Raw genomic sequence first — 72,089 nt, forward strand, 5'->3', positions numbered from 1 at the left:
GTAAAAATTATCAAAATAAATTGCAAAGATCATGGAAAAATTAAGAACATGCCCTCCTATTATTCTTGTAGCATATATTTTCAAGTTACCATATTCAATATTAACAAACTGATTTTTCTTTTCATACTTTGTTTCTGAAATAATTCTCAGGACATAAAGTATATCTAGGTGCTTTTAGATGGTATTCATCAAAATTTTTAGAAAAAAATAAACAAACAACCTTGCCTATTATATGCCATTTAAAGTTATCAAGATACTCTATGTAAGAACATGTTATAAAAAATTCACCAGTAGGTAGAAAGATGAATTTGATTTTTAACATATTTAACTGCATTTTGAGCATGCCTTCTTTATATATTTTTAAAAAGTTAGAATTAGAATGGAATAACTTCTTGTACATTAAGAAAATAAATTTGTAAAGGACATTAAAAATAGTTTCAGATAAAAGAAAGTTCACTTAATAACTGACTTTTCATAATTGAAAATCCCTTTTTTTCTAATGAAAATCAAAAGATTTGCTAGTAAAATTTATTTGAAATAAGTTTTTGAACAACAATCAAACAGTTAATTTTTCCTCTCACCTACTTTCGATCTACCGGTAGTAGATAGTATAATTTTAAACATGATTCATGAAATAAACATCTCTATCACTTATGAAATTCAATAAAAATATTAACTTTTTTAAAATTATAAGCAACTAATAAAACTAGTCTAGCAGTTTATTACATTTTTAGTGTTTAATTTGGAGAAATATATCTACTTTCTTTGTTTATAAACAGATTTACTTAGCTTCAAAGCTGACCTTACCACTGCATCAGTGATGAAAAAATGTCTAATTTTTTTTATTATTAACTATACTGAAAGTGGAGACTTAATTTTTGATATATTTTTCTGCCCTAATTATATTTGTTACTATGCACACTAATTATAAATTAAAGCATGATGCTAGAAAAGTACTTTGTCTTTTAAAGAGTGACTATACCTAATATACTTTCTTTCCATCCCTGGGACAGGATACAGATTTATATATTGAAAAACAAAGCTCTCAACTTCAAATTATGGAATGGTATATTATTAGTGATCATTTTGAATTGTTAAATTTAGGACTCTGGGGAAAAAAAAAACCTCACCATATCATAAAATTTCCATTAATCTGTGAACTGGAAAAACTCCTATCCAGATAAAGAGGACTTTTAATAACATAAACTATTTATATTGCATTTTTAGGTGATACTAAATAAACATCAATTGATTTAACTCTAGAATTTCTTTCTTCTATTTACAGGCAGAAAGCATAGCTCCTGGATCTTTGACAAGTTTTGACTGATTGTGCAAGAAATGCTGTTAAGTTTAACACTTGCATCTTCATTTATCAACCTGGCACTTTAAAATTTTTATTTATATGGAGACTATTAATTTGGTTTTAACATTTTTTATAATATAATTTTTAAAAAGAAGGATATTATCATATCTAACTTTTGAAGATGAAATTTCTCATTCACATGATAGCCAATCAAATTAAACATGAAGTAAATATCTGTAGTAATATATAAAAGTATGTTTTTCATCAAGTTATATAAGTTCCAAATATTATAAAAATATGGCTTTCATATGTCCCCATCTCTTCTCTCATTTTCTAATCTAAATCAGAAATGTCTCTGTCCTAAGTCATTATACTATTTTCCTAACTAAAGATGTTCAGTCTTCAGATATTGCCCCCTAACCCATTCTCTGCACATCAACCAGACCACTATTTTATGAGTGCCTATCAGATGGTGTCACAACCATTTCAATGGACCTGCAGTTAGAAAAAAAAAATCCAAATTCATTTCTTGGCTTGCATAGCTCTGTATAAACCAATCCCTACATACAATTCCAAATTTCTCTTATTATTTGTACCACATTCATGAAGGGTTTATTTGTTTTTGTTTTCTTCCTTTCCTCCAACTGATCAAGACGCTTACTGAAAAATACACTTACTGGCCTATGGATCTAGAGAATTCTTTCTCAGGTTCCTTCTCAGTTTTCATGGTGCCCTTCAACAGCACTGCCTCAGAGAGGGATTCTCTAACTCCCCTGCTTAAAATGAGGGCCCATCCTCAGTACCTTTTCTCCAAGCCCCTGTTTATTTTCTTCATAACATTTACCAACAACAGATAATCTCCAATTATTTTGTACTGTTTGTTTGCTTATCTTTCCCCAAGTACAATTCAGGATCCAGAATGTAGGGGCTATATTTTTGGTTGTTTGCTTACTTTCATATTTCCAAAGCTTATGGCAGTATTCACTATATTCTCAATATATTAGTCCCATAATAAGAGGGTATAAAACAAAAATAGATATAGAGTAAACAATTTGGCAAAGGTCATACAATAAGCATTTGATTAAGACAGGACTGAACACAGATGGTCTGACTTCACTGCTCTTGGTTTGGACCTCTGGACTGTCCCCTAATTATGTTTAAGAACTTCCACAGCCACCCTGGCTAACTACTCTGTTTTTCAAGTGTGGAATGAGGGTAAGTCATTGATGTACTTGCCTAAGAATGTATATCCAGCTTGTTGAGAAACTGTGATTGATATGAATGTCCTGTCTTCCCAGTCATGCTTATTTATTACCCTGTATTGTTTCCCCTCAGCCTGAACCCCTGGAGCTCCATGTGAGCCTAGACATGGCAGCTGTGTTTAGGTCCAAGGCATGAGGTCATGATCAGGGAAGTGGATTTCAAATGAGAAATAAGATGTAGAAGTCAGTTAAATAATTGGTTTAGCATCAAAAAGTATATTAAGGCAGGGATCAAGATTGTTAATGTCCATGCCATGGTCAGAGCTCCCATGTGCCAACAGTACTGAAATATCAGAAGGAAACAGACCTTTTTTTGGAAGAAGAATTTGCAGAATTCAGTGGGGCTATTTCCTCTGAATTTAGTCAGATGTGATTTCCCTTCAACAGATTCTCATCCTTACCTGAAGTAAGCTAAATAAGCCTCAAACTCCTTAAAACCTTGGCCCTTGAAAATAAGTATAATCTACTTCAGTCACTGAATCACTGGAAGCCAATTAAAAAAAATGCTGCCATTGAGAAGTGACTCTTGGGTGCTAGATGTATAGATAAAGTGTCTTTATTTTATGAGCTATCTTTCCATAACGTCCTCAAATTTACCACGGAAAACATGTCCATTCTAAAATTCTCTAGAGGATAATCTAATCCTTGACTTCTGGTTTTCAATCTGCTATTTTACAAATATTTTCTTGAAACAAGTCAAACCACAAGCTGAAACCTCCCAAATGGATTCCACGAGACTGAGAGATGTCTCCTTTTTTGCCTTCTTTTGACCCACCCTCCTTGAAGCCTGCTGGATCAAGGAATAAGACTTTGGTTGATATCAGGTCAAAAGCCAGGGCATCAATGTTTTACAGTTTTCTGCGTACCTAGAGAGGTGGGATAGGGAGGGTGAGAGGAGTCTCAAGAGGGAGGGGATATGTAGATGCATATGACTGATTCACTTCGTTGTACAACAGAAACTAACACAGTATTGTGAAGAAATTATACTCCAATAAAGATCTATTTAAAAAAAAAAGCCAGAGCAAAGCTTGAGCAGAAAGTAGAGGTCAAGAGAGAAGTATGAGGCAAACCTCAACTGCACAGACGGTATCAACAAACGCCTTGATCCTCAGGCAGAAGCAGTCAAGGCAGAAGTTGAACTGGAATTTCTTGTCACTGATGGGGATTAATTACAAGCCCACAGATTTGAAGATGGGAGTGAGTGACCCATATCACAGATGGTAAGAGTGCCTTCTGATGCACTCTCTGCCAGGTGACACTCATGCTTCAAGATAGCATGATGCCTCTTTAAGCTTTTTTTTTTTTTTTTTTTTAGATAACTACAAGTTTGTGGTAAGGAGACAATTTACAAGCATTCATGATAATATGATAATTTATAGAGTGTGTTTACATCATCTCTGCTCATCTTGATGCTCACAACAAGTCCATGAGGTACATAGGGCAGGAATGATTGTAGCCCTAATTTTTCAGTTATGGAATGTAAGAATCAGGGAGGTGAAAAGCTTTGACATGCATATTCACTTGCTAAATGGTGAAGTTCAGATTCAAAATGTGGTGTCTTGAATCCCAATGACATTTTCATTCCACTACACCATATCAATCTAGGTAATTCAGTTCTCCAAGTGAACTGAAAGAAAACAGAAAGCTAAATGTAATAGTTCAAGGAGGTATAGAATGAATCCAAACATATGAATCCAGAGATAGAGCTAAGACTGTAAATAACAAATCTTGTCAAGATATGAAAGCCATTCCAAGCTCTAAACTGAGATGTGATTTAAATGTCATATTTGAATAACAGTCCTGTGATCCATTATCTGTCATAAATATTAAGATCCAGTTTTAGAGAAAATGAAAACAAACAGATTAACCCTTTCTTCATGCCAAAATACAAAAACTATGTAATATCGTATGAATTTTTAGCATCAGGACCTAAAGTTTCCAGTGAATACTTTTTAAAGCATTTTCATTTTCTGATTCCTGACACTTTACAGCATTACAGTTATATTTGTAATTAAATATTAAATGAAAGAAAACCTAGCAAAACAAATATTTAAACCTTTCCCTTAAAGAAAAATATCTAATGCTATGCTATTTGTAGAAATCTTACTACTTGTTAATTTATAGTAAATAAATTCTTCAAGAAATTAATTATAGGCAGTTTTTTTTCAATTGTTACTTTGTATTCCTGAGAAGCAGTCATTACATGTATTTATTCTGACTTCAAACATTCCAACTACCACTGTCATAAAACTAGGTTAACTAATTCAACCAGTAAAACAAAACAAAATAATATTCACTTATAAGTTAAAGGTCTAAGTGAGTTGAAGTGGGGATGAAAGCACCTCTTGACATCTTTTCCTTTTTTCCTCTTTGACTTTAACATATTTCTCATAATGATTTTTCTGGTATCATACTAAACCTCCTAATAAGTAATGGAATTTCCAATAACACATTCATTATCAAGATTTTGTTCATTTATTATCTGAAAGTCTAACTGTCCTATGTTGGTTAATAGAATGATATTTGACTAAAAATCAAAAAATCCAAAGTCTACCTATTCAACCTTAATTTAGAATTGGGGAAAAATAACAAAAGTCTATACTTAATAAAATATAAAACTCAGGAAAATCTGAGTCCCTAAAGTCTGCATATAATTTAATTATGGTATTAGATTCATTATATCTAATAATAAGGTTCTGCTTTTAGTGGGTGACTGCTTAGTATGAGTGGTTTAGAAAATAGAAATATATGAATCCCAGCCACTTTCAAAACTGTAGAGACCTGGAGAATGCATTGTATTTTATGATGATAGTTTCTGTTTATATAGTTCATCATTTGTTCTCTTCCCATTTCAATCAATATCTTTGTTAAAAATTAAACATTTGTTGAAAATTAGAATATCTATGTTGTTAACTCTAATTCATAGATGTATATTAAGCTGGTGTGTTTACTAATCTGGATACACACTTGGTATATCCATTTCCTCAATATATATGACACATGCCCCGATGAGAAGATGTAGATTAACTTTTCCTAAGTCCTCCTTTCTAAATTATACTAAATAACCAGGAAGTACTCCAAAAGACAACTACAAAAGGAATCTGAAGCCTAGAAAGATAAAGGTGCCTGGCTAGTGACTTCAGGATTCAAGGAATAACATCGTAGTGAATTGTCTGGGTTTTCTTTTTATTTACCATTAATCCAGGTTTGGACACCAGAGAAGCCTACAACTTGGAATTATCAACAACAAACAAAGAGGAGCCTGCTTCTGTGGCCAAATGACCAGGAAAGGAGATGCCCAACAGATATCAAGTAGAGAGACCTCAGCCCCTTTCCACACCCAGGACAGTGGAGCTCACTCTTTCAAAGTGGCAATATAGCCTGGTGTCTCTGGGTCTCCACCTAGAGGCAGGAGGTGACCCAGGCCCAGCATCTGCCAGCCTTCTACCAGTGAAAGACAGCCTGGTGACTTCTCCCCACATGCTCTCCCTACCTACTGCAGGTGGGATAGGACAACGTCCTGTGATCCTGCAGGTAGGACCATCAGCAATCAATCCAGAGACCCAGCACCACAGAAATATAAAGCAGATAAGACAATATTGCAAGGGATCTGAAAATTAAATTTGAACCATTGTTCTGGCCACGAAGAAGGCCAGAACATACATCTTAAGCGTAAAAGGGCAATTGTTAAATAGTAGATTTAAATAGGACCAAGTTTCCTAACATAATATTCAAAATATCCAGGATAAAATCCAAACTCTCTCATCATCCCAAGGAAACAAAATCATTTGATGAGAAAATATAATCAACCAACACCAATATTGAGGTGAATCAGATTTTAGAATTAATGACATGTATTGTAAAGCAACAGTCAAAAAAATGTTTCAACAACCGTTTCTGAATTCTCTTGAAGCAACTGACAGGGTAGAAAATCCCAGCAAATAAATAATAGTTTGAAAAAAGCACCAAGTGGAATTTATAGAACTGAAAAACTCAATAACAGTACTACCACCACCACCACACTAGATGGCCTCAAGAGTAGAGTCAAAATGACAAAAGATAGAACCAGTGAATTTTAGGACAAGTCAAAAGAATTTAACCTAATCAACACAGAGAAATCAGACTGAGCAAAATTAATAGAGCTTCAAGCATCTGTTGGACAACATGAAAATGTCTAATACTGATGTAATTGTAGTGGTAAAAGAGAGGAAGAAGAGTGTGGAACTGAAAAATTACTGGAACAAACAGTGCTGGAAACTCTCCAAATATGTAATACATAAACTTACAGATTCAAGAACCTTACTGAAGACCATCACGTAGGATAAACCCAAAGAAATCCATACAAAGACCTCAGAATTAACCAAATAAGTAATGACAACATAACAAAGAGTCTTAAAAGCAATCAGAGAAAAATGACCTTTACCAATAGAGAATACCAATCTTACCAACAGATATCTCATCTGAAACCATAAAGGTCTGAAGAAAGTAGCACAACATATTTCAAGTGCAAAAATGAAAGAAATGTCAACTGTGAATTCCATATTCAGTGAAACTATCCTTCCAGAGTAAAGGAGAAATAAACATATTCTCAGGGAGGTAAATAAGAATTTGTTTTCAGTGGACCAGCCCCTAAATCATGGCTAAAAGAAGAAAACGTTACTGGAAGAAAGAGAAAAATAATGGTATGGGTTAACACTGAGCTACATATGGAGAAGACTATCCTTCTCCTCATAAGTTCTTAATAACATATTTTGCTGAATCAAAATAATAACACTATTTGATGCAGTGTTAAATGTGTGTCAAGGAAATATTTAAGACAATTACATTTAAAAAATGGGAACAATAGGGCTTCCCTGGTGGCGCAGTGGTTGAGAGTCCGCCTGCCGGTGCAGGGGATGCGGGTTCATGTCCCGGTCTGGGAGGATCCCACATGCCGCAGAGTGGCTGGGCCCGTGAGCCATGGCCACTGAGCCTGCACATCCGGAGCCTGTGCTCCACAACGGGAGAGGCCACAGCAGTGAGAGGCCCGCGTACCGCAAAAAAAAAAAAAAAAAAAAAAAAGGGAACAATAAAGGACTAAATTCAACCAAGATGAAACAGAAAACCTGAATAGTTCTATAACTAGGAAAGAAATTGAATTAATAACTAACTTGACCCCCCAAAAAGAAATCTTCAAGCCAAGATGGCTTCTCTAGGGAACCGACCAAACACTTAAAAAGAATTAACACCAATTTTACACAGTCTTTTCCAGAAAATAGAAGGGGAGGGGACACTTTCAAACATATTTCATAAACCCAGTATTGTTTTGATACCAAAAACAAAGACAGTACGAAACAAGAAAACCACAGACCAATATCTCTCATGAACTTAGATATAAAAATCTTCAACAAAATATTACAAAGTTGAACCCAGCAATACATAAAATAAATTATATATGATAATCAGTTGGAATTTATTCAAGATACACAAGGCTGGTTAAATTTTCAAAAATCAGTGTAATCACAATATTAACAGGGTACAGAAAAAGTCATTATGACCATATCAATTGATGCAGAAAACATATTCAAACAATTCCAAACCCATTCATTATAAATCACTTAGGAATTGAGGATTATAAGACATTTTCTCTACTAGGTAAAGCATGTCCACAAAAAAACTACAGCTAATGTTATACTTAACGGTGTAAGACTGAATGCTTTCACCCAAATATCAGGAACAGGCTAAGGATGCTTGCTCTTACTACTCTGATTCAACATAGTACTGGTTGTTCTAGCAAGGGCAATAGGGCAGAAAACATATTGAAGGCATACATATTGAAAATGACCTAAATTTTATAACTCAACAGTTATAGGAAAAAATACATTGGAAAAATATCTTCAGGAGATTTATTTAGTTAGTTAGTTAGACTTAAGCACAGAAGCATAATGGGAAAAGTTGATAAATTTGACCCCACTAAAATTAAAACCTGTTGCTCTTCAACAGTCCCTCTTAGCAAGCTGAAAAGACAAATTGCAGACTTTGAGAAACTATTTGCAAACCACACATCTCACAAAGGATTTAAATAGTTAACTAAAACAGTTAGCTCTCAAGTCTCAAGGGTAAACAAAAAACAATCCAATTAGAAAATAGGCAAAAGAAATGAACAGTCATCTCACTAAAGAAGATATACATAAAGCACATAAGCTCTTGAAATGACGTCCAATATCATTAGCCATTAAGGAAAGGTAAATTAAAACCACAAGGCAGTATCACTAAACACCTATTAAAATGGCTGAAAAAAAACACACTGACAAGGATGTGGAGAAACTTGATCCCTCATTCTTCACCGGTGTGAGCGTAAAGTGGTACAGCCACTCATGAAAATACACTGGCAGTTTCTTTTAAACTATAAATATGTTTACCATACAAAGAAGCAATTTCACTCATGAGTATTTATCCCTGAGTAATGAAAACTTTTGCTCATGCAAATATCTATACACAATTATTCATAGCAACTTGATTCATAATAATCAAAAAATGAAAACAACCCAAATGTCCTTTGATCAGTGAATTGTTAAACAAACTGAGTTACCCATACCATGGAATACTACTCTGCAATAAAAAAGAGTGAAATACTGGTAAATGCAAAAATTTGGAAAGACCTAAAGGAAACTGTATAGCATCCTTGAAATAAAGTAATTATAGAGATGGAAAACATATTAGTGGTTGTCATGTGTATGAGTTTGTATTTGGGTCGTGGCTATAAAAGTGTAGTACTAGGGAGCCTGGATAATAGAACAGTTCTGCATCTTGATTGCTGATTGACTGATAACACTGCACAGAACTATACATACACACATACACAAATGAATGTGTATATTACTGTTGACATCTGAATATACTTTGTGGGCTGTACAAATGTAAATTTCTTGATGTACTATATTTATGCAAGTTTTTAAATGTGATGGAGAAGTGTGAAGAATGTATGGGACCTTCCTGTACTTTTTTCAACTGTCTGTGAATCTATAATTATTTCAAAATAAATGTGTAAAGACAATGTAGTACATATGCCCAAGGTTTGCTCAACAACCAAACAAGTTCAAAACCAAGCAAGGTTTGCTCAACAACAAAGCAAGTCTTCCACAGCAGATTATGGAACATTTAATCTGTATTAAAGTGATCAAGACCACTCCTCTCCATAACGCTAATTTCTAAGCAATGCATCAATGTAAGTTTCCATCTTTAGATATGATTGAATGGCTGACCTACTTTGTAATCATAAGTAAGTTATGTTTAACAGATAAAAGTAAGCATAGCTACAAATGTGTAATCAAAGATTATATTAGCCATAATCATCAAATTATATTTTCTCAACATGTCTCTTCCCAAGGCATAAAAGAAACAATGCTAAGTCTATTCTTAATATCTCCCCAAAATCTCTGCATCAAAATGAGTTTTCCTTAGTTTGTTCTTAGATCTGAGTTTTGCATTTAGAAAAAGAAAAACGAGTTTTGAGACGTGTATTATTTTCACTTTCAAGGCTCTGTAACAGAAACCCATCTAAGTATTTGACACATTCGAGTCTACAGCCACTTTCATGCTTCCTGACATAATCTTTGACACAGAGGCATATATGTGTGATGCCTCACTCCTACTTTCAAGTGCTTAACAATATATAAGCTAGACCAGCACCCTCACAGCTCAATCACAGCTCAATCTTGTCTTGGAAACCATGTGCAAGCTTAGAAGTTAAATAAATTCCAAATTCCAAAAAAGAACATAAGCAAGTCAAATATCTTAAATATCTTTTTTTTTTTTTTTTTAGAATTTAGGTTGGAAAGGAAATTTTTTAAAATAAGTATATTATTCCTTTTAAATTAAATTCCTTTGCTGGAAAATAGGAGAAGATTATTATCATTTTTTGGCTAAACCAGAATACATCAACTCTGCTTAATGGACAAAATATGGTCACAAATTAATCAGTTTTGGGCTACTAACTGCCTCCAGTTACAAAAGAAAAAAAAAAAAAGCCTGGATTTATAATATTTTTTAAAATAACTATCAAGATAATTCTATTTCATTATGTGTAATATATTAACTACAATTGTGACCAAAATTATTCTCCTTACCAATGATTTCTGTTAATTACTGTCGGGAATTTAAGTTATCAGATAACCCGTACAAAGTAACATCAAGAAACAATTTAGTGCTTTTAATCATAAAATTAAGAACCCTATCGCAAATAACTACTGAAAATAGCAAATATTTGATACTTAATATATTATTTTACACTGCATATAGGTATTAATAATGGAAAGTAAATATTACTTTTATTATAAGGCTCAAAATACTTATCAAAAGTTTTCCAACCCACAAATATTTTTAAACCAACACTTCTCTACTAAAATCATGTTACCATGTACTAAATAAAACAAGCAAGATACATTTCCCTCGCTTGGATTAGGTTATTTATTACTTTGGTTCAGTGACAGTGATTGGCTATTTTAAGAATGAATCACTTTAACTTATGCTGTTGTGCACCCAGTGTATTTGATTAGATCTGGGGTGGATAGGTTTCAATGTCAGCGTCTGCTCCTTTCAACTGGCTGTGGCAGCCCTGAGTAAAATTTTAAGAAATCTGAAACTCAATGGGAAAGATTCGAGATGTCTTCTAAGTGTGTGAGACCCAGTGTGTGCCAAGTGTCATGGCAAACCAGCTAAGTATTTTTTCTCTTTGGGTGAGGCATGTAAATGCTATAAATATAAATGAGGATGAAAGCTTGTATATCTGTTCCATAGTAAACTTCATTTTACTTAAAAACAAATCATAAAAACTGGAGCAAGTGCATCTTTTAAAGACCTATTGCAGAAGATTCAGTCTTTGAATTTTCTCTTTTATTTATTGACGTTTTTCTTTAAAAATACATATTAGTAACTGATAACACATATTTAAACTGAGGCACTTTACTTTTAGTATTATCCTTGAGTTTAAAGAGTATTGGAAAGTAGTTTAATTTGGAGTTTGCTTTGTTTTGCCTGAGAAACAGTCATGCCTAAATCCAGATGACCCTTGAACAATACAGGTTTGAATTATGCTGTGCGGGCCCACTTATATGCAAATTTTTTCAACAGTAAATACTACACTACTGCACCATCCACTGTTGGTTGAATTCATGGAAGCAGAACCGTGGTTATAGAGGGCTAACAATAAAGCTATACTGGAATTTTACACTGCAAAGGAGTGGGCACCTCTAACCCTCACTGTGTTCAAGTTTCAAATGTAAAGTTAATTGGCGATGTGATATCATAAAATTGAGTTTATCGGGCCTCCCTGGTGGCGCAAGTGGTTAAGAGTCCGCCTGCCGATGCAGGGGATGCGGGTTCGTGCCCCGGTCTGGGAGGATCCCATATGCCGCGGAGCGGCTGGGCCCGTGAGCCATGGCCGCTGGGCCTGCGCATCCGGAGCCTGTGCTCCGCAACGGGAGAGGCCACAGCAGTGAGAGGCCCACATACCGCAAAAAGAAAAAAAAAAAAAAAATTGAGTTTATCATGGTACTATATTTTATAGTGTACTGAACTCTGAATTAATACACATATCTCTTCTGGAAGTGCTAAAATTATTGCACTGTAAGGACATTTTGACACTGCATAGGTATATATATTTGCCTCTTAGGATACTCACTGGTTTTCAGTTATGTAGTGAGGATGGGGAGGGTGAGAGGCAAGGTTCCAGCTGTTTGTTATTTTTCTACTCTGCTTTTAACTTCTCACCATTCAGAAGTATCCAGATGGTTATAAATATTTAGGAATCTGAGGCATTTCCAAGTTGAAATCTGTTACCTTCTAAATACAAAAGCAACTTACGAATTCTCAACTCATTTGAAAATCAAGAACAATACAAGCAAAATATATATATGTGTGTGTGTATGTATATATATATATATATATAGTATATATATATGAAAACAGTCTTTGTTATTCTGTTGTATGATCATCCTGATGTTTCTATTTCAATTTCAAACTGCAGCAGAGGCTGAAATGTAACCTAATAACTCTATACCTCCCAAATGAGCCTTCCAGGATGACGTCTGGTTTACTGAACCCTTTTGTGTCTACACCATTCTGCTGAGGATCTGAAGACAAAATACATGGAAGATGAGCAAACACACGTCCTGCCAACACAGTACATGGCTCTCTCCATAACACTTTTCATTCATTACTAGCACATGTAATCTCTTTGGTTTATTTCATAGAATAGGCAAATGTTAATATATGTACTTCAAAACAGAAAGCATTTTACTGAAGTAACTCGTGAAGTTGTATTTCACTGCTTTCAGCATATTTCATTTTTAAGCTGTCAGCACTTCTTCAATACATAGAACTGGTCACCACACAGCAAAATTAGCAATTTCATAGTATATTCACAGCCCATTAATAGGTTTGCCTATATGGGAGGAATATGGGGGGGGAAATTCTGACATAGAGAAATGAAGATTTGTCACAACACTGAATGTTAATTATAAGGTTGCTTGAAACTAGAAGCTCTTAAACAGAAAATATATCAACAGAAATTTCACCATCTGAATAGAGTCACAAGTGTCTATTTTTCCATTTTCACTTATCTGACAGGGAAATAATATTGGCAAACATATTTACCTAGGTTACTAAGGAAAGCAATTACTTGGGTAATAGTTCTAAAGAGTCATCTTCTAGGAAAGACTTTGACATAAGCTGCTGTGCTCAAAATATCTGTTGCTGGATTCCAAGTCAGAAAGGTATACACAGTACTCACAGATTACTTTAAAAGAACATAAAATCTCAGCTGTATTCTAAGCTCCTAGAATATCTCTGGTTGAAAACACTCATGAATGTCCTATAACTTATAGGAGTATAGTCAAATATAACAAAAATGCAGGAAGTCTATGTACAGAACATTGAGTAAGTTATGATCAAAGAATAAATGGGTTTAATACCCAAGTAAGGAAAGAACCATTAATTAATTAATTAATTAATTAACTGGATTACTATTTGTAGTCTTGTTATTACTTTGCCTCAACACAATGGATAGTAGTAATCCTGAAATTTTTCTGGTTTGTTAATTATACTTGTAAATTTTTATTATGGTTCCTTGATAGGCCTTGTTGATAGGCAGAAAAGTTCAACTTAAATTAAAATGTCAAATGATTAGAGCTTAAAAACAATTACAGACAACATCATCACTAATGAATACCTCACATATTCTTCTCTGCCAGAAAAATGAATCCACTTTGCTGTTCATCCTTAGCCTTGACATAGTGATATATAGCTTGCTTCCTGAAGTAGATTTAATGGTGTAGATTATTTTGCAGACTAGAAAACAGCACAGAAAATCACTATGTTGCTTTATGTCATCCTGACACAGCTTTTTGTCTTGCCACCAAAGCGGAATTGGAGCATTAGAGTCTAGTCAAAATATGGGAATGCTTGCTTTGATTTTTGTCTGTATGTTATGTGTATTTGGGGGAGGGTGATTGGAGTGGGGAGTTAAATGGAAAACATAATCAACATAGTTACTGGAGTTTTAATTTTTCTTAGGAAAAGTGAAATCTTTTAAACAAAGAAAAAGTTGAAGAGGATTTTAAAATAAGAGCTATTGAGGGCTTCTCTGGTGGCACAGTGGTTGAGAGTCCGCCTGCCAATGCAGGGGACACGGGTTCGTGCCCCAGTCCGGGAAGATCCCACATGCTGTGGAGCAGCTGGGCCCATGAGCCATGGCCACTGAGCCTGCGCATCCAGAGCCTGTGCTCTGCAACAAAGAGGCCACAACAGTGAGAGGCTCGCGTACCACACACACACACACACACAGAATGTCTATATCAATAATTTTAACAATTTCATCATCTGGTTAAGATGGTGAGATAATTTAAATTTTATCCACCTCTGTGCTGAGAGTTAATTGTAATCTGTGCTTGTGTTGATTTTGTACTGATTTTAAAAAATCCTAAGAGGATGGGTAAAGAGATAAGCCTGGCTCTTAACATTAAATATGACAGAGTGGCCAGGTGAGCCTGAAAACCAAAAAAGCAGTACACATATTTTATTACGTATAGTGAGTATTACCAGTTGCTAAAAAAAATAATGGAAATATAGATGGTAGAACCAAAGTTGAAAAAGTTAAGAGTAGAATGAGAGAAAATTTAAGAATGAACAGGAAAGCCACAAATGGCTACAAGTCCCTGATGAGTAGCTGTATGGCATAATAGTGTACACATAGGGTCATGGATCTATTCATCTAGTAAATAAACTTGCTGACCAGGATAACACTCTACAAAAAATAATATGCCAGTGGTAACTATATATATTTTTTATGAAACATTTCATTACAAAAATCATATAAAGTTTCAGATATCCAAGCATGGATATACTGATTTTTTTTTCTCAAAATATCAAATTCTGAACATATTAAGGGACATTTTTATGATTAAAAAATACATACCTCAAGCAGCATGCTATTCCATCATAATTAGTTGAAAATTGGTTATATAATATCTTTATTTATATGGCTGAGGCATACTTGTAAGGAAAAATAAACTTTTATAAACTAAGTTTTACTTAAATTAAGGGAAAATATGAAAATATCAAAAGATACTCTTGGAAATATAGGTTTTCTTTCTTCAGCTGAAAGCCAATCCTATGTATAATTTAGATACCAAATTGAAATGAAATTTAGCTAACTCCTTCCATACTTACTAATAAAATGTATTTACATAGTGATAAAAACATATGCTCAATTGCAATCTTTTTTATCTCCCCACTGTGTAAATAACGATTTACTTGTAGCAGGCGATTCTAAAGGTAACACTTCAATTACATTTCTTGGGCTAGAAACGCCAGACATAATAATTTTTAATCATCAGCAGTTAGTGTTAACTATATTTATTAGTAGCAAACTTATTGTTTAATATGATGGTAAGCCTCCCTATAAATTTCTGCACAGGTCCTTCAGAAAAGTTTCCTGCAATATTTAGTGACCGTTTATATTCAGTACTGGTTGGATTTCAAATTATAAATACTAAGAAATCATTTAGTATTAAATTATTCTCCCTTGAAACTCCTTATCAAATAGTTAACAATGTGTCTAACCAATTCTCTTATAATAGGAATGAGGAATAATTACTGTCTAATATTTAGTGTTTAGTATAGGTATATTTTATACTTCCTTATGGTAGAATATTTGTGATTATAAGGAGGAAAAAAATGTATATATAATGTTTCTTTTTCTTCTGCATAACCAATGTATTAAACAACAGTCAACAGTAGATTCAGAATAACAGAAAGACTAGATGCAGATATTGTTGAGTTAATCAAACAAAGGTAAATTATTTAATGGTACAAGAGGAGGTCATGGCAGTCAGGACACATAACAGAATGGTTAGCGATATTCTTCAAGGGTACCACTGTAAAAGACCTGACAAAGTGATGTCACATCATACTGTTTTGGAAATTTAAACATTCTTCATAAAATATAACAAGAGAATATGGTATAATACAGAACATCACACATGAGTTTATGTCATGTACATTATTCTCAGTCACCCCAACTTTACACAAACTGGCTAAAGTAAACCCCATTTAGAGTTCAGAGAATGAGTGTCGTTTACCTGGGGATTCCTAGGGTCATCCTACCAAGCTCTCAATATGTTATAAGGGCTATTTTACATGTCCTATTTCTTCTACATTTTTGTCTTTTTATGAATTCACTCAGCCAGTATTGCCTGGTGCCTACCAAGTTCCTGGCATGTGCTAGTCATTAAGGACACTAGGGTAGGATTTAAGACCTAATCCTTAGTCTCAGGTAGCTTGCAGTCACTTTTTTGAAACTTCCTGATAGCAGTTTCTACAGCCCTTGTATTTCATTTCCAGTGCAACAGAGCTCAGGGCCAACAAGATATCAGGGCATTTTCCCATATATCTGCTATATTTGGAAGTGAAGCATGTTTGTAATTAAACATCATAGAGTTTCCAAACTTTAACAAATATGATAAATATTGAGGTAGAGTAGAGAATAATATGCAGCTTTATCCTTAGACTACTCATGGATGTTAATCCTTCTCAGAGATTTTCACACTTCAACTCTTCTTGTTTTGAGTTATCATACATAATTCATATAAGAATCTCAAGAGCAGAAAACTGTGAACTAAGAATATCTTAGTAAAATCTCAAGGAGTAAAGGTGGATACAAATCTGACTTATTTGTAAAGTTAATTTTACATGTCTTCATATTCATATCTATAGATAGTTATATTACCCCTTTTAGTTAAGTTCTATTTCTGCCCTAGTAAGTGTCTGGGGAAAAATAAAATCTGTTCCTCAGTTTAGCAAAGTGTTGAAAATTCTCTTTTTGTGTTTTTCATGCTATAGAAATTGAAAATCTTCTGACCCCTTTCATTGACCATTTTAAGGAGATATCAGCACTGAGGAATATGAATTTAATTTGATGAAGATGGACAAGAGAATCATTGAAAATTATTTTTGTACTTTCCTAGTGATTCAGACATCTGGAAATACATATATGTGAAACACACATATATAGGAAACACACACATGACACATACAAAATATGTGAAATGTGAAATATATGAAACATGGAATGTATCTGTGAAACATGTATATATGAAATATTTTAATAAGTGGGGAATAATGTATTAGTTATATGTGTTATCTACATATGTGTTATGTACATATAATGGTTTATTTAAAAATCTCTAATCTTTACATACCCTTTCATAAGTTTTAAATTAAGATGTCCATTGCAGCCAGCTAAGAGCTAAGTGTATCTATTTAGATATATGGAGTTGTTTTAGTTATCCTTTATTATGTAATCAAAGATTGACTATACACAAAAATAAATTGTCAACAAAATTCCAATAATCCAGTATTTGATCTTTAGGTAAAATCATGCCTGTAATTTAAGAGGTGACATTGGTATGACTGTACATCTTAGAAGGATTGTATGTATATTTTTTTCCTTTCTTCCATCATCTGTTATAATTGTGAGGTGATGTAAATAGAGGATTACCTATTTTCAGAGTTAAATGATTTGTCTGAGAAAATACAATCTTTTTTTTTATTAAGGAGATATTTTCTATTAAAATGTGATCTGTGGATAACTGAAAGTGGGACAGTCTTTATCAATGATTATGATGCTTAAATGCCTATCTCATTGATAAGTCCAATTTTAGATAAAGTATAGTAGATATATAGGTCCTCATGAAAAAGTCTTTTTGAAATAAGTCTTGCTCTCTTTTCTCTGGGCTCACAACTAACCTACATTTGTCAGCTTCCTTTGCATTTAGGAATGGCCATATGATGTTTGGCCAGCCCACTGAATTTTCCTTTGCGGATATTTAATCCTATTTATTTTCAGGTGGCTGGATAGTGACATTCAAGAAGAATGAAGCCTTATGTTGACTGTGGCAGACCTCTGGGTATCCTAAATCCCTAAATGACCAAAGTAGAACAGATACCCTCAACCAGTGACCTGGAACCATGTTGGGCTATTCAATAAAGACCCTAGGTCATTACACCTAAGACTCATGCATGACCTGTCATGGTTAAGCTTCAAAGCTACACTGTAAGGTATCTAAGGAGAGGGGTTAGGTCTTTCTAGTCTTACCTATATGCCCTTTGTGCCAGGAACATGCCAGAAATTTGATAGGCACCAAGGAATATTGGCTGAATAAATACTTTAAAAATGTCAAAATGTAAAAGAAGAAAAGTACATGTAAAGTAGTCCCTATAACATACTAAGAGCCTGTTAATAGAATCCTTGAGATCCCCACATAACAGACAATCATCCTTTCAACTCTAAATGGAGTTTATTTGAGCCAACGTGGGGAAGCTGAGAGTAACAAATGAGACATAAACTCACGTGTGATGTTCTATATTATACCATACTCTGTTGTTATATTTTATGGGGAATGGTTAAATTTCTAAAACAGTATGATGTGACATCACTTTTTGGGTCATTTGCAATGGTACCCTTGAATAACACTGTTGACCATTCTGCCATGAACTCCTCTGGTACCACTAAATAATTTCTCCTTGTTTAACTCAACAATGTCTCAATTGTTTTGCTGCTGTTGTTGTTCTTAATATACTATTGATATTTCTACAATAGTTGTTATTCAGAAGAAAAAGAGAAATGCATGGGTAAAGTGGAGTGAAAAAGAGAAGACAAAACAGGAAGAAGGAAGGGAAAAGTGAATTTAGGATAAAAAAAGAATGTAACAGTGGATTAAAGAAGGGAAGAAAGAGAAGCCATAGAGTAGGAAATCACTCTTGAGATGAATATTCACATTTATTCCACTGTGTGTATGAGTGTTTGTGTGTAATTGTATATGGGTGTGTGTAACATGTAATTTAAACAATATTCTCTTTACTTAATTTTTCTCTTGTATATTTAGTAATAGAAAATTTTAAAATGCTAATAAAAGATATCAATATGATAATAGGTATTTTCCTATAGAAATGTTATAAATATAGTTGTAATTATACTCTATTTAAAATTTTCAAATATTTATTTTCCTACTTGCTAAGTTTTGCATTTGTTAATCTAAGAAAACCCACTTCTGAATTGTGAACATAACATTTTATCGAACATTTATTTAAACAACATTAAATTTTGTTAAACATTTGATTATTTTAATTGTTTTGTTACTATAACTACAGGTGCCTTAAACATATTTTCCATATTTAGGGCAGTTTCTTGGAGATGGATTTCCAGAAGTGGAGAGGGTGAACAGAAGGATATATGCATTGTATTACTTTTAATAAATCAGTTGTGAAATTGCCTTCTAAATGGTTAAAACCAACATAGAGTGTCATTATAAGAGGGTGGTCACTTGAACACAATGTGACTAGAGCTGAACTTTATTTCAAAGTTAAACTTGGAGAAATGATATCTCATCTTGGCATAATTTTAATACCATTAATTATGTGTAAGGTTAGAATTTGTAGTGATTACATTTTTGTAATTATGTTCTTTGCTTTGTCTCTTTCCTATTGTCCTTTTTGATTCATTTAATGTTTCTACACATTACCTATATAATAATGTTATTTTATAATAATGATTACAGGTCATGAGGTTTTCCAATTTTTTAAAATTATAGCATAATAAAATTGTTACTCCTTCATCAAGATTGTAGTAAATATTTTGTTAGCCTCATTTATTTTTAAAAATTCCTTAGGGTGTTAAGTTTATAGTTTTTCAAACATAACCATTTATTCTCAGCAGTATTTTTTCCTAAAAATTTCAAGTTTATATAAACCTCACCTCCACAGGCATTATAAATATTCCATTATAATTCCTTCTGGTTTTCTATGATCTATCCTTTTATAATTGATTCCTACTGCATTATTATTTTGTTTGAAGAGGTAAGATTTTAACAGAGTTCTCCAATGTTGCCATAATTATAGGATCTTCTCTTTAACCTTGAGTGTGAAGTCTCCTTAATTGTATGATAAATGCTTATGTGTAAAATTATTTATTTACAGAATATTCTGTTACCTTGATTTGTCTCTCTAGTCTTACTCATTAACATCAGATTCTAGTTTTAAAGATAGAAACATATTTTCAAGTCACATTTACTATTTACAAACATTTAATAAATTAGTTTGAAAGACGTCATATGAGTCCAGTGATAAATCCATATTTAATGTATAAATTAATTATCCATAATTAGTAAATGGTGAATTTAGAAAGTGATAAATCCATAGGTTAGAATAAGCAAAAAAAATCAAATAATTAATTTCCTTTAAGATTATTTGACATATTTAGTTCTGGTTGGTATCAAGCTCCAAGTTAGATGGTATTATCATATACTTTCCAGAAAATCTTAAGGCAATTCTATGTAATGTTTAAGTCTCAGATAATACTATTTAAAGTAGTCATTATACATGATCCATTCAAAATGATATGACTTCTCATCTAATTTGCCAAAGAAAGATATTATTGAGTTTTTTTTTTTTTTTTTTGGTACGCGGGCCTCTCACTGTTGTGACCTCTCCCATTGCGGAGCACAGGCTCTGGACGTGCAGGGGCACGAACCCGTGTCCCCTGCATTGGCAGGCAGACTCTCAACCACTGTGCCACCAGGGAAGCCCCTTACTGAACTTTTTATCCTCTCCTTTTTTTTGACTCCCTATGTAATGACAAAGGAACACGTTGGATTTTAGATTTTTACCATTTATTTTTGATCCTAAGTTTAAAATTGACCCAGATTACTGCTATGAAGAGATATAAAAGGAAAAAAAAAACAGAAACATTAACAATAAGCCTTATTAAGAACAATTCATGTGGACAGGTCAATCACTACATTCCTGTTCATTCATTTGGTTCGATAATTCCTCACATAAGACCATGAGTTTATTTGTATTTGTGAAGTTTTTAACAAACCAGCTTGCTTCTTGCACTTCTACAACATATTTTCATATGCTATTTTATGCATTTTTGAAAAAAAAGTTTAGGAGAGTAAAAATTATTAAGTGGTTTTCATTTCAATCTATCTTTTCACTTTAAGGTATAAAACAAAGATGCAGTTGGTGTGAAAGGCAAAGACAAAAAGTAATTCTCAGATTTTTTAAATGATTATGAGGTCTATCTTTGACTAAATTTTTTTAGAGCTAGAATATTACAGAATATCAAAAGAGGATATATCAATAATATTTCCATACATTGTTTTAGAAAATGTATTCACCCAGCTCAGTAGTTAATGACAGTATACAGAATTATTTAGTCATGCAGGTAAGTTAAAATTAACTTGAAAAAAATTGTATGAAGTATAACATGGAACTGTATATACAGGTCCTAAAAAATGGTGATGGGTTTCGGGTAATTCCATTATGGGAACTAAGCTAGGGAAATAACTTGAAATGCAAAAAGGGATGAATAAAAATGAACAAAATAGTGTTGGCAGTAGCAATAAACTAAATACCCAAATATAATAGCTTGGATAAATGCATTTTGATACAACAATGAAATAGATAAATCCATTAAATTATATCATTTTGAAATATTTAAGGTTATCAGAACATCCAGTAATGTATTTTTTGTGCCAAAGTGCTTAAAACACATGCATGTTCAATATGTAACATAATAAAGTGACTCTACTTATACACGCTTTGAAGAATATTCACAGTGTTTACAGAAATTATCTTTGAGTGGTGGGATTATAGGGCATTTTGTACTTTATGCATTCTTCTACACCTACATTAAAAAATAAAACTGCATTACTTGACATAAAGTTAAATAAAAGTGAAGGAGGCAAGCATAACTTAATGCTATAAACGATTCTATAAAGATTGAAACTTCAATCCTCTGAAAATTTACAATGAATAACAAGTCCTATCTCAATGTAAGTGAACAAGTTTAACAATATTTATCTTCTATGTGGGAATATAGGTGGACCTACACAACAGATTTTCTACACAATTCTGACAAGAAAGAGAAACTATTAAGAAATTATATCTCAAATAATCAACTTTACATCTCAAGGAACTAAAAAACAGAACAAATTAAGCCTAACATTAACAGAAGGAAGGAAATAATAAAGATCAGAGCAGAAATGAATGCAATAGAGACCAGATAACAATAACAATAGAAAGGATCAGCGAAATTATCTTTTTTGAAAAGATAATATTGACAAACTTTTAACTCGACTAAGAAAAATAAAAGAGAAGGCTCAAATAAAATTAGAAATGAAACAGCAGACATTACAACTGATTCTACAGAAACATATAGGATCATAAGAGACTACTATGAACAATTGTATATCAACCAATGGGACAAGGTAGAAGAAGTGTTTGAATTCCCAGAAATAAAATCTGTTAAAACTGAATCTGGAAGAAAACCTGAACTGACCAATAAGGAGTAAAGAGATTCGATCAGTAATGAAAACCTTCCAATACAAACAACAGCAACAATCCACCCAAGACCAGAAAGTTTTACTGGCTAATTTCTACAGAACATTTGAGAAACTCAAAATTTGAACCCTGCTATATACACAATTTATTTAGATGGTTTGTCGCATTTAGATAAACTGTTTCTGATTTTAGTATATTTTTAAAATCTCATAGCAAATTCTCATAATACAGATGAATACAATCAAAATAATGTTAATGAGATAAATAAACAGTATTATATATTACCAAAGGGTCTACTGAAGTTGAATTGGTGAGCTAGAATTATGGGACTGAATTTTTATATTTTTTTTCACTGTGCTGATTAGTGAAGGGTAGTAAAAAACTGTACAGGTTATCACCAGTTGCACTGTTCTGGAGGCTGTAGTTCCCCATGTGGTTAAGTTTAAGAAGAGAGGAAGGAAAAGAACAAAGGGCTAGAAAGAGGGAAGGGTGCTACATGATTGTGGGGAAGAGAACGTTACTAGACAGAGAACAGAATTTCCTAATGAATTGTCCCACCGTGTCAGTAAATAGCTAAATCCATCTCCATGACACTTACACAACAGAGAAGGTGTGCACACAGTACTATGGAACACGGGATTTTGTTTCCTTGTTGTACAATGAAAACAGCCTATAGTAAATGCTGAACAGATGGTAAGTGGCTATCATAAAAAAAGGCAATGTGTTTTCAGGAAGGAAAATAAATTAATTTTGTTTTGTGGCTTTGAACTGACTACTATATGTTCTAATTTGACTTACATCTTAAAAGAAAGACAATGGAAACATCACTTTTGAAACTGGGCATGTAAGTAGAGGTGACTGGTCATTAAAACAGACTATATACATATTTCTGGACAGCTGTTCTGTTCAGATTATTTAATTTACTTATGATGAGACATAAATACTATATCCAATAATGCTCTTGCTCAGAGAAAAACATATGTCATAATTTTATAATTATTCGTTGCTCTTCTAATCTTTAATCATGAAAAATATGGAAGCTTGAAAGAAGATTAACAGCTCATAAATCTGGATGAGAAAGGGAAAAGTTTATCACATTTTAATATTATATTATCTATACACATAATTTTATATTCTAATTGGGTAATATAGATTATTTTCTCTATACTATTCCTGAAGAAAATAAAATACTTAACAAATCTATAATAATCTAAAAAATAACAAAATTGCTACATTATTAGATAGGAAAAGCAACTTTTTTTTAATAAAGATATTCTAGCTGTTGAATATTTCACTCATCGAAATGAGTTTAAAAAAAGACTGGCTTTTTTGGATAAACTTCCCTTTTCATCAGCAAAGTGCAAGTTATTTTTTTCAAGAGTTGTATGCATATTTATTCACATCTAATCAATAATAAAATAAATGTAGGCAATGCATTTAATTAGTAGTTCTGGTGAGCTAAAGTAATTTCAAAATATTCTCACATTTTTTAGAGAGTTGATTTTGAAATAAAATATACCTAGGTAACATAAAAGTATAATTATATTGAGTGTGCATCAGACTCAAGTGTCAAAATGGAATTGGATTTACTAATTCCAAACCAACCAATAAAAATATATATCAACCACATAACATACTCAAGACCAGACCAGGGAGACATACAAGAGAAATGAATAATGTGATGTTTGCCCTCAAGCAGTTTGTAGACAGTTGGTTGTAAAAGAAAAAAAAAAAAAAAGTAAGAGAAAACAATAATAATAAAAGAAAAGGAGAACAAATGTTACAAAAGCTATTGTAAAAACCAAATAGGAGAGATTAAGGATACTGACCAGTGATAGTCATTGAAATATAAAAAAATTGATTATCTCAAGATACATTAATGACAAAAATGATAACATTGGAAACAAATTAGAGAAAAATATTCAACTGTTATTTCAGACTTCTCACTTTAAAGGAATTACGGAGCTGCCAATGTTATACATAGAAAAATTGAAAGATTAAATTGATGGAATAAAAATAATGAAGACCCACGTTTCACTGAGTACCTTCACTATGCTCGACCCTGTGCTGTGTGCAAGAAACATAACATTTTAATCCTTTCAGTTAGTGTGGTGCATATTTTATAAATAGAAAATTAAACAATGTGCCTGTGGTGATACAAATATTAATGTAATCAAGCTTCAAAACAATATCTGCCTAATTCTAAATCTCATAATCTTTATACTACATCCTGTTGGTCACAGAAAAATAAAAGAATGTAGAGCATATAGTATTTATATTTAAGTTATAAAAACAAATCAAAACTCTTAGATCACAAAAGAGGTATCCTAAATAGTTTATAAATTAATACCCTTTTAGAGTAATGTAAGTTTTTAAAAATCTAAGAGTGTTATATACGTAATAAGTTTGAGGGAAAGACCAGGATCATCTGAGAGAGAAGATCTGTTCATTGCTGGACATAAAAGATTAGATCAGAGGTTAAAGGACAGAGCTAGATACATGGAGACATAAAATTACATGAGTGAGAACCATGAAAGTTGATGAGCTGAACAAAGGAGTGAGAGTATAGAGAGAGAAGCAAATGGTCAATAAAAGAGCACTGGGGGATCCAAGATCCTACAGATCCAAAGTGGTAAGAGTACAAGGGACTCAAAATGAGATAGACAGGAAAAAGTAAGTCAATGAACAAATAATATTATATATTATAAATAAGTAGCAAAAACACCACAAAAGTGAAAAAATATTTTTCCTACAAGTTATTGATATTGCTCTAGTCCAGCAGTCTTTATATTGAGAATGAATTAATAATAAATATGCACTTGGAAATTTGAAATTAAATTTATCAGTAAGATCGGATGTCCTTCTGTACCAAGATAGGTTAAGCAGTTTATACTTTTGCACAACCATTTTCATTTAATATCACAAATGAGAAGAAAATCCAAATTTTAAAATATAAATAATGAAGTAAATTGGTATATAGTACCAGAAATTCTCTAACATTATCTCGAGCATTTGGATAAATAATATTATTTTCTCTTTTAAAATGTTATATAGTTTTGTGGATAAAATGAAGCTAACTCTAAAAGATCTAACTGAACAAAAATTAAAACACTAAGCTCACTAGGCTCATGCGCATACTGTTTATAGTAAATTCTTTTTGAAAATTCTTAGCAGGGAAAATAATTTTTAATAGTTACTTACACTTTGTAAATCATGTTTACATTTGAGGTATATATTAGCATGTTAAACAGATTATTTGCACTGCCACACAAGATCATTTTGAGAATTTAAATTATAGTGAAAATAGCCCAATTAGAATTTCCAGTGAAGATAACTTGTTACATACAGATAAAGCAGAAAACTCTTTATAATGAACAGTTAGAGATATTAAAAATAGAGGGACTCTATTTTACAGGAAAATGAAATTGCTTATTAAAGTTTGTGCAGTGATCTCATATCCCTCTCTAACTGCTAGAGCATAAGCCTCCCCTATTTTAACATGATGATTTTAAGATAACTCATCAAATTAAAACAAAGCATTTTATAGATTTATTGAGTAAATGCAAGTCTAACAGACAAAAATGAAGTAAAAGTTCTGACATTCAGAATATACAGCTCAACAAATATCCAAAATACTTGTTCATAAGTAAATATCTTAAAAAAATAAGATTCCTAATATAACATAACCACTAAACCAGTATTTCACAAAAACAGTTTGTAGATTCTCATTTATTCCATGGCTGGTGTATAGGGATGAATTATACACATTATTCATAAACATAATCAGGGAAAGGAAAAAAAAATCCAGTATCCCTAGCAAAAGTTTTGTTGGAAGCAGAGTTTAAAATCTTATCAGAGCTTCTTCATAAGAAAGCATGGAACGATTATTTGGTTGTACCCATTATTCCAATAGTATTACAAACAGGAGAAAAGTTTTGAAGTTAAAAAGAAATGTAGACATTTGCTTCTTGGAGTCCAAACTACCATGCTTTGGTGGTGAATAATCATCTTTGTACTAATTAATAAGGGCTGATACAAAGAAAAGTATTATTCCTCTTTTGTCCCTATGGTGGCATTATCTACAAATGGCATTTCAAGCCTGATTCATGTTTTAAAGATGATGAACAAAATGAATGAGCTTGTTTACTTTTAGCATGGTCTTTTTCTCATTTATCCATTATCCTCGCAAGTTGAAAAGCATAATTTGTTTCTCTAGGATCTGTAATAAATATACTAAATACATTGTATTTATATTGCATCTTACCATTCTACTTGGAAAACCGTTAATCAAGAAAATGTTCATGAAATGTCAAAATTTCCAGATCTATAAATTCAGAAGCCCTTTCAATTTCCAATCATTAAAAGTCTGCATCTAATGCCTACAAATTATTTTCAAATATTCAGGAAAATAAAGACGGCTAGTTATCAACATAGCAAATGTGGCAAACAAACAAACAAACAAAAAATGATGAATCCAGTTGTAGGGCACAAACATTAATTGTATTATTCCTTTGATTTTACTGTAGTTTTAAGTATTAAAAATATACTTTGAGGAAGAACACAATGAGATATCCCTATGTGTATGCCAGGATGTCTAAAATTAACAGGATTAAGAAGAGTAACTCTCATACAATGATGTGGGAGTGTAAATTAGTGCAACCACTTTGGAAAATTATTTGGCTGTATTTGTTAGTGATAAACATACGCATATCCTATAGCACAGCATTCTCTTCCCTGTATATACCCAGTAATAGGGCACACACATGTTTTCCAGAAACCAGATACAAGGATATTCATTGTTTTGTTATTTGTAATAGTTAATAACTGGAAACAGCCCAAATGCCCTTGAAGAGTAGAATGAATAACTTGTAGTCTATTCAGACAATGGAATACTCTACAGCAATAAAGTGACTAAAATACTGATTCACTCAAAAAATGGATGGTTTTCCCAAAAGTAATGTTGAGAAGCCAAACACAATGGAACAGTACTGTATGATTCTATTTATATAAAATACAACAGACAAAATTAATCTATATTGTTAAGAAGTCAGAAAAAAAGATGTTACATCTGAGGATTAGGAAGGGACTGTGAAGGTATACAAGGAAGGCTCTGGAATTCAGGTAATATTCTGTTATATATGGGTGGTAGTTACCTGGGTATGCTCAATTATTGGTAGTTATTTGTCTGCATACTTACAGCTTGTGCAACCTTACCTATGTATGTCATACTTCAATTAAAATTTTTAAAACACTTTTTAAAGCCCTGACTTGTTTCAATTTTAGTCCATGAATATATTTGCTCTTATGTTTTCTTGTATATATTCTGGGCTACATGCCAGGCAATATTTTAAAAACTGAGGATCCAAAGGTGAATGAGCAGACAATCTTCTGACTGAAGTAGGGTTTACAGTCTAGTTGGAGATGAGAAAAAAAGACATGAGAAAACTAATAAATATTGCCTTTGAAGAGTATGAGAAAATAGGCTGGTAGGATAGAGACCTACTTTAGGGAAGAAAGCATTGTTATTAATAGGATGAGATTTAAGCATGAAGGATAAAGAGGTAGTGATAGAAAAATGTGAGAGAAGGACATTTCAGACAAAAGGAATAACAACATGTTCAAAGGTCCTAAAGAAGGCATGGCATCTTTGAGGAAGGGAACACATGATAGAATAGCTTGGTGAGTAGAGGTGAGGATCAAACAGGAGAGAGAGGCTGGGTGAGATCAGGTAGGATTTTAGAGGCCATGGCAAGAACTTAGACTTTTATTATACACAAAACTGGGATTCACTGAAAAGCTTTGAAAGCAAAGAATAACATCTACTGATTTATATTTCTAAGACATTTCTGCTGGCTGGTATATGGTAAATGATTTGAGAAGGACATTTGCTGATGCAAACAGAGCAGAGGAAACCACTGTAGAAGAGATCATGCTGATGTGAACTAATGTGGTGTCAGCAGAGATGAAAGCAGTAAACACATTTTAAATCTGTTTTAGGGAGTGATGTGAAGAGTAAGGATGCGGAAGTTGTAATGAACCTCTCTCAGTTTTCTGATTTGTGTAAATGGTGGTATCATTTGCTGAGATGACTGAAATAGGTTGCCTTTGAGCAGAGTAAATGGGTGGTGGGGTCCTGGGGTGTTTTTTGAAAGATGAGAGTCACCAGAGCACACACTCGTGGGAATGATCCATTAGGAAGGAATAATTTGATGATGTAACCAATTAAGGGGAGGAATTGGGAGGGTCTGTGAAGGGAACCCTGAGAACAATGTGTGGATAATAGCAAGGATGTTCCTTCATTATAATTTCAGAAGAGAAAAGGGATCAAAATATAGATACCAGTTCATGTACAGATTTGGTGGAGGTGACATGAGATAGGAACTGTCCCATTGATTTCACAAATTTTAGAAGTGCAATGTGAGGCAAGGCCATCAGTTGAGATCCAGGGTCAAGGGGGTATGGAGGCTGGTTGGTAGAGAGGTATGACAGATGGAAGAGGACAGGGGATACTCCACTCTGATTCAGCTGCTACAAAGTCTGCTCTGGTGGGCAAGTCAGTGAACTTGTATGATGTCAGTTTACTTTTATACAAAATGAAGTTAATAATACCTGCCCAACCTCCAGAGCTTCCAGAAAAGACTTCCAGTTAACATGGCTAACTATGCACATATAAATAAGTTATAAATGATAAATTATACAGTAAATGGAAATACATCAATAGTTAAAATCTGAGTTCAAAAGATATATTAGATAATTTCTCAGAAATTTCACTGTATCAAGTCTCTATAAAAATTACATTAAATTTATTTTTGTGGCCATTGAAATTTATTTTGTCAAAATGTGCTTTTATAAAATTGTTATTTTCTTATCTAATAATTTCTCCAATAAATTAGAGAAAATACTGGTATTAGATGAAAAATTAATATGCAGAAAAGTAAACTGCGGAATTTGCAGGAGAAATGTGTACTATGAAAAACATCTGAAGGTCAGGCTCTGAGTTGAGTATTTAGATAGAGCAGAGATCAATAACAATTAAACACAACCTGATTTGAAGCAATTGTTACTTTAAATATTTCATGTCTTAGAAAATAAAGTTTTTACAAAGTATGTTTTGTTGTGAATAAATTAGAGACATAAACATGTATTAGCTAAGAATAAACTATTCTTGTAGTGTTTATTGATTAGAACAATCTAGCCTTTTCACTGAGTTAATGTGTTGCTTTTTCATTTTAAATGTTTGGCATTTCCTTTAGCAAAATAATGTTTATCATTTCCAGGATGCTGACAGAGTGTCCTAGTTTACTTCTTTCTGAAAGCCACAATTTTACCCTCAGAGGAGTCAGCACTTCCAGGGTTCTAATACCAAAATATGTGTTAAAAATACCTTTTTGCATACACATGAAATCCTCCTTAGCACTGGTCTGGAAATGGAGTGAGATGCTTTCTGAGAGGAACCAGCTATTCCTAACTGTAACATATATCCAGAGTCACACACAAGTCGCCTTTGAAGTCGGTGAGTTCATTTCATCTAAAAGGGTGATTCATGCCTTGACAATTTCAAACCATGGATATTCATGTACTATTGAGTATTGTCATTTCATAAATTTTTCCTTTTATTACCAAGTGAGTACTAGATTGCTCAAAGTAAATTTTTCTTAATGAAACTTGCCCAAATTCTGTTTAAAAACTCTGAAACAAATGATTTTAAGTTTTATTTTACATAATGTATTCAATAAATCTAGGAAGAATGGTCTTCAGATATCACAGCCAATGTAAAATATCACAGATTTTGGCAATCTATGTTATTATAGAAAAAAGAATTCAAAAATCATTCTCTGCAATAATATTTTATATATTACATATTGTATATATATATATATATTATTCTGTGTGTATATATATATATATACATATACATAATTTCTATATTCTAAAATTTGTTGTTTCAGCACTTTACAGTACAGAATGAGCACAGCAGTCAAGCAATCTTCATGACCTTTAAACTATCTTGAAGAAGGACCAACTCAGGTGATGACTGTCATCAGAAACACTTCAGGGAAGGAGTGTGGACTAAGTCTGTAGTATTGGAGGGTTTCAGAAAAAAAAGACGCTATAATATTCAGGTATGTTCTTAGGAGTCACATAAGGTGACTTTGAAGAAAGAGGTGACTGAGAGCTGGGGGGAACTGAGGAGACTACAACACCTGGTAGAATCAAGAATGGCAGAGGGAAGAAGTAGGATGTTTAGAAATCTAATAATAATAATTAATAATAATAGTTGAAAATAGGAAAACCGAAGAAGGAGCTGCTGTGGTCTGTATTATGTACCTTCAAAATTCTTATGTTGAAGCCCTAACTCTTTATGTGATAGTATTTAGAGACAGGGCCCTTGGAAGATAATTTGGTTTAATTGAGCTCATGAGGGTGGGGACCTTATGATGGGAATAGTGACCTTGTAAGAAGAGACACCAGAGAGAGCTTGCAGGCTAGCTTGCACGCACTCTCTTCCTTTCTCTCTACCCCTCCCTCCCTCCCTGGCACAGTGAGGATACATCCAGAAAGTGGCTGTCTGTAAGCCAGGAAGGGAAATGCAAGCATTCATCAGGGAACTGAATTGGCCAGGGACTTCCTTGATCTTGGACTTCCTAGCCTCTAAAACTGTGAGAAATAAATTCCTGTTGTTTAAGCTACATGGTCCATGAATTTTGTTATGACTGCCTGAGTTAATTAATACGGAAACAAATACAAATTAGGAGGAACAAGACTGAAGATTGACAAAAGAGATGCAATGGGGCAGGGGAAAAAAGCAGAACTGAAACAAGAGAAGAGATAAACAATAAAGACCAGGAAGCAACAGATTGATAGATTGATTTGTAGAGCTTTTAACGATCTAATATTAAGTAAAAATGTGTTGTACAGTAAAATAAATAATAGTCTCTTAAAAAACTTGAAAAAATCTGTGTACATATCACAATATACTTATCTATTGTATATGCATATATATGTTTACATATGTATGTCAATGCGTATAATTTATAGGTGTATAGAGGAAGGTATACATGGTTAAAGAATTATAATTTTTGGACATTTCATCTGAGTAAGGATTGAAGAAAGCAAAATGGAGGTTATAAACCTTTGTCATTCGACTGGTTGCCCTGAGTACCTACCACTTAAGCAATTAATAGAATGAATACAGTAAGTTAGAAAAACAAAACACATAAAAGGAAAATAAAATGTCACTTGATGATGTGACAGGGACAGACACGTGACTTAGAGTAGGTCCTTCTTCTGGGGGCCCAGCCAGGGCCTTTGGGAGCAGATTAGAGCACTGCAATCCAGCATATGGAAGCTCAGATGGACAATTTGTTCCAGTGCCTCCAGTATCATCAGCTGGCCAGATCAGGGCAGACTGGTATGCGATCCTCATCAGGGTTTTCCTGTCCTGCTTTGCCTCCTGTGCCCAAAGTGGCCATACGGCCACTCTTAGAACCACGTACTGAATAGGGCTTTTGTAACTAGGTGTGAGCGAACAATGTGCATGGACATTTTAAAAACTGAAATAAAATTGTAATTAACCAAATATTATTAGGTGATTTGCTTTACTTAGTTTGTTTTCTTATATATTTAAAATTTGCTCAATGTTTTTCTATAAACATTTTTATAAATGTTATGCTTTAAACAAGAGAAAGAGCCATTCAAACTGGGAGGAAAAATCATTTTTTCCCTATATAATAGTTCCAAGAAGGGTAAGCAACATCCCAGTCACTTACTTAAAAAGTGGCTATATCAGTGGAAGAACACAGGTTTCTATTTCTCATTTAAAATCCACCTTTGTCAATTATACCATGTCATATCTTTTACCCTCTCAGCTAATCATAATGAACTTTGCCTTTTTCTTAATTGCTGGAAAGTTGATTAATATTTCCCACACTGCAAAAATAAAAAAGGGGAGAGAGTCATTTGTTTATTTTTCTGTACATTCTATACTTTGTGCATTAATATTTGCATTGATATTAATGAAAAAATACAGTAACATATAGAACATACAAAACTTTTTAAACTATATTTGGACAAAGGAACCCGAAGTCCAATAAACTCATATAAATAGAAGCACAATACACTTACTGGGGACAAGAAAGTGTACATTAGGTTAGATACATTATTTTCTTTAATTAGGAAGAATTTTAATTTTTACCTTCCTTTTGGAAAACATCCTTCAGGTTTGATATCAGGAGTTCTTCATCAATTTAATGATCAATTTAATTTCATCAACAATATAATAATCTCAGGCTAATGGTATAATTATTACATATTCAATAATATTCTATATTTTTATTCTCAGAAAATTTGAATGGTGGGTCATCTATAAAAGGCAGAACTTAATATACTTCCTCATGCTAGCTGCATTCATTTCCTATTGGGACTATAACAAAGTATCACAAACTTATTGGCTTCCAATAACACAAAGTTATTATCTTACATTTCTGTAAGTCAGAAGTCTGAGATAAGCCAAAAACCAGATAAAATTAAGGTGTCAACATGGCCACATTCCTTTCCAGAGGTTCTAGGGGAGAATCCTTGTCTTTTCCAGTTTCTAGAAGCTTCCCAAAGCACTTGGTACTTGGTCTTCTTTCTCCACATTCCAACCCAGCTACATCAGATTGAATCCTTTTCACATGCCATCATTCTGACCTCCTCTCTGCCTACTTCTTCGACTTTTAAATCCCTTTGAGATCACAGAGGGCCTACCTGATCCTGAAAACTCAAGATCATCTCCCTATTTTAGCGTAGCTTAATTTAATTAGCCACCTTAATTCCATCTGTACACTTCATCCTCCTTTGCCATGTCACAACATATCCACAGATTCCAGGAATTAGGACCTGGACATCTTTGGGGACCATTGATCTGTCCATCACATTAGCCTTCAGTGTAGTCACACACGGCACTTACGCATTATTTAAACTGTTCAAAGTATTGTAATTTCTCTTATAAAACTGTTTCAGAAGTCATATCACTTAATTTACCTGAGATCATAAACATTTTAAGTAGAGCTCAGTTGATAAAGTGCTAGTTAATCTAAACAGACAACTATCAGTTAGATTAAGAAACAGAATGTGATCCTAAAGTCACGCATGTGTGTGTGTGTGTTGGAATAATTGTATGAAATAATGCTTTAACTGGTGTCGACATCGCTGATATAATCCACTAATACAGTCATCTTGCATTTTTGCTTAACGATCAGTTTTGCAACATTATAGTCACCTCATACTTGCTGCTGAAATGGTAGATTTACATCTTGGTTCCTAATATATTTTTCCCACACTTCAAAGGCTGGACATAAATCACTAGTAGGATGGCAATGTAAAAATATAGTTTCTTAATTGGAATATTTGGCTACAGGACACACTTCATATCTATTTTTCTTCTATTGTAATTTAGAATAATTTGGGGTTGGCAAGAAGCAAAATTTTTAGTTGTCAGTAAATAAGATACATTTTATTTTGTAAATTTATCAGGTCTACAAGGCAGTCACTGTAATATCAAAATTTAGGTAAGCCTAATAGAAACATTAGGAGACAAGGACTATATTGATGAATAAAATCTACAAATGATTAAACCAATGATTTTGTGTCAATATTTGCTTTTATGACATCAAGAAACTTTACAGTTGTTTCTAACATCAAGCTCACATCAAATCTAAAATGACTATTATAAATAAATAACTTTGAAAAAAGTAAACAGCTATAATGAATAAGGTCCTTCAAAGATGAACATTTAAAAAAAATTAAGGAAATGAATTCTTTATACCTAAAATGAAATTACCCAAATGAAAATGTTAGATATGTGTCTATGTGTGTTTGGGGGTTTACATTTCAATAATTCTAAACGTTTTTCAAGACAGTCTCTTCCTTGAAGTACATCTTCCCCTGGCTTTCAAGACCCTTTGCTCATGGGGTTCTCTTCCTTCCTCTCCAGCTACTGTTTCTCAAATACTTGTGTTGGTTTTTCTTCATTTTCCCAACCTATAGGTGTTGGGCTGCTCCACGTCCTGGTCTGTGTGTTTTTCATGTTTTCATTCACATTTATTCTCTTCACTTTAAATACAGTCAATGGAGTCACAGCTCTTGATTTCCTACCTGAGCAGATAGCTCTTCTCTGAACTCCACACCTGTGTATTCAAATGACTCCATGTCATCCCTGCTCGGACATTACAATCTAAAAAATGTACAAAACTCAGCTCTTCTATCTCCTGCCTGCCCTCCTTCCCCCACCAAAATCTTTTCTGCCCAATTCTTTCCCATCTTAAGAGACGACAACTCCAGCCTCCTTGTTGCTCAGGATACAGAAAAAAACAAATTTACCCTTTAACCTCACTGTCCCCCCTGCCCCATCCCTATGTCTTACACAATATCAAGTCCTATCAGCTTTAATTTCAAGGTAAATATGGAATCCAACCTCTCCTCTCAACCTCTACTGCTTTTACTCTTCTGCAAGTCACCATATCTCTCCTCCAAATGCCTGAAGTAGCTCTGCAATGGGCCTGTTTCTGTCCTGGCTGCCCTGCAGTCTGACTCCAGCATGGCAGCCAGAGTTTCTTGTTGAAACACATCTGATTAGTGACCTTAATTCCACCTTCACTCTTAATCCTCCTTTGCCATACAATGTAACAAAGATATCAGATCATGTTACTTCTCTGCTCAGTGCAACCTCAGATCTCCTAGGAAAAATCCAAGGTACTTAGGCTAATCTATAAGATCTATGTGTTATTAGGTTTCCATTATCTCTTAATAGTATCCCCTCCTCTGCTCCATTTCTGTCACTTCCCTCCAGTTATGCTGGCTTTCTTGCTATTCTTCCAATCAGCCAGGCAGGCTCCTGTCCCAGGACTTTTGTTCTTGCTTTTCACCCTCCCTAGAATATGGCTTATCAATATCAAATTATTCATATCCATACTTCTTCTTCTAAGGCTTTATTCAAAGTCACCTTCTCAGTAAGGGAAGGATTCTTAGATATTTATAGCTAAAATATCAAACCTCCACCTATCTCTTCAAAACTTTTATTTCCCATTCCACTTTCCTCTCCCTCCTTAACAATGATCATGTTCTATAAGCAATATAAAATTTTATTTCCCTTGTTTACCATCTCTCTTCTCAAAGAGAATGCAATCTCCACAAGTGACTTTAATATAGTAAAGATAGAATCTAACATTTCATTTGGCTTTATTTATGTTTTAAAAATATGACAAATCTTCAAAAAGTAGAATTCCAATCATCCAAATTGAAAATCCTACTGAATAGTCTTTCAGAACTGGTTTACTTTTCAATCAGTACCACAAGGCTTTCTCAACTATGGCTAAGTTAAACTGCATCAATCAACCAATAAGTGGGTTCTCCAAAAAAGCAGCAAGACTGAATAAAACAAAAATAGTCTTTGTTTATATTTTTATAGCTCATTTAAATTATATCACACATTGCAGCTGGAAGGTACTAATTATGCATATTTCTAAAATATAGATAATATAAAAAATACAGAAAAATTCAAGGGATACACACTTTACACAATATACAACTAAATTGATTTTCTCTTGAAATCTTTTTAAAAATCAGGATGTACATAAAACCTTGTACCAAGTTTAATATATGAATTTCCATAAACAGATCATTATTTAGATTAACTCAAATTCTTAAATTAATTTTAACTTCTTGAGGGATTTCTTCATTTTGGATACTTTGGTTCATTTCCTAGTGATTTACTCCCAGGAGTTTCATGTAAGAGAAACTGCCTTTTCCTTTTTCTGACAATGAATTGTAAATTGTTTCTCAAAACTGTTGTATTAATTTTCACTTCCACAAGGAATAACTATAAATAAGAGTTGTATCACGTTTGCCAGCATTAGTTTCAAAAGTTATTTGTAATATGATGATCCCATAGGTTAAAACGGCATCCTATCTTCTTTTAAATCCCATTGATAACTGTGAGTTTAACCCAGATAGATATTTTTATTTAAAATAATTTTGGCATCAGTAGACTGACTCAAAATAATTGGATCAAGTGAAATTGCCAGTCACATGGATTGTACAAATCATATACTGACCCTAATGGCCTAAATATAATGACAATAAATATCTGTTTGAAGACCCGTATGATCACCTCTACATAAAACGAAATGGAAATGATAGTCGAATTCCTCTTTTCAGTGGAGGCATCTGCAAAACCAAAATTCATTTTAATGGCAATTCATCTATCATATTCCATGCAGTGTGAGTAAAATTTTGAATAAGACAGTCCTGAGGAGCTCAGATAAGTGAAATATTTGCTTTTTCAAATATTTCAGTCAAATACTTTTAGCGATCAAAGTTCATTCATTTTATTCTCACATTAACAAGAAGTTTCCTAATTTGATGTAGCTGAGCAGTGTAGAAGTTTACATATCAGAATATTTTCTGGTATCTACAGAAGCAACACCTGGACATGTCAGGGTACACGAGACCTCTTCTACCTGCTTTGACATTTTCAAGCCATCCACTTATTTCCCTGGCAACCTGCTCTTGGAACATGTACTGCACTTAAAAGTCAAAACACTATCAGCAGTGATAGTGATTCTAAATTATTTAATTTGTGTTGGCCTTCTCTTTATTCTTCACTTAAAAAATATTTAATAGGGCATTATTCAAATGAATGATACTACATCTATGCAATAATATGCAATAGTCACATCGTATTAACTCTCAGTATGGCAGGGGCATCAACCAATCTGAAATTCTCCTAACCTAATGAGACAAGGAGAGCTGTAAACACATGCATAAGCCTAACACTGAACTAGATTTAAATATCAGGTCTGTGCATAATGGTGTTCTTGTTAAATACTTATGAATTCTCTATATACTCACATGGAAGGGAACAGGTTCTAAAATTAGCTGGGTAGTATATCAACTTGTGTTTCTTTCATCTAAACACATATTTGTGTACATACACTTATATGAATGCATGCATCTCAATATAACTACTTTTTAAACTTTAAATCTATATTAATTTCATAATTACATGCAGACATCAATCTATTCATTTAAAAACCACTTAAAAATATATACCAAACTGGTAATAATGGTATTGCTGAAGAGTAAATTTCAACATGCACTCTAAGTTTTACATTTCTGTATTTTTTTAACCAATTATAAATGGATAATATGGGGAAGGATGGAAATAAGAGAGGAAATTAGGGCTAATACAAATCACATATTTCAAAATGAACATGTTCTATTTCATCCATAAAAAAAAACATTTTAAGAGCTAATACTGCCATTTCTTACAGATGACTTCTAACTGCTCTAGAATAGCTGGAGGATTTAGCATGCTGAGTCAATTCTCAACAAATACATCACTGAAGAAATTGAAACTATAATAATTTACCAATATTGATGTACATCTTTATAAATTATAACCCATTTTGACACCTTGTATTATTTGGTTCTCATGCTTATTCTTATCCCTTTTTGCAGATGAGGAAAAATGGCCTATATATAGGTGACATGTGACACAAGTAATCTATGCCAGGATCCAAGTTCTGCCATGTCTTCAAATCATTATGCTTTTTTTTTTTTTTTTTTTTTTTCCCCATTGTGCTATATACACCACCAGCTAAGAACTATGCTTTTCAAACCAAAATGCTTTCTTTTACTTCTGGATCTTTGAACATTATAAACTACTCCAAGCACATGGAATTACTAGAGTGAATACCCCCTCCTGACACACCAAACATATACATACGCAAAATATTGAAAGCAATTGTAGAGTACAGAGAATCAGTATCTTTCATTTACTATCTGTATTAAAGGCTCTTCTAAAAAAAGTAAATTCAAGTGAAATGTTTCTTCAGACTCAACATCTACATTTTCCTTTTCACAGTTTTTATTTCCTCTTGTTCTCACAAATGTTAGCATATGATAATACATCCTAGATTCTCAGATCACAGAAAAAAAAAAATAATACCGATAAGCTCTTCCACAATTTTCTGTTAGGACCCAATGAAACACTTACAAGTTGAAATTCATTCAAAGCAAGAGAAGAGGGATCTTTTTCTTTCCGTGGGCCTCTCACTGTTGTGGCCTCTCCCGTTGCAGAACACAGGCTCCGGATGCGCAGGCTCAGCGGCCATGGCTCACAGGCCCAGCCGCTCCGCGGCATGTGGGATCTTCCCGGGCCGGGGAACGAACCCGCGTCCCCTGCATCGGCAGGCGGACTCTCAACCACTGCGCCACCAGGGAAGCCCTGATAAGAGGGATCTTTGTAGAAAACCCAAACTGAACTATACATGGACAGCTCCAATGGAAGAGGAGGGCAGTTTTGTCCCCCAGGGAATAGTTAACAACATCTTGAGATATTTTTAGTTGTCACAATTTGGGGGTGCTGCTACTAGTATCTAGTGGGTAGAAAACAGAGATGTTGCTAGGCAGCCTACAATACACAGGAAAGCCCTCCCACCTTAGAATTATATAGCCCAAAATATCAATAGCACCAAGGTTAAGAAGCTCTGATCTAGAATATAGTTCTATAGACATGTGTAATGCAACAAGGAAGGTATATAATTAAGCAAATTAGGGAGTCGAAAGTCCTCTACTTGTTTAAAAAAAGCAAAATGACACCTTATACACGCTCTAACTTAAATCTCTCCGTCTCTTTCTCTCACTTTTTGCCCAACTACACTGCATCAGATACACACACTTGAGATCAGGTTGCATATATAGAAGGTATGATTCAGTCAAATACAGGAGAAGTGGGGCACACAAACATGTGAACATGTGGTTTGCATTTAACAGACCACAAAAATCAACAAAAAGCATAATAATGATGTTTATATAAGTCAAATGAAAAAAGTTATCTTATATTTACTATATATAGCACCCTTCATCTAAAGAATTTATAGACTTGGACTAAGTGACTCATTTATTCTCATGCTTCCACTATATCCATCCAAATAGCACATCAGAAGGAATAGTAATTTCCAGTTTGCTTTATGTATAGACTTTGATCAAGCACTGGTGGCTATCAACCATGCCTGCAACTGCTATAGCTAATTACTTTCAACATTCACTGGATAGAGTTACAGCTAGAGTTTCCTGTCACTTACCTTCATTCTACTATTATATTCTCCTTTGCTACTGGGTTATCTTTAAGTGGGCATTTCTGGTGCATCTAGAAAAGCAAATTCTTATTTTCTACCTCCCATTGTTGTCAAAATAGAAAATCAAACTTGACCATTGGTATCATTTTATGTTTTCCTCTCCTTAAGTTAGTTACCTCTGTGAAAAAGCATCATCACCACAGTTTATAGCATACTCCTCTAACAAGGCCCATTAAATGAATGCCTTGTTAAGTGAAGAAATGGGTTGATCTACACTAGGTTAATTTATTATCAGGAAGTCTGAAATTTAACATATAACAGGAGGCTTGAAAGAAACAAATGATGATTGGTTCTTGGACCAGAGTGTTAGACTATAGAACTAATTCTCTACTAGTATCACATCCTGTCTCCCTTCTCCCACATCCAACAAGACACATACGAGATCTAGTCTGGACCTCTAACTCTTGGTTTAGAATTAAATATTTTCTCTGATAAGACAAGACCACTGAAACAGAAGCAGGCAATTACTGCATAAGGAAAGCCCCTTGCTTTGAAAAATCTGTGGGTGATCCCAGAGTGGAAAATAAATGTTCCAAAACACAGTCAGAGCCTGTATGCTTTTTTTGTTTTTTTTTGTGTGTGTTTTGGGCTGCATAATAAAATCTTTCTCTGATCTGTCTTTCTCAGCTCGAAGCAGTGATGCCATCACCTGAGCAAACCAAAGACCATAATAATTTTAGCTAAGATTTTCATTTTAGTATTTCTTCATTTTTAGCAAGGAAACAGCAAGGAGCATGTACTCTTCTTGATTAACCTGAAAGTTCTTTAAATATAGCAGGCATGGATATAAGGAAATACTTTAATAATTAGGTAATACAATTTTATTTTTCACCTGTTACATGACAGATTTTCCTAGTTCCACATCTGTGTGCACCACACATACACACACACACACACACACACAAACATGTATAAGGCATAATTTTACCTTGTTTTTAAGACATGAAAATTAAGACAAAATAATTGTTATTTCCAAACTCAAATAAGTCCAGTTAAAGGAGTTAGAAAATGAATCAGAGTTAACAAACAAAAGGGCATATACTAAATAAAAGTGTTTTGCTGAGCACAGAAGGCTACCTAATTCCTTTTCATTCATCATTTATAGTGCCCTTTGACAGAAGAAAAAGTTTCATCTTAATCTTTAATAAGCATTTATGGAAGCGTTTCTTGGGGAAAAAATAAATAAATGAAAGAGAGAAAAGAGAAAATGAGCCTTGCCCTGCTGCAGCTTCAGTGCTCAGATCATGTAATTTCAGAGGTTACTGGAAAGGCAATAATTAAAAAGCACTATGGAGATTTCAATTTCAACGTCCCTGTCTCCGTTCTGACAATGCTTTCCCTTACTTTTACAGACAGACATAAATGACAGCTTATTTTCATACCATTATAATTCAAATGCGCCTTGCATAGTATCCTTCCAACTTCTTCAGGGGCAGGGCAGATAACTACATCCACAGATAAACAAAGATCCAGCTGGGTTATCACACTCACATTCCATAGGCTCTAAGGCATTCTTGGATAAGAAAAAAAAAAAAAAAACGTATACAAGCGATAAGGCTCAGGAAGCATTAGCTCCAACTTTCCCATTCACAGCAGATCCTGTGAAACCAACCCAGAGAGGAAGATTTCACCAAATATTGTTTTGACTCAGAACCGGGTGAGCAGCCCCATTGCACGAAAATCTTAATGTCACTCCATAGTAAAGTGTCATGAATTGAAGCCTTACCTTCGTTGACTTGCCCTAATTGGTGGAAAGGAACTTAATTTACGAGCAGCACTGAGGGGACTTTGCCGGTGCCTGCGCCCGCTGCGCTGGTCCTCGGAGAGCCCCGGGCTGGCTCCGCGCTCCTGCGCGCCCCGGCTCCGCGGCTCCGGCTGCTGCAGTTCCTGAGCGCGCCTCTGATTGGCTGGCACCGCCAGTCCGCCTGATCCTCTCCTTCCCTGTCTCTCCTCCTTCCTCTCCTCCCCGTCTCTCCCGTCCGCTGCCTTTCCCTCTGTCTCCTCCCCCGCCCCGCCCCCATCTTACATACTTTGGGGGCTGCAGAAATTCCACGGCACACAGAACGGGACACCCTTTAGCCCTCTCACAGCTAGGTCGTGGGGAAAACAATGCCATTCATGAAATAGTTAAAATATTCAAAAACCCTGGACCGGCGGCCTCCTCTTTCGTATCACTGCTCTTGAAAAATGACGGCCAGGACTCCGTGACAGTTTAGACCCTCAGTTCTCCGAGGGGGAGGGGAAACGGGGGGCCAAAAGGGGTTTGACTGTCAGTTGGGGTGTGAGTAGACATCGGGAGGGAACGAGAGGAAAAGCAGGCAGGGCAGGCACTGATGTGGCAGGCTGGTAATAAATTTTCCTATTTCCGTGCACAGTCGTCACAGCCTGCTAAACATTCAACTGCTGGCTCATTCATCAGTGATCCATAGTCTGGTGATAGCCTGAGATTTAGCTTGAGGGATGCTCTTTAATGCCTTCCCCCAAAGTACTCAAGGCACGGAGGGTTTATATGAGATAGACCTTTCCCTTGGAGGTCAGCATATGTTTGTGAAGAGGAATAGGAACAGCAATGCTTTTCCTACCCCCTTTGCTTGTATCAGGAAAACACGCACACACTCACACACACACGCGCGCACACACACACACACACACACACACACAAAACTTCTAACCTTTTCTTACTCCGGAATACATTTAAATGATTTGTAAGGTACATAGCTTTTGATAACAAGGATTTCAAGCCTGATTGGCTACGTTCACAATTGATGTGAAACGACTTCAGCCCTTTAGTCCAACGCAAAATCACCCACACTCACTCATTAAGAGCATCAAGCAACTCCATTTAAAGCAGTGTAGTAAATAAGTGTAGGAGTTTATCTAAATTGAATGGCTATTCCAGGCATCGCTTGGCAGATATGTTAAGAATTATACAAGACCCTCAGTCATTCCAACCTCAAAGAGAACAGGATTCCTTGCTCTGGTTAGTTGATACTATAAATGCTCACAAGCTAGTGTGATAGAGGGAAAGGGCCCTCTAAAGGCCAGAAGACATGGATTCAAATTCTGTCTCAGACTTTCCTCTATATCAGCACCTGTGCAAGCTGTTACCATTCTCTGATTCTAAGGAGGCTTCTCTTTAAAATACAGACACTACTCCTCACGTCAGAGCCTCTCTGTACAGATTAAATGAAAATATGTACAATTTTAAAGAAAGGATGTTTTGAATCAACTAGAGTTATATTTGACTACCTTTATTTGGCTTGCCTGATGTGAAATGCAGACAGATTTAATTTGCTTTGTGTATGATTAAACAAACTAACAGAAACAACAAAAGCAGCTGATGGATCGGATTCTTTCTAATTGTGAAGGAATTGTACATTTAAGTCTGTTGTTTCTCCTCAGGAAGATGTTAGGAGTCAATTCGAATTTGGAAATCTCCAAAAATCTAAACTCTCAGGGAAAAGTGGTATGGAAACAATAGCATCAGAAATAACAAGCCAATGTTGTATTATGTTTTGTACATTCTCTCTCATGCAGTTTCTGATTCAAATGAGATTTCCCTTGCATAGTACCCAGACATAAAATTGTATTCATTTATGGTTATTGAAAAGCACCCATTTCAAATCGTCCTGTTTTGATGAGGCCCTGGGAGCACAAAGAAAGGAATAGTTATGAAAGATAAAGGTGATAGAGGAACTTTTGGTCTATAAGAGGTCATGTAGTTTAATTTAAAATTTTCACATGATGACAGTCTCTAGAGAAGCCTAACTCTTTTATTTGGCTGACTCTAGTTGAATGCAATGAAATGTTTGTCAGTGTGCTACAAAAGCTTTTGCTGAGACACCAGCACTGAGCATCCTAGGGACACACTTGAATACAATGTGTTCTTGCTAACCTTCCTTGGTGGTTCTTCCTGGATAAGACCGTAACAAGCACATCGAGTGGACAGTCATAATGGAAGTCAACAGGCACTTGCTCCGTAGTGGGATGACATGCAGAAGAATTTGTCAGGTCACCAAACAATGCAATCTATTTCTAGTAAAATAGCCCCTTCACCAAGGGAGGATTTATATCTAGTAGACTGCCCTCAGATTAAGGGCTTCAGATTCTCCACAAACCCAGTGAAGCAACATACAATGGATTTAAATGGCTTCTGAAGTTTATTATTCTGAAACCGTACCAACTTTCCCTAGTCCTGGAAAAGCAAGCCTGTCAGCCACTTAGTGTGTCTCTTCTATTTTCAAGTTAAAAAGGAGAAAGTAAGTGAACCTATGCAGAACACGCTGCTTGAGGAAAGCCAGGTGCTTTTTTCTCCTTATGTCAAAGATAACTTCAAGAAACTGGACAATGCATCAGTCAGCAGAATTTATTACAGAGCTAATCTCTGAAACTGAAGCATGGACGTTTCTGATCCCAAGTCCGCACTTATGTTACCTTCAGAGATTTATAAGAATCATTTTTGCTGGTGACAGGGAAGCATCCAACACAAGACTGATGCTGGTCAGACTATAGAAACTAGAAAGATAAAATTGTAATGCTAGACTGTGATCATTCTCTGAGAGACAGACTCAGGAAATTGTCTCTTTAGATGTCATCTCATGCTCAGTTTTACCCTGGAAACTCAGGAGTCTAGGCAATGTTTTCAAACATAAATAAAGAAGGAACATAAATGAAATGTATAAATATCCCTTATTATAATTCAGCACTTAGAACAATTAACTACAGAAACATGGTGCCATGATTGAATTTTAATTGAAATGATTATTGAAATTACAATAACAAAAAAAATGTGATCAGATTTTTGTGTAAAGAAAAACAGCTGGTAAAACATGAAGTAGTACATGATTTCCTTTGCAGCTATTTATTTTATGTGCTTGGGTGACAAATACTACAGATTATATGTTTTTCTTAAAAGAATAAAAGAAAATTTACACTGATAAAAAATATTACCTCTAAGGATATTCTTAAAATGACCTAATAAAGTTAACTTTTACTCACTCAGATTATGAATTGCAGAATACTGTGGAAACACTGAGGCAGGAAAATAAAAAAACAGATTAAAAAACTATTTCAAAGTTAACTATAGGTGTAATTGATTTTAAAAAGTAGTGCCTTCTTTACTCATAATAATAATTAGATGAATAAATGCACCTTTTTAAAGTTTTCTTCAGTGCATGTAAAATATGAAAAAACAACAACAGCAATGCACTTGTTTGGATCTAATGGGGCCGTGTTGAAAACTGACAAAGGGAAAAGTAAAACTCCTCAACTTCTATAGTACATATATTTTATTTCCATAAAATAGATACTTTTTGAACTATACATGATAGAATAAGGACACTGGGTTCCAAATATAAGTGAAAATTTACTAACTAGTGGACCCTAGTTTGAAGTGATTAATTTTTGGACAAAGATCACACAAAGTACATGCCAGGATTTTTTTTTTTTTTTAATATCTGAAATAACGTCAGTAAACTTTGAAGATTTGGTAAAAATAAAACAGTGCAGTAAGATGAGAGATAAGCAAATATTTTCCCAACTTAAGACAAGACTGAACATAGAGTCTACAAATTAGACATTATTGCACCAAATTTGAAACCTGGCCAAGTTACAAGGTGATTTATTAAAGAGATGAGTGGACCAGAAGGGAAAGAAAATAGTGAGATTGCCTGAGTCTGTATCACATTCATATAAAACTCAGTTCAAAATAACTCTATTGCTTTCTATGACAGACATGCTAGGCAGGAACTAGGGGAAATTTACATGATATGATCTTTCTATATGTCATCATCTCTCATGATTTCATTAGAGCCCACATGGAGAATTTTGGTACAATTGTTCGGTGTAGCAACTGGTTGAGGCCCCATTCTCTCACATTTAAAAAGGTGGAGGTGCTCTCCTGGAGGAAAGTTTCTGGTAGTAAGCCACAGAACTCTAACTCCAAACATGATCATGGTTTTATTAATGCTACGAACACTGAAGTGGTCCATAGGAATTTTATACTGGAAGCCAGTATATTTGGATGAAGAACTGGTAAAAAATTTAAGGTCCTGAAAAACTTAAATGTTACCTCAACTCTAACAAAGAAGACACACTAGAGCTGGGTCCAAAAGTAGGAGTGTATTAAAAATATTGCCGTGGAGACAAGTCTTTGAATGAAAACTTATGAATAAGACTTAGAGATTTCTACTGACAATAATTGTAGTATAAATCAATTGTGTAATATGGTCATCAACTTCAAAAACAAACTTATGGTTACCAAAGGGGAAAAGTGGAAGGGGTAAATTAGGAGTTTGGGATTAACATATGCATGCTACTATATATATGAAAAATAGATAATCAACAAGGACCTACTGTATATCACAGGGAACTCTACTCAATGCTGTGTAATAACCTGTATGGGAAAATAATCTGAAAAAGAATGGGTATATGTATAACTGAATCACTTTGCTGTACACCTAAAACTAACACAAAATGAATTTTAAAGTAGTAAATATAAACCAGTGTCCTTAATAAAAACAAAGCATGGACATGGGGGTGGTGAGGGTCTTAACTCTAAAATATTGAGACTGTACCTGGTATATTGCATTTTAAGAAGACTTAGCTAATTCCAATACTTCTAAATTAATTCATATATATATTTTTTTCTTTCTTTTTTTTTTTTTTTTGCGGTACGCGGACCTCTCACTGCTGTGGCCTCTCCCATTGCAGAGCACAGGCTCCGGATGCACAGGCTCAGTGGCTATGGCTCACGGGCCCAGCCGCTCTGTGGCATGTGGGATCTTCCCGGACCGGGGCACAAACCCATGTCCCCTGCATTGGCAGGTGGACTCTCAACCACTGTACCACGAGGGAAGCCCTAATTCATATTTTTGTAAGCTGCACCATGATACACTCATTCAGTTGACAAAACTAATACCTTTAACTCCTTTCTCTCCCTCAGCCCTGGGATAACCTCCACTCCTTTCTTCCCCTGTATCTCACCCCTACCTTATCCATCCTCCCGGGGTCAGAACAAAGGTCACCTTTTCTGAGTAAGCACCTTGCTCCAACAGGTTTGACTGACTCTACACTTTTTTGAGACCATAAAATACTTTTAAAAGTCTGTCAATATCTTATTTAACAAATTGTGTTATGGTTAGTGACAACATGGCATAGTCGTTAAGAACATAGAATCTGGAACCAAACAAACTTGGGAAGATACACAATTCTATATGCTTAAATTGAAGTTTCTTCTTCAGTAAAAAGTCCATAATATTGCCTATCTCTTACATTTCCAAGGAGGATTAAATATTTTAAAACATATAATGTACTTAAAACTGCGCATATAGTAACTTGTATATAAATGTGCTTCCTTTATCATTATATGTTTACATATCTGTCTCCTAATTGAATGCTAGCTAGGAATGAACACCCAGTGCCTGGTACGTGCAAATGCAGCTGGGTGTAATGGAGACAACTCTACACTGGAGGTGGAAGATCTAGGATTAAGCCATCTGTCTACAACTCATTAAATACAGAGTTGCTTAACCAGCTTGTTTTACTCTCTGTACTCTGTTTTACTCTCTTTACTAGCTGATTCGTAATTTTCAAAATCACCCTCACTTTACACGGAGATTTTCCAAATACTTAAAGCGTTTTACACGTACAAAAGGGTCTAGTACACTCCTTGGCATATAAAAGACTTTGAATAAAGTTTTGTTCAATCTCAACTGTAAGTGCTCCATAGTGTTAATTAAATAAATTGTGTTTGATTTCTGTACTCCATTTTGTAGCAGAAAAAGTCAAATCACAAATAAACTCTTACCCAAGAGCTTTTTATTAAAAGAGAAAAATATAGCTTCCATGGGACGTCCTGGGGACATTCACTCACTCAGTTCAACCTCCCATATCTATCTGTATTTACCTTTCTGGTGTTATATAATGAAAATTGACATTTCAGTGACCCTGAAGTATTGTAAGATTCTTAACTATCAAAGAAATATTATATTGCACACAGTATATAATATTTACAATGCCAGAAAAGAGATAAATAATTAAAAAATCATTCTATAACCTCAATTTATAAAAAACAAGATTTATTTAATGTTCAATTAATCAGAACTTCTGGTTAAGCAAATCTCTCATCTTTTCAGAACTATATTTAATTTGCTAATGTATATTTGTGACCATCCCAGACAGAACGGTGGTATACACTAACTTTTTCTTTATTGAAGTATAGTTGACTTACAGTATTGTGTTAGTTTCAGGTGTTCAGCAAAGTAATTCAGTTCACTAACTCTTAAACATACTATTATCAATGTTTTCCCTGAGAACACCATATGAGACATTTTGAAAACTGATGCATATATCTTGTCTTTTAAATTTTAATATTTCAGCTTTTTCTATGCAATTAAAAGCACTTATTAAATATTTTCAATAAAACACCAACGTTATATTGCAAAGCATATATGTATTGATAATACTTTATTTAATCTTCTCCCTGTCATTGAACATTGATGTTGTTTCCAAGTTTGGGATATTATAAATAATGCTTCTATGAATGTTTCTTTTCCTGGATCTCTGACTACTGCACTTGAATAGACTCCTGGATGCAGAACTACTAATACAATTTATGAATACTTCTTAAAACACATGATTATGTTATTGTTCCCCAGCACCATTAGAGAAGAATAGAAGTTTAATTGGTTCCTCACTACTCTGAGAGAGAACATTTCTTTTTCAATTTGCTTATTCAATGGCTAAAAATTATTATCTCATTGTTTTAATTTCTATTCATGTGATTACTAGAATGTTTATTGACTGCTTCCAGGTTTTCTTCTCATAATTTTCTGTCCCTATCCATTCTCCTAGCATGTTATTGCTAATTGAGGATATAATGGACTTAAGTTGTTTTAATGATCAGAAGACATTTAGAAAATTGAGTTCAACACAAGTTTCTATACATCTCACATTTAACCAGAAAAAGGTTTGTGTGTGTATGCTTATAAATTTATATGTTTAAAAATTTGTGTTTATTTATGAACATAATAGATGTATACATACATATATATAATTATACATATATACATATGTATACATATGAATGTAAATATGTAAGTATACATGTGTGAATGAAGAGATTTATTCAGAAAATACATACAGAGTATCATATAGCAAGTATTGATATAAGTTCCATTGATGGATCGCAAAATAGTAAGGCAGATTCTCTGGTTTTAAGCAAAACAAAAAAACAAAACAAAAAAAACAAAAAAACCCCCAAAACACTAGAAAGAAACCACTAAAATGTAACGGAACACAATAGATTCTATAAGCTATATATGGACAGTGTTTTTCATATATTACTAAATTGGTAAATTACTTTTTTTTTTTTTTTTTTGCAGTATGTGGGCCTCTCACTGTTGTGGCCTCTCCCGTTGTGGAGCACAGGCTCCGGACGTGCAGGCTCAATGGCCATGGCTCACGGGCCCAGCCGCTCCACGGCATGTGGGATCTTCCCAGACCAGGGCACGAACCCGTGTCCCCTGTATCGGCAGGCGGACTCTCAACCACTGCGCCACCAGGGAAGCCCGGTAAATTACTTTTAATACCACACACACACACCGTTGTCCAAACAGAATCCTGACATTAGCTTTGATGTTTGTCCTCACCTCCATGATGAGTTGCACAATCTGATGAAGGGTGAAAAATGAAAATATGGAGATTTGTTAGGAAATATGGGGATTTGTTAAACACTAAGATTTTCAAGATGGCCATGACAAGCATTAACCAAACACAGGGCCTTTCTGAATGTGGAAGCCTGTGGGATTATAGCAGTTGCATGCTCATGAAGCAGCCTTCCTCACCAATACCATCAATACAGTAGATCAAGTTCAACTCATCTTGCTTTATTAATAATTTTCAAACCATCCACTGAGCTCTACCTCAAGTTCTTCCACTTTATAGCCTACCATAACCCACCATCATCTCTTGCCTACACTTTTGCTATTTAGGCAGGTAGGATGACTGTCAGTTACCATGAGTGCTTAACTTCCATTCCAGGTGACAGCTTTTGCACTTTAAGTGTCGGAGCAGACAGGTCAGAGCAGGCGCCCAACGTAAGAAAGGAGTTGGTTTGGCAGGGACACTTGCCTAAGCTTTGTAAGACTTAATAGGTGACCAGAATATATTGGTTGAATACATGGTGGTTAATTATCACTCTGGACGCTGAATTGCAAGATGATAAAGCTTTTGAACAATTATAGTTATAATCCAGAAAGATATAATTAACGCCTTTAACTTGGTATAAGAATAGAAAAGAGAAGGGTACATATATAGATATTTAGAGAAATAATTTACTATAATATAATGCAGCTAGGAATGAATCAGAATTTTCAAGCTTAGTCCTGAAGAAAATGATGCTGTAATTAGTAGGAAGAAGAAAGAAAATAATATCTGGTTGGAAGTATTATAGATTCAGACTGGAATTATGCTGATGTTGGGGTCTTAGCTAGCCACCATGAGGAGTTATATAAGAGTCTCTTGGCAACATGAAACTGCAGCTTGGGAAATAGTTTTGAGTGAGAGACATAATTTTATGAGTCATCCACAGACAATACACTAATAATAAAAGCTTGTCCCTGAAGGACAAGAGAAAAGTTTCTACAGGATCAATGATAAAGACATCCTAGGTGGTGAGAGAAGGAGAGAAGAAGGAAGGAATGGGAGAGGAGAGGAGAAGAGAGAAATTGTACTTAACAGAAGTCAGAAGAGATGATTAGAAAAACACAACTAAATCTCAAATTGATATGATTTAAAAGTATTATTTCTCAGGTAAACAACCTAACCTTACACCTAAAGGAGCTAAAAAAAGAAAAAAAAACCAATTTAGTAAAAAGAGAGAAATCATAAAGATCAAAGCAGAAGTAAATTGAATTTTATATTGCTTATTGGTAAACAAAACTTCTCTCATGTGTACAAAGGCTGCCAGTGTAAAAACTGGAAACTCAATGATATTGTGGTCACTGTGGAAAAAAATCTCTGACTAAAAATAGATCAAATTAACTCAGTAGAGTTAATTGCATAGTCTAGAGCATGCAAAACTGGCAATTTTTTTTTTAATTTTAATGCATGAGAAGCTTGGTCTTCATTTGGGAGTGTGTGATTAGTTATACTTTACCATTTTCTTGCTTATTCAGAGTTGTTTACAAAAGGATTTCCAAGTAGTATGCATGTATAATTAATCATAAGTTAGAGAGTATATAGAAAGCAATAAATTGAAATGTGAGCTCTATCATCTTCTCTTACCCTGAATGTGTTGGTGTATATGTGTTTGAGTGCACAATAGTAAAGGTAGCTGCTATATATTAAAGGTTATTTATACTGCTACTTTGAAAGAAAACTTGCATCATCACAGAAAGCCTGATTACTTTGAACTCAAACAAACATTTATAGAAGCCATCGACCGCATAAAGAACAGAACAAGCTAAAAAGAGAACAGTGTCTCTGAAGTATTGTCTAGAAAAGTGTGTCCAAAATAAATTTCATATTGCCAGTGTTAATTTGGGACTCTAGGAAGATTGGTTAGATCAAAAGGGATTTCATTTACCTGGATCTCAGGGTGTTTTATGTTATTATTCTTTTCCTTTTTGACTGCAAGTCAACTGTGTGTGGTATGCTGAAATAATTTCTCTGTAGGGCTCTTGTGTTGTATAAGCCCAGTGCTTTTGGTCACCATAGGCTGTGAGAATTATGGGACAGGCTCAGGAAAGCAGTGAAAATTCAGGCTTTAAATTCATTGCTTTGCTCAGTGTTTGGCCCTTAGAGTAGCCACATTAAACTATAGGTATTGTTAGATTATTATCAGAATATTGCAGTCTTACTAAAATATTAATGTAGGCCACAAGTCACTGCCAGAAAGGAACTGCCATTGCCCTTCTTCACCTATCTAAAGATTCCTCAAGCAGCCAGTACTCATATTATAGTTGGCAGGTTTATATGTATTGTCCCTAACCATGTGTTTTGCCCACCCTTACTAACTAGTCATTACTGACAATGATGGATTTCTCACCAAATTCTTTAAGCCAGAATTTCTCCTTTCTAAAGTCTCCCAAATCTTTCTAGTACATTTCAACTATGCTTTGAATTTTACTCTCACCTAAGAGGGATCAAATGATACAATTTTTGTATTAAAATAACATTGACCCCATTTAATCAACTACCAAATGTATTGTATATTAGTCTTCCTTACTGTAAAATCCTTGTCATTATTTTTTTCCTAAGGAAACTTATAAACAAATGCTTAGATCTTAGATAGAGACCAACTTGAGTCAAATTCTGGCATTGCCACTTATTTAGTGTGTTGACATTGATAAACACTGGCTCTCAGTACATCTTTTGATAGTACAATAAATAACACATTTCTGGAGGAGAAGTTGTGCTGATTACAGACATTGAAGGAGGTAATTTGTGTAATTTACCTATTACAGTATCTGGTAATACAGTATGTACTCAATTAGTTAAAAAATAGACACAACCTCTCTGTTACTATTATGATTTTACCAAAGGCTATACATATAAATGGCATCTTCCTAAATGTGACTAAGTTAAAAGTGACTGCAACAAGGAAGAGAAAAATTACAAAAGAAAAACTGGGTATGATTTGGGGTGATAGCAGTAGGGTTCATTTTTTGACATCTTGCACTACTGAGATTACCCACATCTCTGAAAAGCGAAAGGCAGGACTAAAGCAGGAATCTCCTGCCATCCACAATCTGTTCAGGGAAGGTATAGATTTTCTCTATTTCAAATTTCCAGAGGACAAAAATCAGAGCTTGGAGATAAAGGGGATTGGTTTGTCAATCACAGAACCTATAGAGCACAACAGTGAGTATGTGAAACAGAGAAAAAGTCAGAAAAGGAACACAAGCAAAAAGAAGCAATTCCCTTTTTGAGTTTGTTTCCTGAAAAGTCATCATGAACTTAATTATTTTAGGACATTATTGGTGTTGCCTCTACATAATTATGACTAATTTTGTCTAAAATCAGTTTTAACATCTATACATCAGGATGTGGAAAGAAAGGTGAATGTGCATTAACACCACTGTCAAGGATTCAAACAATTATTTTTGACATTTAAGAAGTTGAAAAGGTTCCTCAAGACCACAGAAGTTGTGTAAATCTGCAAACTTTTATGAAAATTACAAAATATATAAATAATAGTATGTGGCTTTGTGTGTCTGAGTGTGTGAATGTGTATTGGAGGGTCGTGGGTAGAAGATGAAAATAAGAATTTTTTATTACAGCTTTAATCTGCTGGAGGAATATCACACTACTTTATAAAATGTTCTGACTTTAAATTTAAAACACAAATTTCAAATGGACAATTGGATTTTCCTAGTAATTGTACTGTATTTCCAAACTTTTTTAAAAAAATATTCTATGATGACCATTTCTAAACATCTTATCTCATCTTTATTCTACAACACTTTTGTTTTTCTGTTCTGTCAATAAGTGACCTCATATCAATTCCATTTAAAAAACAGAAATGAACACAAAATAACTATTTTCTTCCTGTCAGAAAATCGAAACTGCTTGTATCTAATATATTCTACTTATATTCTTAATCTTTCCTATTACAATGATAGGTCTACTCTTATTTAATGTCAACCACTTTACTTTTGCTCTCAATCCAATGTGCTAGATATTGTCCTTCATTTTGTACTTCTACTCTTCTAATCCATCAACAAGTGTATAATGTGTTTTAAGTCTGGTTGGATTGCCTTTCAATATCTTCACTAGGCCAAGCCACAATCCTCTCTCACCAGGACTCCAATGACAGCCTCCTAAGGTATCTCTTGTTTCTCACAGAGGACAGAGTGACTATCACATCAGAATCAAATCCTCTAATTATGGCAATTGAACATATCCTTGATCTGTCCTGTTTTCTTCACATATGTGAAAACTAAAGGAAGGCCTAAATATCCATCTTCTTTCACTCACATAATTACTTCAGTCAGCCCTCCCTCTGAAGGGAAAGGTAGATAGGAAAGAATAACTTAATTGTAGCGTAACCTAATGTTTTATACATTAATCAACTTTATTTTTTTATAAATATGAAAAGCCTATTCAAGAATTAGGAAGCATTTGAGGGAAACTAAAATCAGAAATAAGAAAATCTAGGATAGAACAAGTAGTAACTTTGAAAATGAAAAGATAACACTTTGGGATGGAATACACTTAAAAATTAAGGAAAAAATGGTGGACTGGATAACAGAATGGCCATATTAAAGACTACATTGATCACCCAGAAGAAGCCTGAGAAATTTAACACACTAAAGAAGTGACTACAAAGACTACAAAGACCATATCAGTATAAAAATGAACAGGTGGTATATCAAAAAGAAAGAAAAGAAAAAAGAAAAAACTTGAAGGGTAAATAAAATAAATAAAAAAATTCCTGTGATCAGGAAAAAAACACATCTTTAACTTGAAATACTCCATTAAATTCTAAAGGAAAATCAGAAAGAGAAATTAGGAAAACAATCCCATTTACAATTGCCTCAAAAATAATAGAATATCTAGGAATAAATCTAAAGAGGTAAATGACCTGTACTTATAAAACTATAAGACACATGGAAAGAAAGAAATCGAAAGATCATATAAACAGATGGAAAGGTATACCATACTCATGGATTGGAAGAATACCATTAAAATGACCATACTACCCAAGGCAATATACTGTTTCAATGCAATCCCCATCAAAATACCAATGTCATTTTTTCACAGAATTAGAACAAATAGTTTTAAAATGTATGTGGAAACACAAAAGACCCTTTTGAATAACAAAAAACAATATTGAGACAGAGGAACGGAGCTGGAGGTATCATGCTCCCTGATTTCAAACTATATTTCAAACTCCCTGATTTCAAACTATACCACAAAGGTATAGTAATCAAAACACTATGGTACTGGCATAGAACCAGACACATAGATCATTGGAACAGAATAGAAAATGCAGAAAGAACCAACACATATGGTCAAGCTATGACCAAAGAGGCAAGAATATACAATGGAGAAAAGACAGCCTCTTAAGTAAATGATTATTTTGCATGTAGTTGTCCAATTTTCCCAACACCATACTGGACTACCCTCCCACTCCAAGCACAAAAGTAAACTGAAAATAGATTAAAGACTTAAATGTAATACCTAAAACTATACAACTTCTAGAAGAAAACTATTATATAGGTAGTATATACTTTGACATTGGTCTTAGCAATATTGTTTTGGATGTGTCCTCAGTCAAGGAAAACAAAAGCAAAAATAAATCAGTGGCACTACAACTAACTAAAAAGCTTCTGCACAATTAATGAAACTATCAACAAAACAAAAAGGTCACCTAATGAATGGAAGATGTTTACAAATAATATATTTGATAAGGGATTATTATCCATAATATACAAAGAACTCATACAACTCAACATCAAAAAGCAAACAACTCAATTAAAAAATGACAGAGGACCTGAATAGACATTTTTCCAAAGAAGATATTCAAATGGCTAACAGGCAGGTGAAAAAATGTTCAATGCCACTAATCATCAGGGAAATGCAAATCAACAACAATGAGATATCACCTCATGTCTGTCAGAATGGTTATCAAAAAGAAAATAAATGTTTGTGAGGATGTGGAAAAAAAGGAACATTAACACACTGTTGATGGGAATGTAACCAGGTTCAGCCACTGTGGAAAAAAGTATGCATTTTCCTCCAAAGATTAAAAACACGTTACCATACAATCCAGCAATTCTACTCCTAGATATTTTTCCAAAGAAAACAAAAACACTAATTAGGAAAGATATATGGACCCCTATGTTCATTGCAGCATTATTTATAATACCCAAGAAATGAAGATATCACACACACACACACACACACACACACAACTGAATATTACTCAGCCATAAAAAAGCATGAACTCTTGCCATTTGTGACAACATAGATGGACTTAGTGGGTATTAGGCTAAGTGAAATAAGTCAGGCAGAGAAAGGTAAATACTATATGTGGAATCTATAAACCAAAACAAATGATCAAACAAGACAGAAACAGAATTATACATACAGAGAATAAGCGAGTATCAATAGTTTCCAGAGATGAGGGGGCTGGGGAAAAAAGAAAAATGAGCAAGGGAGATTAAGAGGTACAGAATTCCAGTTGCAAAATAAATGAATCATGGGGATGAAATGTACAGTATGGGGAATGTAGTAAAAATTTTTGCAATATCTTTGTATGATGACAGTTGGTAAATAGACCTATCAGAATGATCATTTTGAAAGTTATAGAAATATTGAATCACTTTCTTGTGTACCAGGAACTAACAGTGTTGTAGGTCAATTATACTTCAAAACAAATATATTCATAAAAAACAGATGAGATTTGTAGTTCTCAGAGGCAAGGGTGGCAGGGTGGCAGAATTAGATGAAGGTAGTCATAAGGTACAAACTTTCAGTTATATGATAAATAAGTACTAGAGATGCTGTGTACAACATAAATATAGTTAATACTGTTGCATGTTATATGTGAAAGTTAAGAGAATGCATCCTAAGAGCTCTCATCACAAGAAAAATATATTTCTTTTAGTTCTTTAATTTTTTATCTATATGAGATGATGGATGTTCACTAATCCACTGTGGTAATCACTGCAAGATATATGTAAGTCAAATCATTATGCCATATATCTTCAACTTATACAGTGCTGTATGCCAATTATACCTCAATAAAACTGGAAGTAAAAACTTCTAAATGAAAATAATTTTTAAAAATACACATGAAAATTTCTGGTGAAATTTTAAAATGCCAGACTAAAGAGAAAATTCTAAAGACTTCTAGATAGGAAAACAACAACAACAACAACAACAACAATAAAGTAGATTATCTACTTATAACGAAAAACCTGAATGGCATTAGATTTCTCACCAGCAGTAAATATTCAGAGATAGCAGAGCCTATTTGAAACAGATGTTTGAATCCAGCATTCTTGTAGTTTTCCGTATTATCAAAGATAATGGCAAGATGAATATATTTGAACATGAGAAAGTGAAGAAATTTGATCTACACCTATATATTTTAAGATCATACTATAATGAAATGTAAAAAAATGACAAATAAATAAACAAAAGGAAGACACTGACACAAGAAATCAAGACATACTTGTTAAGGAGTAGATCCAGACAAAGTGACCATTAAGGTAAGCTTTCCTGATTTTAAGACTAAATTCACGACTCCCTATACCACTTAAATCAGATTCCTCTGATTTAAGGTAAATGCCTAGGAATCAGGATATTTAAAAACCTTCCATTAATTTATTCTTATGACTAGACAAGTTTAAGAAATTACTATTAGACCTTGACATTTGGAAGATGGTTCTTTGAGCAACAATTTCAAAGATACAGGATTTCACAAATGGACTGAAATTATTGATTTGTTCTTTTAATAAACACACAAAGCATGAAAAAATTAGATGCTAAATCAATGTAAATCCAAATAACTTATAACACACAAAATAATGTGTTTAGCAAAATTGGAGGGGCAAGATGAAAGGTGGACAAGGCATCAACAGATACAAACTAGATTTGGGAAATCAAAAAAAGAGAAATTTAATTATTTTAAGCCATAAAATCATAGAATAGCAGAACTAAGGAGGAAATAGGTGGTTTAAGTGGGTTAAATCCCTTATCTTTCAATGGTGGAGAGTTGACAGATAAATTTTTTTAAGTTGTGAATATAAAATATATAACAGTATCCTCTACCAGAAAAATTAAAAATATGAAAATCTCTGGGGAGTGGGACTTGGAGAAAGAGCTTTTCCCTTTTTTTTTTTAACATCTTTATTGGGGTATAATTGCTTTACAATGGTGTGTTAGTTTCTGCTTTATAAAAAAGTGAATCAACTATACATATACATATATCACCATATCTCCTCCCTCTTGTGTCTCCCTCCCACCCTCCCTATCCCACCTCTCTAGGTGGTCACATAGCACCAAGCTGCTCTCCCTGTGCTATGTGGCTGCTTCCCTCTAGCTATCTATTTTACATTTGGTAGTGTATATATGGCCATGCCACTCTCTCACTTCATCTCAGCTTACCCTTACTCCTCCCCGTGTCCTCAAGTCCATTCTCAATGTCTGCATGTTTATTCCTCTCCTGCCCCTAGGTTCTTCAGAACCATTTCTTTCCTTTTTTTTTTTTTTTTTTTTTTAGATTCCATATATGTGTGTTAGTATATGGTACTTGTTTTTCTCTTTCTGACTTACTTCACTCTGTATGACCGACTCTAGGTCCATCCACCTCACTACAAATAACTCAATTTCATTTCTTTCTATGGCTGAGTAATATTCCATTGTATATATGTGCCACGTCTTCTTTACCCATTCATCTGTTGATGGATGCTTAGGTCACTTCCATGCCCTGGCTATTGTAAATAGAGTTGCAATGAACACTGTGGTACATGACTCTTTTGAATTATGGTTTTCTCGGGGTATATGCCTAGTAGTGGGGTTGCTGGGTCATAGGGTAGTTCTATATTTCATTTTTTAAGGAACCTCCATACTGTTCTCCATAGTGGCTGTATCAAATTACATTCCCACCAACAGTGCAAGAGGGTTCCTCTTTCTCCACACCCTCTCCAGCACTTATTGTTTGTAGATTTTTTGATGATGGCCATTCTGACTGGTGGAAGAGCTTTTCTTAAACATTTTGAACTGCTGGAATTTTTTGACCATGAGAATACCTATAATTCCTTGACTAACAACAACTGAAATATCCATTAAAAATTAACATTGGAAGCAAATAAGTGTTAATGCTCAGATTTATGAACTATGAATTTACTTTTAATTTTCTCTTTTCTTACTTCTCTCTTTCCATATATTTCTCAATTAGCACACAGAATTTTATAATTAAAAATAAACTATTTTAATTGTCTGTTTAATCATTACCATGACTTTAAAGACATTGTATTGATTTAGACATATTCCATGAAACACAATACTTAGCTGCTATATGCATGATAAATCTGATGCATAATGAATAATTTCATGACTACTATACATTTTTAGTACAAACATAAAATAAAATGCATTTAACTGTTTCTTTTCAAAATTGCAACAAAAGCATTCTGTAACTTAAAGTTAACTTAGAAAAAACATGCTGCATTTATAAGAAGAAATTAAAATTGTTTAAAAGGACCTAAAATATGTACTTTATTTGATGAAAAATTAAATATGTCAATTCTCAGTTAAACATGTTAAGAACTTTACAGAACCACAACCAAAATTTGAATGGAATTTTTTTAAATTGGCAGATGATGTCAATTGCATTTCAAGATTGATTCACTGGAGGTACCAAGACAGTTTTGAAAAAGATTAGTCATACTGGGACTTTCCTGGTGGTGCAGTGGTTAAGAATCTGCCTCAATGCAGGAGACATAGGTTCAGGCCCTGGTCTGGGAAGACCCCACATGCCACGGGGCAACTAAGCCCATGCACCTCAACTACTGAGCCTGCATTCTAAAGTTTGTGAGTCACAACTAGTGGGCCTGCGTGCCCTAGAGCCTGTGCTCTGTAACAAGAGAAGCCACCACAATGAGAAACTCACACGCTGCAACAAAGAGTAACCCCCGCTCACTACAACTAGAGAAAACCCGTGCACAGCAACGAAGACCCAATGCAGCCATAAATAAATAAATAAATAAATAAGTTTAAAGATAAGTCATATTGAATTGACCTATAAACATCAATTACATTTTGACTGTAAATTTTAAATGTAGCTTATACATCAGTAAATGATTCAATGTAACCAATAACAATGTGAGAAATATATACCAGAAGGTATAAAAATTTACTATATAACAAAGTGCCATTGAAAATTAGAAAACCAAAGAGTTATCATTTATTAACTACAGAAGGTTAATTGGCTAACCATGTGGAACAAAAATAAATCCTGATTCTAATATGATATATACCAACAAATGTTTCTAGGAGTAAATACTTAAAGATTAGAGTGTTGATTTAGACATCTTTCCATGAAGACACAGATCAGTACTTAACTGATCTGTGCATGACAAATTTGTTGAATAAGTATATGATTTTATAAAAAATGGAATACATTTAAATGCTGAGAAAAATACAGTTAAATATCCATAAAATCATTGAATGTGGAAGGAATTTTTAAGGATGACTCAAGATAGAGAAACAATACAGTAAGTGTTCATGGAAGAAAAAAATATATATCGGAGTGAATAGTTCAGAATTAGCAAGGCAAAAAATAGCAGGAGCTGAAATCAAAGATGTTTACTGAATATTTGAAGTGAAGTACTTTAGTGGAAATAGTGGTGTGTTTGTGTGTGTGTGTGTGTGTGTAGATAATTAGTCTACAAACTAAGGCTTACAGTACAAATGGGCCTTCCACATATATTGGTATGATATGTGGACAAATATTTTTTTAATATTTTTCAAATGGTTAAGAAAAATCAAAGAAAGGATATATAGTGAAATGTGATTATATGAAATTCAAATTTCGGCATCCATAAATAAAGATTTATTGGAACACAGTCATGCCCGTTTGATTACAGTCTTTGACTACTTTCATTCTACAGTGGAATAGAGTAGGTTTGACAGAGACCATATGGCCCACAAAGCTGAAACTATCACTATCTAGCCCTTTTTAAAAAAATTTAGCTTATGCCTAATGTAGACATATCTTTTGTGAGTTTTGCAATCCATACCACATACCATCAATTTGATAGGCAAAATTTGACGAATTTTCATATATAAATAATACTTTAAATTTTATATGAGCTCTGGATATACATCATTTGTAATGAAAATGCCAGATTGCTTTGAGAATTGTGCAACATGAAAATATAATTATATTTGTTTATTAGAAAAAAACACATACATGTAGAAAATCAGTGTACATGCCTTTGTGATACATAATCATGTTTGCCAATTTTGTGGTTACACTGAATTTCTCAGAACAAGCTTTATTTTCCATTTTAATTAAGCCAAACATTTAATTACATTTCCAATATTCTGTCAGCAGAAACAAATCAATAAATGTAGAGTGGAAAATTATGAGAGCTGGTCTTTAATATCCCATCACAAACAGAGCATGCAATGGGCAATCTGTTCTTTGAGGGTACATAACAACCATGCTTCCCATGAATGTTCATTCCACTAAAGCATTCAACTACAGTATAGAAAGATTTTTTTTTAAGTTTTAGCTAATATCTTTTAGTTAAAGTACAAAATCTTCAAATTATATCCTATTTATAGTGATACCCTGCCCCTCGGGGTTTTAATTTCCAGCACAAGAGAATTCAATAAATGAATGGATAGTGCTTATCAAATATAAAGTTTGCTGCCAAGCAAATAATGCTCTGCTCAAATTCATATCAATAAAATTATACAAACACTTAAAATTTTAATTTTACTTTCAGTAGTCAATGTCTAGAGCAATTTGATAGATGCTATGGAAAATAAATGGCATCTGCTCACAAATTACTTACAATAATACATTAGATGAAGTCTTGTAAATGTGAAAAAGGAAATAAGAAAAAAACTCATATCCAATGAGAGATGTTAGTGTAGAGAAATAAATGTCTTAGAAGGGTTTTCTCGCATCAGCTCTCCTGGAGGACTATGCTTCGTTATATCACATGGATTCCAGAATCTCTCCTTAGGTTTGCATATTCAGAAATCTGACTCTGTTACCATCTAAGAACAAGTCAATTTCTCAGGACCAAACTGCCATTAACCAAGCTCACAAGACTGATGTGTGAAATCAGAATGGGGATGGGTTCATCGATATGGTGAACTATCACTTAAAAAAAAAATCACTGTCTTTTTTAAAAAAAATTATTGGAGTATAGTTACTTTATGATGTTGTGTTAATTTCTACCATAGAGCAAAGTGAATCAGCTATATGTATACATATATCCCTTCTTTTCTTGACTTCCTTCCCATTTAGGTCACCACAGAGCACTGAGTAGAGTTCCCTGTGCTGAACAGTAGGTTCTCATTAGTTATCTATTTTATACATAGTATCAATAGTGTATATATGTCAATCCCAATCTCCCAATTCATCCTACCCATCCCCTTTTCCCCTTGGTATCCATGTGTTTGTTTCCTACGTCTGTGCTTCTATTTCTGCTTTGTAAATAGGATCATATATCACTGCCTAAGAAGACCAAAATAGCAAGTTCTTACATGAGTGTATCCTCTCTGTTGAAAAAAGGAAAAAGTCAAGTTATAATGCAAAGATAGCTTTGTGAGAACAGAAGGAGAGCAAAGGAAGTTAATAATATCATTCAAATACTTAATGGCATCTAACTAGATAACCTAATTCATCTTGCTTCAAAATATGGTAACACCTGGCCAGAGCAACCCCTTTATGAATGGAAAATGCTGATATTTGCTCCTTATTCTTTGTTTCCATGTCTGTAATAGCCCATTCTCAAAGATACATTTTTTTATTTTTAAAATTTAATAAATTTAATATGGTTGCAGTTATATTTTGCTGGACTGAGAGCTATTCTATCCTCTTCTTGGACGATGTGTCAACAGAACCCTCGGGTACTTACATAAATAAATAATGGAACAGATTATATCCTCCATTTAACCCTACATGTTGGAAAGTTTTTTTTTGTGTGTGTGTGTGTATGTATGTATGTATGTATATATATACCAAAAACATAGTATTCCAGAACTAGAATAACAATCATCTTATCCCCTAAAACTGGCCTTCCCCCTATATTTTCCTATTTCAGTGAACGACATCATTATTGATCTAGTCACCCATTTCAAGGATTCAGGGATCACCTTTTATTTCTGCCTCATCTCACCCCCCACAAACATCGAGTGTATCATTATAAACTATCATTTTGCCTCACAAATAGCATTTCAATTCCATTCACTGTCTTCTATCTCAACAGACATCTTTCTTGTCCAATTTATCATCATCTCCCCCTCTAAACTACAGTAACAGTTTCTTAACTGGCTTCTGCATGTTAACTGTTATCCCCATTCAAAGCATGAGTTATTTCCAAATATAAGCCTGATGCTTATGTTCACCTCATTAACATCCTTTGATTGATTTTACTGTTTTTAGAGTGAAGAGGGAAGTCCTTACTTTGATAGTTAAGATGAAGTATCATTACTTAGTTATTGTTTGTTAAGAATCCAAAATGTGCCTAGGACAGTGAAAGTGAATATTTATAATTGTTCAATAAACATTAAAATCTGTCTCAGTGATATACATCCTGAAAATAGGATCTGTACAGCTACACTGATGAAGTACTTAGTTTTTTTTTTTTTTTTTTTTTTTTTTTCGGTATGCGGGCCTCTCACTGTTGTGGCCTCCCCCGTTGCGGAGCACAGGCTCCGGACGCACAGGCTCCGGACGCGCAGGCTCAGCGGCCATGGCTCACGGGCCCAGCCGCTCCGCGGCATATGGGATCCTCCCAGACCGGGGCACGAACCCGTATCCCCTGCATCGGCAGGCGGACTCTCAACCACTTGCGCCACCAGGGAGGCCCAGTACTTAGTTTTAAATAATGGAATCCAAAATGATTTCAAAGAAAATTTGGCATAGGAAGAATAAGAATTTTGTTATGAAAAGCAGTTGGAGAGGACATTTTAGTCTACGAAGGGCAACATGGTCAAAAGTACAGTTAGCATTGTTAAGTGTTCTCTTTGGACTAGGAGGGGTCAAAATTGGACATGACACCAGAAGAGTCACATTTGTAGCATTCTTACCCCAAACATTTCCATGCTCGTCACCAAAGCACTCTTCTCTGAAGCAAATTCTCTTTGCTGCTTTGTAATGATATAACAAAATTCCTCTGTAGTTGCTGATTTCGATCTCAGAAGAATGGGCAAAATAAAAAGACTTTACTTAATTATTTTACTTGGAGGACACATCAAGAGGCTCCCCAGGGAAATTAAAATCAATTCTATGCTTCTAATTTGTATATTCTCATGTAAGAGCATCTATAACAGCTCTTATAGTACCATTAAAGTAGATAAAAATACTTGAGTAAATACTTAATTAAGACAATGTCAAAATGACAACTAAATATTTCTGGTAGTAGAAAGAACTATCCTATAGTCTAAAAGCATATGTGCTACATTAAGTACTTTATTTCTCGTCTATGTCAATGAAGCTATACCTCAAGAGAAAAATAATTGATTCTTTTGAAGTTTGAGTGTGTGTTTGAGACACTGAAATTTCAGTGTTTCCAGAACCATCCATATTTCTAGAAAAAAATATCTGAAAAAGATTTTCATCGTTATTCAGATTATTTTCACTCTTAAAAGTTAAGGCTTGCCTTTCCTAAACAGATACAATTAAGATTATAATTACTTAAAAGTCTGGAGATACACCCTGTCAAATAAACCATTGATGTTTCCAAAATTAAAAGTCTGGAGATAATGAAAATTTAAAATAAAGTCACTGGACCTGTTTTTTAAAAACACTAGCCACGAGCACCTTTATCAAGGATATACTGTCCATCAACTGCATCTTCTCCAATGTGTGTTGTGTGTGTTGTATGTGTGTGTGTGTGTGTGTGTGTGTGTGTGTGTTTGGAAGTGCTTTATAAGGAACTGAGGTATTATTTCAGGGCAACAAGAAATACTGAAGAATCACCACTGATCATTCTATTATCTCAAAATATCTACACAAAATTAGTTGCTTTGTTTTCATTCTTTAAAATTACCATTAATTCTCAATGCTGTTGATATTGTTCCCATAAATATTGTTTCTGACCTGAATATGTTTTCTATAATTAGCAAATAATCATTTGGCACTGCTTCCATAATATTCAGAGCTTTTATATATCATTTATCTGAAGAACAGGACCATAGATGCCAAGTAAGCTTTTGAAAATTTTTGAAATTTTTCCATGCATAACATTTTGGAATGATACTAAAAAGTTATTAGTATTTGCCACTAATAGGAAGTCATTAGTTTTTTTATAAATGAATCTGAAAATGGAAAATAATTTGTCAACTTTCACATGCTGATCTTAACTTACAAGCATGTATTATTATACTATGAACTTAATTATATTTTGTGAAATTATAATACTGTTTCTATTTCAAAGGCAGTCTATTGAACATGAGGGGAGGGGGCGCTTGATAGTTCAAGTGCAGTAGAATAATGTCACTAGGGTACCTGGTTCAACATGGGGTATGCTCTTACTGAGCCCAAATCTCGCTGGCTCCTTTCTCACTGAGTCCCTCTGTCCCTGGGTTCTCTCTGTAGTTCTACAGACAGTTATGACCATGTTAATTTTTGTATTGCAGCTTAAAAATAGGGCTTAACTTATTAGATTGATGACCAACAAATTTAGAATGTCTTTAGATTCTTTTTTTGTCTTGGACGTTAAGGATGAGACAGATTATTTTTAATGCGTCTTAGTATCTGATTCTGTTTATATATTTGTATTGATTGGCTAATATCATGATGAGTTTATAGATATCATCCATATCAATAATAGCTAAGGCTTCTATTTCATCATTTCCTCAATTTAGACTTAAACATTTCAACATAGATCTTACAAACCAGCCTTAAGGTACAACATAGATATTTAAAATTCACACCTATCAAAGTATTTTTACATACCAAACCTTAAGGGAAACAAAAATTCCCTTTATAACTACTGTATTATAACCATATTATGAGGCTAAAAGTAGACTGTCACTTGGTTTTATGCAGCCAAGTGTATTTTTGATGTGCTTTCCTCAAATGCTGTTAACAGTAAGGAAAGTTGTTTATGGTGCAATCCAAAATATTTTTAGATTACTTTTTTTAAATCAATAGGTACTCTGCTGCTTCATGTAACATTTAAGAGAATGTATTGCACTGTGGTTGTACAAAAATTTCAATGACAGGCTATTTGTGAAATTTCTCTGTTACTTCAAGAGGGTAAGAGTAAGGGTTCTTCAAATATGCCAGAAAGGTATAGAGCTACTGCACTTTCAAATTAATGAGGTCAGTCCCGTAGTGAATATTCAACAGCATTTCAACATGTTTGCAAGAGAAGCCTCTCTGCTAAGTCCTGCCTATAATTTTAGGATAAAAAGAAGAAAAATCTATAGTCTCTTCATATACACCATTTTTGGTGTATTAGAGAAGAGAGAGAAACAGATGGTGGAGGTTTAATACTGGCAATGTGATAAGTATTGCTATGATGGGATAAAGTCAGAATGAGAACTCTTCCAGGAAATGGCTTCTAATCCAGTCTGAGAGGAACGAGAAAATCTTCCCAGAGGAGATATACTATGCTGACACCTGAAGCGTAGATAAGAGATAATCATGTTATAAGGGCATGAGACAGCCATAATCTTCCAAAGCAAACAACTAGATCTAAGTTTTCACTCGTGTAATAAAGTAAAGATACAAATACTTGTTTATGTAGTTAAAAAGTCAAAGACTAAGCATAAGAATGATTCAACCGTCTCCTTACAGAGTCATCTTTCTGTAATGCTAGACAAGATTTAAAATGTTATGGATGGCAAGTGGAGAAGAAGTAGTGGTGTGAATCCAAAAAGTTGCACTCTTAGTCTGAGTAAGCGTCATTCAGAAAGAACGCCAATGAGCCAGGTGGAGGCATGCATGTAAGCATCCTATTATTTGTTTTCTTGCCAACTGAAGAAGTATTTGATGATAGTATACTATTCAACTATTGATCATTCAGTCAGGAAAGAAACTTGTCTGAGTTCTGATTTCCCCTTTTCGTGTAGATATTATTCCTCAGTGACCCAGGATGTACACATATCCGTCTAATGAGGAGGGAGGAACTCTGGACTTCCATAGAGCTGGTGATAAGATGAAAGAAAAGGACATGTTGTGGATCAAGAGTGTCAACAAGAATAATCACAGAATATTGTAGAGTGGGGACAGTAGAAGAATGAGCCAGGGTTTTTGATAGAACTTCTAAGAATCTCTGTGAATGATAGAATTGCACTTCATGTTGATTATAAACTCTGGTTCAGAAATGGAGATAACACATATTTAGCCATGAAACAATGTATGGTTTACCTGGATCAAGTTTCCCATAGGTCCCAAACTGATAAAAGTGTGATCCAATATTTACGCTGTGCTCTGAACAGGGCAAATGAGAGAGAAGCAGACCTGGCATAACTCCCAGAAGACAGAGTGATTGGGCATACACCACCTGTCAGAGGGATGTGGTACAAATAACCCAAGGATCAAGAGCATATCACAAGTACATCTCAGAGCAGTGGGAGTGTATGTGAGTCAAAGCAGAAGCCTGGTCAACAATTGAGGTGCAAGATCTAAGACATGATAGAAAGTTCAATACCATGTCTACACGTCTGGTAAAGAAAAATGAGCATTTAGAGTTAAATTAGGGTACCACTTTACTGAGTAGCTCCAGTATGCACTGGAGATAATGAGTTTGTATTCCATCAGCAGAACGTCACACAATTGGACTACTCAGCATGTAGGTGTTTCACCCATTTAGCGTAGTACAAAGACGAGAGCAAAGGAGCTGGTAAAACTGAATGAAGTTGTAAGTGAATGAGGTCTTCACTCCATAGGGAGGGAGCACAATAAGAAGGGAAACTATTAAATCAAGGGACTGAACATCTTGGGAAGATGGAAATGCGAAGGGAAACACTCATAGAGGTATAAAGAGAAGACACTGAACTGTACCTGTTCAACTTAGATTTTCTGAAAACAAATTCTTTACTCCAGCAAAAACTCAATGCTGCATATATTTGCATCCACTCAGAATGCTGGTTGTAACAGAAGGCATAAAAAGATGTAGAGATACAGATTTCCATTGTTCAATTTTAAGTGAATGGTAACATACCTAGCCTTTGTTCCAGAAAAATCGTGTTAGTATTATCTTCAAATTTTTGTAAATCTCTGGTCAGGGTTGCAGACTTCTTTTAACTCATAAGCTCTACCGGTTTCTTGAATGCAAATTTACCACTATAGACCAGGGCCCAGTGGCCAGTAGTTTGTAGTTTCCAATTCATATTAAAATTGCCTACTGGTAAATAGAAGACAACAGTTAATAGTTTACAGGTATTATAAATGTACATTTTAATAATAATGCCCTTTATTTGGTTTTATCTTTCTCATGTCTCACTGTCCTTTTTCCAAGTAAATGGCATTGTCAAAAGAAGACTGTCCACATTGTCAATAATTTTCAAAATGCATTTCAAAATTCCTTGGGGAAAGAAATTGAAGATTTTTTTTAAATTAACGTTTCGCTTAAAATATCAAATAATTTTTCGATCAGTGTGCTCAATATCTTTACTTCTGAAGGACTAATTATGTGCTGAAAGCTCTCAAATATTTTAGGAAGCGTTTTCCTTGGAAAATTAGCTCTGGCTAAACAAGAGGCTTTTTCCCCCTTAAATTCAGATTTTTATATTGCCAGTTTGGGAAAAAAAATATATAAGTTTTCTATTCTATTTATAAGGACATTTTCACTTCCAGAAAAAATAAAGTGAACTTTGTTATTTTTGGTTAGATATTGTTTTCCTTCCTTTTGCCACTGATGAAAGAAATGCTATTTTCCTGGATAACATTAGACCAACGTCTCAATAAACGACTTGTAAAATTATTAACAGGTGAACTTTCTTTAGTATCAATAGAAAGAAAAAAAATGTCACGAAAAAACGAAAATTGGCGAATCCACATAACATAAACATTAAAATGTCCGTTACATTTAGAAAAACCACTAAACTTTCCATATCACATATATTTTTGAGTGGCTAGATTATTTTAAAATCATCTGACAACTGTAGAGAGAGAACTGGGTGTCACATCAGTGGCCAGCAATTGGTGCAGCATATTGAAAGAACTAGTACTTTCCATAGAAACAGATTAGCAAAGAAACCGCAGTTAAGAAAGTTTGGAGAAAGTGGATAAGCAAAACCAAAGCTCAGTTTTTTGAGTCTTGAAGAAAGAATTCAGCATCTCTCAGTAGGCTTTATAATGTATGTAAGAAAAATAAAGGTGAATAGGATACAAAGTGGATAGAAACTTTTCTCTTAAGTACACTGTTATGTATTATCATTCCCCTTAGTGAGTTGGAACTGGGCTCCATGCCTTATGCGTTAGGGTTAGTTATATAAAAATACATACAGTAATACATGTAGAGGTCTTTAGTGACTGTATGAGTTCAACATCCTCAACAAGATCTTTACCACAAGGGTTCATTCTAAGGCAAGACAGAGAGAAAAAGATTTGGGGGATGGAGGGAGAGAGAAATGTGACTAACAAGTAATGCTTATGTGTATTTACTGTGTCAGAATATTACTAAACACTTTAGAGAATTTACCATTTGATTTCCATAACAAGATGAGGAAGGTACTATTATTAGCCTTTTGTCATGGCTGGAACTGAGGCACTGGGTGGTTAAGTAACTTGCCGATGTCACACAGATGCAGCCCAGTGCCCAATGCAGGCATTCTAGACCCACAGTTTATTCACTTAAACATTCTTCTGTTGGGCCCATGTTAAAATGATACAGGTAGATATACAAGCATAATTATAAGTGAAGTGAGGCCCAATATCCAACTGAAATAGGCATAGAGCTTTTAGACTCCATGGCATGACTTTCTGAAATAAAATTATGCTGTCCAGAGTAGAATAAACACACAAAGCATTTACCACTTGGAGAATTTTTTTCTTAATCGAGCCTTGCTTTTGAGTAGGTATGATACAGAGATTAAGTACCTAAAATGAAGTAAACCATTTTGTATTGTAAAGAATTTTTAATATTTGGTGTGAGGGACCTTAAGAAAATAAAAAAGGAATATTTATGATAGGTACATAATTTTTTTACAGAAGTTTTCCTAAAGCAATACTGTAAGGTTATAGAGGCAACTAATAAAACACTGAATATGAGAATGACCAAGAGTTTTCTTTCAGGGAATGAAAATGAGTAACTAGAACATTCAGATCAGGCAGAAACAAAGTTTCAGCACCTTAGACAGAAAATCATTAAGTGAGTCATCTGAGAATAAGGCATTGGTAATGAACCTGAGGAGGTGAACAATGCCTTGGCATTTTCATGGTATACAGCACCAAGAAAATATCACTAAGCAAGAAATGAGTAGTGTACTGATTATATCTACACAATAAAATAAGAAGGATAATGCCATTTGAAGCTCAAAGCAGAGTAAAATTAAAGAATGTCTGCTTAAAATTGACAGAGGAATGACTTCTAAATGAATGGAGTTTACATACTTTTTACTGATGACATGTAGTAATGTAGAATCATTATAACATTATCTCTATAAATACTTGAACTGGATGAGAATATTGGGGAATGACATAAACTATCACTCAGAGGCATTTGAAAACATTTTTTTTTTCCAGTAAGCAGACACCATACACACAGCAGTTGATAAATACTTGACTAATAAAAATAGTGTGGTTAAAGGGATTTTATCCCCAGAAAATAACCCTTTTAGGGATATCACAAGGCAACTGATTTTTCAACACATTACATAAAGGGCAATTCTGTTTTGCAAAGGACTAACCATCAGGCATGTATTATTCTATTTTTATTATTTATGTCTTCCTCCATTGCTCACCCGTAATCTGTGCTTCTCTGAAAATCTTATATTTTTATACCTTAAACACCACAAAACACTCTGAATATTGACTACTCCCTTGAGTTCATATTTACCAAGAACCTGTTACTCCATTGCTACATTATTTGTTTTTCATGTGCTAGTTTTAGTAAAATGATTCCATGAAAATAATAAGGAAGTAGTGGATAAGTCTTGGGAGCTAATTTGCCCCATAAACATTATGAAATACATTGATTCTATACAATGTGATAAAACTGATTCTGTTTCTACTCCAATGTTTAGATGAATTATATTACCATCTGCTCAAGGGGACTCTATGATTCATATTTTAAAAACATTTAATCAAGGTATTAAATAAATATACAAGATTTGACAATAAGTATAGGAGAGACCAAAAAGACATTCTTTGCTACATATTTTAACTAGATCCATACCTTTAATATAAAGGGTCCATTTAGCTAACTGATCCCTTCTAAATATTCCCCTTAAATTAATTTTATAGTTTCAAAGTAATGATTCATTTTGGAAAGAATTATAACAATTTAAGCAAATTCTGAAAGAAAAAGGTTCAAAGATAAAAATTATGAATAAAAAAATCAAAGAACTCCAAAGGTTTATATTAGAGATAATTTAAGTTTAATATATTTTATGTAGTTTATTAATGTAAGAGAATTCTATGCAAGACTACTTTGAAATTAGAAAGGAAATAATACCATGCATATATAATGGACTGAATTTTCCAATGATCTGTATTTCTACTCAGTTGTATAAAATCTCTGTCTTCTAACATCTTTCATATAGCTTGCAATGTAAAAGGTTTGTAGTGGATAAGTTTATAGCAGATAGGTAAAGGATCATTTTCAACCTTTGTGGAAATAGCCAAATTTTCTTCCACAGAATCTATCTTTAATATCTGCTACACATTTTTTCCTGTTATTTTTTTAACTTTAAAATACACCACACCTAATAGAGTATTTATTGCCCAAATATCTGTTCCCTCTTGGAATTCCTTTCTATAACAATGACATCATTCTGATCCAACATCTTCTTTTACATCCTTTCTCCACTTAATTTGTAAGTCACATCTGTATTCAGAGATATCTCTCAAATCACAGTCTAATGCCCACAGCCCTCAGTGTTGCCTTTGCTAAGGCACTCATCATGTCTCAAGTGTGAATAACTCTACCTGCCAACCCCTTTCTCTACCACTCTCATTTAATTGTTTATATTGTTCCTTGGCCACAGTTCTTGGTTATAGAAATCGAGATCCACTCTAACTAGTTAAAGAAGAAAGGGTTTTATTACTCTGTACACACAACTCATAGAATCTTTAATGGGACTAAAAACAAGAGACAGTGCTGAGCTTCCATGAAGATTTCCAAAAACTCCACCACAGAACTGTGTTATCAAATGAGCAACGTTAGCATGATCATGACAGTAATCACCCCAGAATCATACTGCCTGTGATCTAAGACAACAACATGCTCTGTCTCTCTCCCTAACGATTCAATTTGGCACAACCTCTCATTAGCTCACTGATTACAGAATCCTAAATTTCACCTGGAACTCTTGCAGTGGAGTCTGGAAAATGCAGTTTTTAGTTTTCCAGCCAAGAGAGTACAGGGGGGGTCCTAGACTAAACATTACACAAATGAATTTACATCCATCACGTACTGCAAAAAAATTATGTTTATAAAAACCTAAACTCATCATGAAACGACCATTCTTCCACCAAAACGTTTTAACTAACCACTGTCTAAAGGCTAAAATTCAAACGTATTAATACTTATTTACATACCCATTTATGTGCTCAAAAACTTGCTTTAAAGTCCAATTCAAAGCTTA

The sequence above is a fragment of the Mesoplodon densirostris genome, chromosome 3 (assembly GCF_025265405.1).
Source record: "Mesoplodon densirostris isolate mMesDen1 chromosome 3, mMesDen1 primary haplotype, whole genome shotgun sequence".
In the NCBI taxonomy this organism is placed as follows: domain Eukaryota; kingdom Metazoa; phylum Chordata; class Mammalia; order Artiodactyla; family Ziphiidae; genus Mesoplodon; species Mesoplodon densirostris.